General features: G+C 39.6%; 1 protein-coding gene across 1 annotated transcript; it reads left to right on the plus strand.

The window, feature by feature from the left end:
* The first annotated feature begins 6,563 nt into the window (after positions 1-6,563).
* LOC139729003 (steroid hormone receptor ERR2-like) lies at positions 6,564-24,293 on the plus strand. The gene is made up of 6 exons (XM_071639929.1): positions 6,564-6,753; positions 12,295-12,507; positions 17,627-17,828; positions 19,079-19,262; positions 19,954-20,086; positions 24,190-24,293. Exons 1-6 carry the CDS (start codon positions 6,564-6,566, stop codon positions 24,291-24,293), a joined length of 1,026 nt encoding a protein of 341 aa, XP_071496030.1.
* Positions 24,294-72,089: the final 47,796 nt, after the last annotated feature.

Below are 72,089 nucleotides of genomic sequence, written 5' to 3' on the forward strand. Positions count from 1 at the left end.
CAATAACGAAGGGGAAAGCACTGATAAATTCCAAGTACGATGTGTCTGCCCTAAATAGGAATTTGTCTCTATCAGAAGTGTCCTGGATACTACTACAACTATACTGCAAAGAAGAAGAAAAAAAATCAAAGGGGCATAACAGAAAGCGTTGGAAAGTTAATCAGAATCAAACATAAATGAAGAGCTTCTTTCCAAAGGGCGCTAAATCCATCATTTTTTCAATGGATTTAGCGCCTTTCGGAAGGAATCTCTTCAAATACAGATGTATAAAATCAGTATATTATGGCCGAAGTGGTAGTTGTGACGACTTCCAAGAATCGACTACGTTTTGATTTGCGCGGATAATTTACTCATACACGCACCAGGGTTGGATATATTATATTCTCCAGATTCTAACCAGGATGCGAAGATTTGCGTCTTCGCAACCATGACCTCAAAGTTTAGACACAGCGGCGCTCTCAATGATTTCTCTGTGATAATACTTACATTGACCAAGAGAAATCAAGGATTAGACTTGATTCTGAAAAGATAATAGTCTAAAGGGCGAGTTACGACACTGCTTTCTGAGGTCCTACATTGCGGAGATAAAAGCATATCAAGGAAACTGCTCTCAAGGAAATACCATTAACATATCTATGAATGATTCAAGGTCAAATATATTTTGTGATAGAAATATTAGATATAAAGAGAATTAGGTTTATTGTAGAAAGCATCTGCCACACATCTAAATATTAGATAAGGTTAATGACGCATTTTCAATTTTCATCATCTTTAACAACGGAGACAAACTATCTCAAACTCGACAGGTCATGCTGTCTCTTCTTCTCTCCTTCTCTCTCTTCCTCTCCCTCTCACTCTCCCTATCTTTATCTATCTGTCTATCTATCTATCTATCTATCTATCTATTTCTCTAGCTATCCATCTATCTCTCTCTTTCTCTTTCACAGCAAAATGGTGAGCGCATCATCAACCCGAAACATTCACAAAAAAAGCTCCATAAAGTCGTCGTAAGAAGTTTACTTCTTTTGGACATATTGTATTTTCCAGACGCCTAACTTCTCAATGAAATGTAATTTGTTTTATTTTAGTTCCAATGGCTAGCCACGATACCAATATCAATGATAAGAAGATCACTAAAAATGTTAAAAGAGAAATCCAGCATATCAAAACTTGTAGTTTGTACAGTAGTAAAGTAGGCCAAATTCAGATGTTTTATTTTCTTTTCTTCTTTTCCATTTCTTCGCCTTATACTTTATGTACTAACATTTATTTTCTAACACAAGTGACATAATTTGCTACTAACTTATCCGTCCGGTATTTTTCGTGTTTGTTTATCGCTATGCTTGCGGAGTGAGGATCGATTGCAGTGACACGTCTCATCGGGTACTGAATGGCAGGAACATATCGGCCATGAACTATGTTTTATAATGATTATTATCAAAACCCCGTAATAAAAAGCGCGCCTACAGTGCGCTTTTCCAAAAAAAAAAAAAAAAAAAATGTTTGTAATATTTCATTATACAAAATGATAAGATAAATAACTTATATATGGTAAGGAGAACATCTGTTAAATAAATAAAAAAAAATGATAGTCTCATGACAAAATAGTTCATCAAGAAAAAAAAAGTGAAGTGTTGAGCGTAGAATATAATAATATTACTTTGCATTGCAATGGAGGACGTCGGTTGAAACACACCTCGTCACGTATATTGGGAATTAAGCTGTCTGTGATTTAAGAAAAAAAAAACGATAAAATTTTGAAATCGGGTTAGATATATGAGCGACTCATGCGACACGTAGAGTATGCCACAGTAATGATGGTATCAAGTTGCAGTGCGTTCTCGTAGACCAATTCCGATTCACTGAATGCATGCCTACATCAGATAAAGACATGGAGTGCGGGCATCAACGATGACACGGCACTTTTACGTAGTCCGCCCTCTATAGATGACAGATAGCCCAGCACATATTATGTCACATTATTTAAACTTCCGCGTTGAGTGCTAGAAAAACATTATTCTATTAATACTTCACGAGACACAAAGCACGTCCTTACATAGATAAAGCCTATTCTCCCTTTGATAAAGAGCTGGTGTCATGCATACCTTGTCATCGGTAATCAATCATGAAAAAAAAAATAACAACAACAGAAAATCGCTCTATTTCATACCAGCCAGCCATCGAAGGTTGCCTAGCGATTTGCTTAAATCAGGAATCATGTAGATAAAATCATATTACTCATCCGAATTACGAGCTGAAAATCATGGAAATTCATATCTATATGACAGCTTTTACATTTTAACTTTCCAGACAACAATGCTTGAAGTTTGCTCCATTCTCTTTACATAATTATCCAGGGCATTAAATATACATAACTCTCATCATGCTTTGGTGACGAACGACAGTAATCTCGTCCCCACAAAAGAGTAAAACAATGTTTTTTTTTTTAATACGGGATCCGTGATATGTAAGGGACTGCTATCACCATGGGCAGTATGATGTGACAATAATTCTAACCAGAAAACATTAATTTCGTACTAAACCTAACGGGTACTGACAGGCACCCAACTAGAGAACATAAAGATCATGAGTATGGGATGCTGACCTATAAAATATTCCGAGTGGCTAGTCACATTATCACCCTCTATGGTATGTGTTGGCGAAAACCTATTTTCGTCAACTTGAAGAATTAAAACTGTTTTAAGGTATCAAACATAATACATGAAGAGAATTTGGACAAAGTAGCGTTTTCGGTTATTTCTTCCTGCATTTACAGGTCAAATACGCCGAGATAACATGTTTCTGCTGGTACTTCAGTTAAATTTAAACCTCAAAATCCTGAGTCAAGATTGACTTCCGTCAACCAGAATTCTACGTATATACTACACGAAATAAGTATCAGTATAAACAAACAAGCAAACAAACAATAAGCCCGTATCATTTGCACTAAACGCATATACCTGTGCACACATACTCACGAGCCCCAGCGTTCTTAAAGGGGCTGTACAGTACTGGTTGAGGTGAAGATTCATGTTTTGAACATTCCTAGGTGAGATAATGAGAAACCTCTTTTGAAATATGAAAGAGCATGTAATTTTAAGAAGGATTCAATGTTTATTTGATGAAAATTGGTTTTGAAATGGCTGAGATATCCAAAAACGTGATGATAATAATAAAGGAGACAGGCCACAACTTTATTAGGATCTCTTTGTTTCACCTTGTTTGTGGATATCTCAGCAATTTCAAAACCGATTTTCATCAAATAAACTCTTGATACCCTTTAGAATTGCATGCTCTTTGACATCTCATAGAGTGGTTTTTGAATATCTCGCAAAACGTTAAAAGCTAAATCCTCACCTCGACCAGAACGTTAACACACCCTTTAACGATCATTTACATACACGCAGGCACACACACAGGCACACACACACACACACACACACACACACACACATACAAACACTTACGCACACACATACATCCTGACCATTCTCCAGTACTATCTGCAATCATTGAAAGGATTATTTGATCTCCGACAGTTGTAATAACGTCTAATTCGATTTTTTTTTCATCAACATTTAAATATTAGTTTTCCTATTTTGTGTTTTATTTTGCATTTTCCTTATTGATATTTATCGATTTTTTTTTTCATTCAGAAAATTTTTCTGTAAGGGCTATGATATTAATCACTTCTCAAGTCCTTCCAGTATATTTCCTCGAAGAAAAGAAAAGATCAATTTATTTCCTTGTATGATGAGTTTAGATCAAATTACTTCCTTGTATGATCTGTTCACATATATTTTTTCTTTCTTTTTTTCCAATTAAATTGTCTGATTTTTTTTAAGGTGTTTCTTCCTTATACACCACTTACATACCCCAATGATAAAGATAATCTATTTCATCTCATTTATTTCCCTTTGTAACATTGTCAATCACAAAAATCGGAGAGCACACTTTTCTTTTTTGCTGGGGGGGGGGGGGAGGTCCGTCTAACTGCGAATTTCATGCAATGTGGTGGTGTTATTCCTAGAGAGACAAAGTTAAGTAATCTAGAGTGGAGAGGTTGCACTATTACAGAACCTAGAGGCTGGATTCAGTTTACTTACACCTGATGTGCGGACCTTTGGCTACGTCCGTAATCTCTAATAGTGGATTGACATTCCTTTATTGATTATTTAGAGGTAGACATGGAACATGCCAAGTAAGACGTGGGAGTTTGATAGGAATGTGTTTGTTTCAGAAGTATGTGTACATGCAAACGTCATACCTCTCATGGCAAAATGAGATAAAAACAAGCAGGATCTGAACAGAAAATCATTAACAAGAAAGAAACAAAATCAGATAGTTTTCAGAGAGGCATACCCGATAGGGTTAAAAAAAGTGGATGTGAGGTAGACGTCAATAACGATGTAATCCCAAAATCAGAAGTTGACATAGCTATCATTGAAGTGAATATCATGATTACTCTAGAGAATCAGTTGTTGTTGTGTTGTTTTCGATTTTATCTTAATACAGACAAGAACTATCACCAAAACAGATCCTCCATCACTGCCCGATATTTGAGAAACAACGAAAGACAAATTAAAGAAAAAAAATAGATTTTATAGCTTTCTTGCGTCTGCGCTCTTTCGACTGTCCACTTTGAATTTGGGCTTCATATTACTGCGAAACGTGCGATTGCAGAGTATATGTCACGAAAACGAAAACGTGAAATCGCTGTGCGGTCTCGTATAGGGATGTCATTTAGTGACAATGCATGCCTACATCATCTGGGCCCCATTTCATTAAAAAAAAAAAAAAAAAAAAAACTGTTAGGATGACAATTCTTGCTGGAATGACAACTTCCCACAGCAAACAGCCAATCAGGAAGCTGGATTCTTTTCGACACCATGACAATTGTCATTCCAGCAAATTGAAAAGAGTTGTCATCAAATCAACTTTTTTATGAAATGGGGCCCTGAAGACACCGATTGCAGCCATCAACAATGATACAGCGATGTGACGTAGTCTGCCCTCTATGGGTGAAACATAGCCCAACATGTGTTACATTAGTGGAACTTTTGAGTTGGAATGTATGCTAGGAGAAGAAAAACAATATTCAGCTTATTTCATTGATACTTTTCGACACACAGAGCCGTCTCTACATCAACATAGCAGCCCCTCCCTTCGAGGAGCGGGCGCTTTTCATACCTTTCCATCAATAATTTCTTGTATTTATCATGAAAAAAGAAAAAAAGCTTTATTTTATACTGTACCTGCTAGCCATCTATGTGAGCTTCCTGCTGCTTCCTCCTCGAGAATGATAATGACTTTTTCATCTGTATACACACAATAAAAACAAAACTTGTTATGCTCAACGGTAAAAAGGGTGACGTATCCAAGTAAAACTTTACATCAAAAGTGCCTAATGCGTGCCGCTATAATAATTGCATGTGTTTTCTTTTGATTTCCCCCGCCAATGATTTCAGACTTCAATGCGATAAACGATTTCATCTGTTAATTTCGTGTGAATTAGAATGACCACCGATATCAATACTTAAGAACGAAAACTAACTTGTTCATTCAATTAAAATTCACTAGATTTCGACTTTGGGATGTTCTCACTTTAAACATAAAAAAAGTGCTTTCAAATTACTAGTGCATGCTACACGCATTCAAATTCAAATCACGAATGTTTGTGAATGATGTACATTGTAGTAGCTTCTGTATATCTGGTTACGTAATCTTAATGTGAAGCTCTGCGCGGTAATAACTTCGAACCGCAGACCCGTTTACTTAAAAACAGGTTGAGTTTAATGACATGTAGGGCGTATACATAATACTTTTGTAGCTGATGGGAATTACCATGTGCAAATACATTTGTTTCTTCAGTCAAGAATATGAGCCTCCGGATAAAGAGGACCATGATAGCCTTCTCAACGCTCCCGTCCACGTTCTTCTTGAGGGAAGTTATTTTCCTAATAACATAATTGAGTATATGAATATAAGAACGACCCAAGTCCATGGAAGACCATTTCGAGTAAACTAAAAAAAACTTCATATCTTTTTTGTTTGTCCAATAATATTCTATTTAACTGTGATAGGAAGACAACATTGTATATACAAATTAGAACATATATCATTATGACAATTAACATTAACATTAATTGTGGAGACGCCTTTTTGTGTGATGGACTTGGGTCGTTCTTTGATTCATATGGACTTGGGTCGTTCTTTGATTCATATACATGAAATTCTGCTATAGAGATGAGAGAAGAACGAGAGAGGGCGCTATAATATGAATGTAAGAATGACCCAAGTCCTTCATTCTTACATTCATATAAGATTTGACTCATTTATTTCAGGCACTTTCGGGGGTAATTAGGATTTATCATTTATACACAAGATGAGTCCGTGCATAAGCTACAATTTCCCATGTCAAACTGAATTTGGCCAAAAATTGGACTTGGGTCGTTCTTACATTCATATACTCAATTATTCTGCTAACACTGAGCTAAAGTACTGAATGACAGAGTAATCCGTGAGATGCTATCCAGGTAGCCTGCTTTTCATTGACAACGACGATGATTTTCCGTCGACTTGACCAGGCGAACCCCACCAGGTGGTCTGGGGCCAACGTCTTTTGGGGAGTGCTACACGACAAACAGTGGAACACCGACGTCAACCCACAATGTAGAGTGGGAATGGCATTCAGCACCCAGCTGCGGCCAACGTCCTTCTGTCCGGCAGAGTTGCAGAGCAGCAAGTCGACCTGTGATATCGATACCGGCTGATTTGTCGACGACTCCGTTCATCAACGCGTTTTTCACGTGATAGCGTCTAGCGTCGCTTCCCCGCCATGACGCAGATGAAATGGGACCCGATGCTAGTTCTCTTAGGGTAAAACCCTGGCCAGGTATTATATTTTGTGTATCTAAGTTATTTTTTGTTGAAACTATCTCATCCATAAAGTTTGAATTGCTATCGTTAATTTCACTTTAATGTTAGTAAAAAGGATTATTCATTTTTTTTTTCAATTTCAACTTCAATTTATTTTCATAAGTCTCGATGAAAAAGTACATAAAATATAACAAAATTAAATGAAGTACGTATGATATCCAGCTGGAGAAATACATAAATATTGCAAATATCTAAAACATATAGTGGTCGATCTATGAAGTTTGGAATCTGTGAATGAATGCTAAAGAAATATGAAGGAACCTACTTGAATGTAGGTCCCAGTTAAAGGGATGGTACAGTATTGGTAGGGATGAGAATTGGGCTTTTAACTTTTTGCGAGATACCAAGAAAACACTTATAATATAGTACAGAATATACCATTTTAAGAGGAATTCAAAGTTTATTTGATTAATATCAGGTTTGGAATGACTGAAATATCCAAAAACAAAGTAAAACAAAGCGATGGTAATAAAGTGTGGGTCCCACACTTTATTAGAATCGCTCTTTTTTGGATATCTCAGCCATTTCAAAACCAATTGTCATCAAATAAACATTGAATTTCTCGTAGAATTACATGCTCTTTCATGTTTCATAAGAGGTTTCTCATTATCCCACATAAAAATGCTAGAAACCCTAAATTAGGTCCCAACCAAAACTATGCGATTCCTTTAAAGTACAGTTTTAGATGGGGAGCACGGGTACAACGTGAAGCTACAACGTGAAGCAACGTGAAGCTTCAGGACATCCACATTTTACAAACAGGTATATTTATGTACATGCAACAAATCAACTTCCCTCTTTATTTCATAATATTTTTCACTTAAATTCGAATATACACACATATCCAACTCGCCGTTCGACAGATTTTCACCTTGTAAACCCCAAAACTGTTTTAGCTCAGAAATCAATTAGACATTACGGTCCCGATGTCTGGAATAACCTACCTGATCAATTAAAGCAGTGTACTTCACTGTTTTCCTTTAAAGCTCATTTAAAAAAAGTATTTATTATTGAAATATGTTTCCAGTTAGTAGTTTTTGATCAATGTACTTTTTCTTCTTTTTTTTTCTGAAGTCTCAGTAAGCCCTGATCCATGCAAAGTGTTTTTTTCATTCCCTCCCGTTCCTTTCCTTTCTTTGATAATGATATTGCATACATTCATTAAAGCGTATACCTTACCCCAAAAATAGGCATGCTACAGCCTTTATTCTCTCTTGCACTGTCACCTGCACACACGACGCACTGTCACTCGCACACACCTACACTTTTATTGTCTACTATACCATGCAGCAGTCAATGGTGCTGCGTGCTGTTTTTTTTTAAAGCGCCAAGTCACTATTTTTCTTTTGTTTTTTTTTTTCTGTAGCAAAATGTGTTTTGTGTATTAAGATTAAGAGTTTTATGAGTACATATATAATTGGTGTTGTATTACATTGGTATCACATATTCAGATAGGGCCTCATCCACGTCAAGCTCTGCTTATGATGACGGTCCCCTGTATTGATTTCTCCTTTGTTATTAGATATAGTAAGCCTTAATATGTTATTTTGATTCATAATTATGCCACTTCAGACTGAATGTTGTTACGCAAATGATTTTTTTTTTTGTATTGATTTGTATGTATCTGTATCATTTTGTTTTCATTTGCAATTGTATTCGGAGAAAGAAAATGCAGAAATAAACCAAACAAACAAACAAACAAACAAACAATGACCGAAACACAGAGAAAAACAAAAGAAATAAAAAAGTACAATTATACAGTTATATAGCAAATTCTTCTCTAATGCAGGTTTGGGGTCGAATAAGCTACATGCTGTTATGAAAATTGATACGAAGATTTATCTATTTCAATCACTTAGACTGTTTTGCATTTTTATGTGTGAACTTGATGGTAACAATTATTTATAATATATATGTGACCGTGCACCTCAAAACAAACATAAAGTCGCACACACTGAATTTGTGTGAGGACTGAAAATAAGTGAAATGGGTCAACCTAGCCGAACTTGACTTTTTCAGATTTTCTGAAAGAGCGGGTCTTCTTTTACAGTATGCTAAAATTTGGTTTCATAAAACGGGCAGGAAAGTGTGTTTTTTTAGCAGTTTATCTCGAACATTTTTGGTAGATTAGTGTGATTATGTGTGTCTTTAGAATCCCTTTTTCATTTCTGAAAAACCTTGTCCACACACTTCACTTTCAACTCTAATAACTTTTGAAAGGATAGTGCTACTGCTTTGAAAGTTGGCATTAATTATGGACAGAATGTGTTAATGAGGCATGTTTAATTTCAGTTTAATCTGATAATCTCTTCATTGTTGTTACTCTGGTGGTTTACTTCCTGTTTTTTGTCCCATTCATCGCACAGCCAGCACGGTTTGGTAAAGATTGAGCGCTTGAATAGACACTGTACTTCAGAGCCTCTTTTCTCAGTTTACACTTTTCCTGAGTTTGTGCTTTCTTTCCAATATTTAGATAGGTTAGGAGAGTCCATTTGATTTGAGTTATACATCATTTTAAAGCTTAAAGTCTGCTCTTTCAGAATATGGTTTTAACTTAAAATTCATGTCTGGCGACTTTTTGTTTGTTTTGAGGTGCAGAGTCACATATATATATATATATATATATATATATATGGTAGATTAACAAAAATCGAATTCTTCACCAGAAATGTTCACTATGTCTCTGGATTCTAAGCATGAAAACGGAAAAGTCTCGCTCGTGTTTGAAGGGGATTGATTGTGTTAATTGACATAATTCTGACAGATTAGATGAATGTCTTGGAAATTAGAAATGTTCTACAGCACAATATCCTTTTTTGTAAAAAAAAAAAAAAGGATTTCCACTTACCATTTGTATTCGTCAATAATCTAATTCCATTTCATTTCTGTAAGTACACATCACGCGCATGTGTGTATCGCAGGCCTATGATCGTGCTACCATACGTGAAGACGTATCCCCATCCCCCATCCCCCATACGCCCATCCCCCCCCCCCCATCCACCCATACACACACACACACACACTAATCGACAAGGATTTACGCTGGTGGTATAATTTTTATATCTATACTATACATATATTATTATGTATTCAGAGGGTTTCTCCACGTTAGAAAAAAAAAAATATCTGTGTCTAACGCATGCTCGTTTGCAAGGATCAACGGGTGATGCGGTTTTGTGAGTGTCACGTAACTGACGTAACAGTATCAGACATTTCAGAGTACTTCACATCAAATGCAGACTCCGTGCAGTGAAGTTTTCAAGTTTGACGATTTCCACCAATCTTGGGGAAATGGAAGCATCGGATAATGATACTAATAATGAGGATTTGAGAAGCAAGGTTCTGCCGTCAGGGGTCAACAGGTAGTTCAACTCAAACAACCGATGGTCAGCGTTTCCAGCCGTGTCTCGTATGAGGCGATCATGGCACGGGATTCCACTACAAAGCATTTTCCTGCGAAGCTTGCAAAGGTTTCTTCAAAAGAACCGTGCAAAAGAGTCTCATGTACACATGCAAGGGGACTACAACTTGTGGCGAATCTTGTGTGGTCAATAAAGGGAACAGAAACAACTGTCAATCTTGCCGATTCAAGAAGTGCCTAGCAGTGGGAATGAAAACAGACGGTAAGGGCATCTGCATGTTGTGCTTTGTGTGTGTGTGTGTGTGTGTGTGTGTGTGTGTACCTAGAAGAGAAAAAAAATCAGCTCATGATGCTTTCTATGAAGCTGAAATGATTACTTAATTTGGAGAACTCTTCCTCTGAATGTCCAACTCACAAGTCTGTGTACTCTTTTAAGAAAGCTGTATAGAACAATGCTGCTCTACGGATATTAGTGATTTTATAGTCATTTTAAGTGTAATGTAAGTATACATATACAATTTCATTGCCGAAATGTCAACGCAAATCATCTGTTACTTAATCATGCAACCGACAATGACAACTAACTGTTCACCTGTACCTCTTTGAGAAAATACTTTATCGTACCTTGCTGTGACCCAGTATGCTGTGATCAGTGATTCAGGTGACCTAATTTTGTTTGATCCTTCAGTGAAATGAGGCAGACTTCTCCCTTTCTTGCTCCTTTCTTCTGTCGTATTCTTACGCAAGTCATCCCTCCCTCCTATTTTTCTGATAATGTATTATGTAAGGAAGTAAACTTAAATTGACAACCTATGTCCACACGTGCAAAATGAACACAGCAATGTCAATAGATTACAAATACTTCTCTTTAAGTGGTCTATTATCAATCGTATATCCTGATTGTAGGAAGTGAAGTGACCATAATGTTTTCTTGACCACTCAGAAATGAACACACAACTAGTTGCAAGAGTACTCTTTGTGAGGATGAGTTATGATATCAAGCCTATCAAATCAACCATGAAAGAGATGATGATGGTGATGATGATGATAATGATGATGATAATTATGACGATGGTGACGAAATAACATACCGAGGCTAGGAAAGAGAAAATAGACCTTATAAAGAAATATAGTATTTTCATTAGATAGCCATTGGCAGAGATAACTGCTTTGATTAGCGATCCTACCTTCTGCAAATTTGGCAATTTTCAGCATGCCTACATCATGGGTGGGAATGAGTTGCTTTCGCGGAGGTATGCGCTCTCCAGCGTTTCTCCAGCTTAGAAAATATTGAACGTGAAGACGAGAACTCTTAATTGATCTACACAGCATTGACTATCCTGTGGAGTATTCAAACGGATTAGAGTAAGTCAATATTAATCTCTACAGGGAAGCCAAGTTGACAGTCGTTATCCAGAGAAAAATCAGTCATCTCCTCATAACCGATCACATATTTTAAACCCGGTATACATTGCACATCGTGCAGGTACCACGGTCAATAGACGTGCAGGTTCCAAGAAGATGTACATCATGACGGTAGGTACTCCTAACTGACATAGGCCTATAGGCCAAGGTGGCGCATTTTCCGGAGGTGGGGGGGGGGGGGGGAGGGGGTAGGAGTCCCCCTCCCCCAGCTGGGCTGCCGAGTTTGTGCAGATTCACAGAATGTATTCCTGTTCTAGCACTCAACAGTGTCTGGGAAGCTGGATACGCTTGTATGATACATAGAAGGGATATTGATTGTCGACTTTTCTTTGACAATTTCGCAACATTTGTACTTGCAAGGAGTAGGCCTACCTGTTTCCATAAATCAGTTCTCTCGAAACCGTCAAACGAATTGGATCCAAACTAATGGGAACTGAGCATATTATCATCCAACTCTTTGGGTATTAAAGAATTCATCCATTGTAGTGCGGAATTAGTGTGTTTTCTCTATGTGCAGCCCATAATCGTGTACCAACTACTACGATAAGATATTTATAATCTTAATACAGTTGCCAGGCCAGACAGAAGGCCCGGAGGCCAGAAGAAGATCAAGGATCTTCCCGGGGATGCATCGTTTACCGATAAACTCTCAGCAAGCTCCTCCTCTTGGCGCCAGCCCCGACGGGACGTGGAGCAGCTAAAAGTCGACACGAACTTGAAGGGCGCCATTTACTATCAGTCCCTGGACGCAGACGTAGCCGAGCCCTGGAAACTTGCTATCCGCAAACTCATACAATCGAGGCCCGATTCCATTTCACAAGTCGGGAAAGATATGTTACGATACACATGGTCTCTTCACTCTATTATTTCGTCGGCGGTCGTCCCAGCCGTCGTATATGATTTTTTTTTTCGAGATAATCACGTTTGAAGTTTACCTTTTTGTCAATCACGATTTCTACTTGTTTATGTCCGGCTTATCGAAATACTTATTTAGATCCGTCTGACTTTATATCTTACTTTAAATGCTACGTTTTTGTCGAATGCATTGTTAGGAATTACACGAGCAAATCGCAAAAGGGCCCCATGTATGTTTTATTTTTTTTTTGTCTTTTGTTTCCAAAGACCGTTCAGTTAACATTTACCATGTGCATGCCAGTTTTGTTGACAGCACGCGCAGTACTTGCAGTCACCAAACCGTCGCATATCGCTACTTTTACGCGCAAAGCCAATGCGCCCGATAAACGACGGTTTGGTTGACCGCTTATATTTTTTACTGTCTCCGAAAGGTTGTAAGCCTATATAGGAGAGGACGACATTTTTTTTCTCTCTTTTTTTAAACATACGCACCTACTAATGGTAAATTATACAAAGTGAGATGATGTGACTTCACGAAAATAAATGATTAAAAAAAAACACCGAATTAGAACTGAAATTTTCACAATATGTATAACGAAATGTCCTTTATCGAAGCTACTGAAAAAAATAAAATGTGGTGATTCTAGATGCAATCATTTTGTTTGCCAGGGGAGAAAAAAGCATGATATCATAAAACAAATCCATATTCTTTTTTTGCAAATAAAAGCAAGACTTCCTAATTGTATGAGCTATTGTGTCTATTGGTCGTTAATTTTATTTTGAATTGCTAATGCCTGAAAGAATTCCTTTGAAAAAAAAAAAAACCTCAAGCTCACCATGTGTATTAAATCTTTTTATCACATTTTTTTAAAAGTCGATATCAGCTCTTCACTGTACATTGCATCCTTGCAACTTCAAACGACAAAAATGAACTTTGATTATTTCCAATCATATCATTGTTTTCCGACACAATTGTCACCAGTGTAAGTCTCGTAAAGTACAATGTCTGCTACGCCCAGTCGGTTTGTATCCTCGGTTTCTCCTTCTCTCTCTCTCTTCTCGTACTGAAGAACCAAATCTGCAGTTCTCTGCTTTGCAATTTGCATCCGAGCCATAAGTACCTCATTTCGGGCTGATACTTTAATTTTTCCTACATGTTCGTTTTATAAGGACTTACAGTTTTTGATGTGCTCACCCACCGTCGTTGTCAAGGGCGGGGGAGGGGGGGGGGGGGTTGAGGAGGAAGAAAGGCGCGCCCAAGATTTCCAAGGCGAAAAAAGGAGAAACAAATTGCGTGTATACTGTGTGTAGATGAAGTCGCTCCCTCCAACCTTTTTTTTTTCTTTTTTGTAAAATTGTATTGTTCAAAACTTTCACTGAAGATATGGACCAGATCGTTAAATTTCAGTTCTGAAAATGAAAAAAAAAAATCGCCTTCGCTTGGGAGAGGGACGTTCCCTCCCCTTCTGTTCCCTTTTCCTAGCCTTTGAGAGGGACGTTCCCTCCCCTTCTGTTCCCTTTTCCTAGCCTTTGAGTTCACTTGTAAGATCTACAAATAAAAATGAATAGTTCTGAATGCACAAGAAATATCACATAAATGAAAAAAAAATCCCTCAAGTCCCGAGGGAAATACTTCCTTTTTTAATAATTAATTCTTTCCTTTCCAAAAGATCTCGAAAATAATATGCGTTTACGATATATCTCATTTTCAACTAAAACTGCAAAATCTGTCTTTTATGGGAAGCGTGGGGATAACCCTCTCCAAAGCGTCCCCTCTGCCCCCCTCCCCCCCCCCCCACCTTTGCACAGATTTTCGCTGCAGACAGCAGCACTCCACCAGATATATCAATAATACTAACACTCTCGGTTGGTGGAAGATTCTTTGGCTTGTCACTTGTTTTACCTCATACAGGTAATTGTTTTTCCTCCCAAGTAAGACGATGCTTTGTTGATGTGTTGGATGGTGACTGAATGAGTATTAATTTCCAATTGTATCACTAACTTGAATAAAAGTAATTAAATGCCATCACGGTACCTTCCCCTCATCATTAGTATCTTTCGGTTTACCACTAAATGTGCTGGCAGTTTCGAGGACCAGCGTAATTATTATGATGTTATGATTTTCTTCCCGAGGTGAGTGGCCAAGGTTATGATCTAGTCTGAATGAGCCGATTGTGAATATGGCGAATTCGATGACTTAATTTCCTTCTGTCTTCTTACCAGGCCTGGGTGTGTTTCTTACCTTATATTTGTTTGCTTTGTACAATAACTCGATCAAGTTTCTCATAGTGAATACATTTTTTTTTTAAATCATGGGTCCCTTTTGATCTGTGAAATCAGTGATCTGTGATCCCGTAGATCTGTGGAAGGGAAGGGAGATGAACAATCACATAAGTCACACTTTCAACATTCACATATTGTCAGTCACAGTCAATATTTAGATCTATGTACTGGTATTTGAAATTATCCCCTTTATGTCAGTGTACACCTTTGTATGATATAAACACCTGTGCAATTCGACATTTGGTCGCCAGTCAGAGTGTGGATTAAGACCCTTTCAACGACTTTCTCAGAAAATTGTACAAATATTTTTTTTCCTCATCGGTCACTCGTTGGAAGTAAAGTCATTAGCTTCATTCTGACCAACTGCAGTGTATATTGGATCGCAGTCTCATGAATCGACTATCAGTTCAGTGTCAGATACAACTTTTACGAATGATTATCCCATGAGGCAAGGAGATGCAATGAGGATCACGAGCGAAACGTCTGGCACTGTCCTGATAGTTGATAAACACGAGTCGGATACATCAGACTGTCATCCAGAGTAGACACTTCGGCGGTTACATGTAGTGACGGATGAGAAATATCTCCTTCGAATGGGGGTATAATTTTATTGTAATCGATCCTCTCCAATCTTTGTGTTATTGTTGTTGTTGTTGTTGTATTATCACTATAGTTATTATTATCATCAACATCATTATCATCACACTTCTCATCCCACGGTAAGATGATAAATGCATCATTTATCCGTTTGCAAATGGATAAATGTCGCATACAGTCGGTCTGTCGCATACAGTCGCATACAGTCGCATACAGTCGGTCTGTTTGTGGACTACTCCAAGGCCTTTGACACAATAGATCACGAGATTCTTTTGTATAAACTAAATCATTACGGTATTCGTGGAAATGCCTTGGAGTGGTTCAGAAGTTATCTTACCGGTCGATCTCAATTTGTTTCCGGAAATAATCATGAATCTGATATAAACTCGATTTGTTGTGGTGTTCCACAGGGCTCCCTCTTAGGTCCTCTTTTATTCATTTTATACATCAATGACTTCCGTAACTCATCCTCTCTGCTGTCTTTTCTTCTGTTCGCAGATGATACAAGTCTCTTTTATTCTCACTCAGATCCTTATGTTTTGCTCGATTCTCTGAATAATGAACTTAAGTTGGTGTTTGAGTGGATTCAGGCAAATAAATTGTCGCTTAACATAAATAAGACCAATTATATGGTTTTCAGTAACACAATAAAATATCTTCCAGGTTTAGTTTTAATAAACGGTTTACAGTTAAATCAAATAGTTTCAACAAAATTTCTAGGTATTTATATTGACAGTAACCTTTCATGGAAGGTACATGTTGATTATTTATGTAAATTGTTGTGCAAGAATGTTGGAATTATTCACAAACTGAAATATCTCTTCCCAAAGCCAATATTGCAGTCTCTTTATACAACTTTATTATTACCTTACTTGAATTACGGAATATTAGCCTGGGGGAATTGCTCAAAGACTAAAATTGATTCGTTATTTTTGGTTCAGAAAAAGGCCTTGCGGATTATAAATCGAGCACAATTTTTTGATCATACTGATGAATTGTTTGTTTCAAGTAAATTGTTGAAAATTTCTGATTTGTATTTATATCATGTTGGAATTTTCATGTATAAGTTGAATACTGGTGACCTTCCTAGTATATTTTCCTCATTGTTTGTGAAAAACAGTGATATTCATACTTACCCTACAAGACACAGTGAATCCTATCATTTTTCTCCTGTTCGTACAGTTTTAGCCCTTAAGACAATTACATCTACCGGCCCTTCTTTCTGGAATGAGTTAGATTCGGTTCGGTTGCACTCAAGTTCTTTAAGCTCCTTTAAGAAAAATCTCAAAGCCAATTTTCTAAAATCCTATGTGTAATTGTTTTGCCGTAATCGCTTATTTTTTTTTTTTTTTTTTGCATATACTTAAATGATGCCTCGCTCGGATGACCTCACTAGTTTGATTAACTTGCTACTTTTTTAAGCATTTATACCATAAGTTAGTCATAAAAACGTTATATACTATACTTTGTACACCCCGTAAACATTGTAATATTCTCGATATTTTGAATTTTGCATGTTACGTCACTTCTGACTTTGATATACTGTACTAAAACCCTATGTTATATTTTTGGAACCCACATCCTACAAGCTTTGCTTTTTAGTGGGTTCCTCATATCACACGTTAATTATATGTCCTTATACATTTGTGCATTGTTGGTTCAAACTGACCATTGTGTGAAAAACATTTCTGCTTCAAATTAAATGGAATATAAAACTTGTACGAAATGTGGAATATGGAACGTGAATAAAAAAAAAAATGAAACAAGAACTCGGCTCTACTGCTTCAAAATAGTTCTGAAATGTGAATCAGGGATAAACACAACAAACTTAAACACGTTCGACCAGTTTAATCTATGGATAATTTTTTTACATGCACAAAATGTGAACAATAGCTGAGATAGAATTGCTTCTAGAATAAAAAAAAGACTACAGTTATAGCTAATTGAGAGGAAAAAAATCTTGATGTCTCATCCCAGTTGACGCATAATTGCAAAATGTTTTGTGATACAACGGACCTACACATATATGCATCAGACGTGATATTTAGAACACTTTTGAAATTACTACTCCCACTGGTAAACAGTACAATTAAGATTTCGCTGAACTGTTCCTGGACTGGTTAACTTCCAATACACTACTTTTGAATCTGTGTTTGTCCTCTTGAGATCATCCCGACGGGTTGATATCCCATGTGTCGTCCATAGCTGGAGCGAAGGAAGACTTCGAAACAGCCGGCAACCCGATAAAGTCCATTCACGGCTTGAGTGGGAAGGATGTGATACAGGTTGGATACAACGAGCTACTCATGATCATCGAGTGGGCAAAGGGCATCGGGGGATTCCGCAGCCTTCTTATGGAAGACCAGATGTGTCTACATTTACATGGTCTTTGTTCTTTAAAGGGAAGATAAACCCCAAGAGCAATGTGGATTGAGTGAAAGCAGCAACATTAGCAGAACACGTCAGTGAAAGTTTGAAGAAAATCGGACAATCGATGCAAAAGTTATGAATTTTTAAAGTTTTGGTGTTGGAACCGCTGGATGAGGAGACTACTAGAGGTTATGACGTGTGAGTAGACAACAATAACAAGAAAATATAAAGAAAATTCTACAAAAATCAATTTTTCATGAAAATTACAAATTCCATCAACTTGATAGTGACATATGTTAAGGGTAGCAATTATTCCCCCTGCTTTCTGAAAGAGGTTGGTCCATTACTCTTTCATAATTCTAGAAAAGTGAATTTTTGTTGAATTTCCTTTATATTTTCTTTGTATTGTTGTCCACTCATACGTCATATCCTCTAGTAGTCTCCTCATCCAGCGGTTCCAACACCAAACCCTAAAACATTCATAACTTTTGCATCGATTGTCCGATTTTTCTCAAACTTTCACTGATGTGTTCTACTAATGTTGCTGCTTTCACTCAATCCACATTGCTCGTTGGGTTTACCTTCCCTTTAAGGGAGATTGGACAATCCGTATATATTTGGACAATCCGTATATATTTGTACAGTTTTGGAAGCCACAACTGCCGAATGAAGAGGCAACCACCTTCAGTTTGTAACGCCACAATATTTGGAAAACGATACATAGAATGTAGGCCTATATGGATAGGTCAACCAATTACACTTTTACTTTTTCACTTTCATTATTCAAGGAGAAGTATGTAATTTGTTTCCTCGATTTGAAATTAAGATAATCTGATATACTTGCTGTGATTTTTTACTGCTTTTTGAGAGATGTAAGTCAAGTGCTCTTGTGCTATGTTACAAAAGTGAAAATATGTTTAATTTTCTTTATGTTGTGGCAACATATTTCTTTTCTTTTCTCATATGTGACGTCCCGGTAACGTCACAAAACTTTCTTCTCATCCAGTGATGCATTGCAGGTTCTACAATGTATGATGTAGGTTTGCACACTTGACACTCTTATATCATTGCATTGCATTAAACCAGTTAAAACTTTAAGGGAAAATAAACACACGCAAGAGATGATATCAAAACAACGCTGATACAGCATCAATATCGTTTCTGCTACACCGAGATAACGGACAATCATGTTATTAATCGACGAAATCACCACTGCCTCCCTCCTTCCCTCTGACTCTCTCGTGTAAGGTCAATAAACACATACCCGCTCATCCGCTACACTGATAAGTACACGCTGACTGAGGCTGAGAGCAAGGAGCTGGGATGGGGTGAAGCCTGCGAGGCAACCATGAGATTCTGCAGCACCCTCGTGGAACTCAAATTGATCTTACTGAATTCAGCATTTTGCAGGCACTGGTTCTCTGCTTTCCTGGTACATTGATTAAAGTATCCCTGTCATCCACACGTATACGTATATCATAATATTATTGTCGCAATTGTGTCAGTACAAAGATAATGAGCATTAACTAATTTTGTTTTCAAGAAGATTTGTGTCGTTGTTTTTATTTGTCCAATAATGTTCTATTTAACCGTGATGGGAAGGCAACATTGTATATACAAATTAGAACATTATATTATTATGACAATTAACATTTACATTAATTGTGGAGAGGCCATTTTGTGTGGTGGACTTGGGTCGTTCTTTGATTCATATGGACTTGGGTCGTTATTTGATTCATATACATGATATTCTGCTATAGAGATGAGAGAAGGATGATAGAGGGCGCTATAATATGAATGTAAGAATGACCCAAGTCCTTCATTCTTACATCAATAAAAGATTTAACTCATTCATTTCAGGCACTTCCGGGGGTAGGTAATTAGGATTCATAATTTATGCACAAGATGAGTCCATGCATAAGCTACAATTTCCCATGTCAAACTGAATTTGGCCAAAAATTGGACTTGGGTCGTTCTTATATTCAGGTCTTCATTTATTCAGGTACTGATTTATGCATTTATTTGTTTTTCGTTCAGAAGCCAACGGTCTAAAAGAGGTAAACCGTGTGAGGGCGCTGCAGAAATTTTATTTGGAATGCCTTCATATTCAAAACCACGAACAGTTCGCCTTTCCCGGAGACCATAATAGGAGATACGGCAAGCTGCTCATGCGTCTACCAAGTCTCCGAAAAGTCAGCACCAGGTCAATGGAGCAGATCTTGAGCTTGAAGCTGGAAGGAAAGATCGACATTCACAGTTTGGTGAAGGAAATGATGAATTTTATAGGCCAAGGAAACGAATTCGCAATGCGAACGTGTGCTAGAATTGAATGGTCTTGTTGGTGGTGTTGTTGTTTTTGTTGTTGTTGTTGTTGTTGTTTTTATTATTCAACGTGTTCTCCAGGTAGTGCAAATTATTGTTGCTAATCTGCAAGGTTTCCCTCAAATATATGAAAAGGCGTAACCCGTATAATAATTAAAATCGTATGCTTCGGCAAGACCTTGTTATCAAACAAGTGTTTTTTTTCATTATTTTTTTTTTAACAAATGTGAAATAAACTAAATCTATGAAAAAAAAAGGAGAAAGACAATAGAGAGTTGAAGTTTTTTTTTTTTCTTTCCAATATTTAGATAGGTTAGGAGAGTCCATTTGATTTGAGTTATACATCATTTTAAAGCTTAAAGTCTGCTCTTTCAGAATATGGTCTTAACTAAAAATTCATGTCTGGCGACTTTTTGTTTGTTTTGAGGTGCAGGGTCACAAATAATGAGCTGTTAGAATTGTTAACCACACTGGATATTTATCCCACACGAACGAACTTTTTGTTAGTAATAAAATCTTGAAATTCCCGAGTTATTTTATTACAACGTCGGCCTGTTTATGTTTCAATTTTCAACTGGCCAATTACCAGACGTATTTCCCCAAATGTTTACAAGAAATTATACAGTTCATGATTATCCAACTCGTCAACGTTACGCATATCACCTTCCACGTACCCGAACAATTTTCGCGAAAAAAACCATCATGTTCGCTGGGCCCAAATATTGGAACGAACTCCCTATGGAACTTGTAAGTTGTACCACTGTAACCTCATTCAAACGAAAACTGAAGCAATATCTGCTTAGCAGCTACATTGTACGGCATGCATAGTGTATAGTTCTTGTTGCTCTTTACATGTTACCTCTTGTCTATCCCACCTTAGTCCGGCGAGATCCTAACCATGAACACTATTTTTGAACAGTCTGCCTGTTGCGCTGTTCATGCACCTATTGTTCCACTCGGTTATCGAAATTCTCGCGCGTGACAGCTGTCGGTTACTATGGTCACACGGAATGCTTGGTTTTAGGACCCATGCTGGAATGTTACTCCTGAGCTTTCGGTATTGTTTACATTCACGACAAATCTCATTATTCCACCTTCTACTTATGTATTTATGACATACAGTGACGCCATTTTCTATACCGTGCAACACACCCCTTGAATCTCTGCAGTTGTTGTTCACTGCTGCAACATGTGACCTTTCTGTTTTCTGTATTTTTATTTAGTGACATATATTTAATGGGATTTTTTGTTTTGTTTGTTTTAATCGGTTTCCCCAGATATAGTTGGTCTTAAAAAACATCCGTACTTTAAACTTCCCCTAATCTGATTACTCACGGGACCTGCGGCTGTACAAGCTAATGCTTTTACGCAGGCCCCATCATATACACTACTCAAAAAAAGTTAAGGACCACTTTTTAATGTGTGTATACAATTTTCAAACCGGGTGTTGTATTTCTAGAAATACCCGAATATGGCTGTCTTGAATCTCCTCAAACACCCTGTAACAATTTCACACATGGGTGGTTTCAGTTGTTGCATGATGTCTCTCGCATTATTGCATATCCTGAAAAGTGGGCCCATTGTGAAGTGGTACAAATGTGTACAAATGTGTACGTTTTAAAAAGTGGTCCTTAACTTTTTTTGAGTAGTATATATATATATATATATATTTTTTTTTTTGCATTGTGACCACAGTTTGATTCGCATGCATACAGACCTCGTGTTTATACCAAATCAAACTTCTGTACATTCTGATGAAGTCTCATTTAAATTATGTTTTGTATAATTTTCGTATTTATATACTTTATTGTGATATATGTAAGAAATATGAAAATTAATTGAAATGAAATGAAATGAAATGAGGGATCGCTACATACGCATATGCACACATTGCACACACATATACATACAAGCAAAACAGTCACACAAACCAACAACAAACACCTCAAGCAAGGAACTTATCAATCCCGAAACAGCTATACTCCTAAAAAAAAAAAAAAAAATGATGATGGGCATCATTGAAACACCACTACACACAGGAACACCACAAAAAGAAACAAAACAAAACAAAAATCAGCAACACACACGCACTCAAACCAACTCACTTTAATATTTTAAAGACACAAGCATAACCACACATGCACTACGTATTGCTCATGCTGAACTATTAAGTAATAAAAAAAATATTTCTTACATTCAGAGGCTGAAATACACATTCTCATTTTCCTGTTTCTTTTTATCCTTGTTTTTGTGTACGACTTACACTATATTTTTTTTTGTCTGCTCTCTATATGAACCTACATTCATGTTGTAATACGAATTGTCACTACATTTTACTTTATTTCTTGCAATTTTGCTTTTTGATATGTTAGCACGACCACTGTGAAAATCAGTTCCCTAATCTGAGAGGGCTACTCTGTGCAAATGAAAAAGTTAATAATTATCAAAAAAAAAAAGAAAATGTATGAGTGTACACAAACACAACTTTTGTTTGTTTATGTATTCACCGTATAAAATCACAAAAATAACAATGATACAATACAACTGGGATAAATAACTGAAGGAAAACGGGTGGATTGCCCTGCTCAGCTCGGCCTTCATGGCCGTGCTGGTCTTCCGAGGGGTCCAACTTCACATGAAAAATTACAATAGTCGAAACTCCATACAAAAAAACTAATCATATACACACTTACTTAAACATAATAATATGATGTGGAAAAAATTAATGATACATCAGTGTACAAAATCAACTAAGACAATATTACACAAAAAAATTGTGAAAATGATACCCCCCCCCCCACCGACTACCAATATACAATGTTCACTCCCCCACCCGCAGCCCTCCCCATATAACATGATCATTTACATAATACAGATATACGTGATCATTATCATAAAATCCAGTTTAATACATAATTATGTATAGCTTTCTTAAATGAATTACATTATGATGAAGATATTATATCCAAGGGAACAGTACTGTACATTGATGCCCCATGGTATGCGAACAATATTCTGTTTTAGGCTTTGACAGCGTCAATCTTCCATAAGATCGTAAAGAATATTGATGAGATACAAAATTAAACCGGTCCAATAAATAAGGAGCGCTGAAATCATTAAGAGTTTTAAATACCATTAACAAAATATGCTTTAAACGGCGTGTTCTTTAAGATTCCCAATTTAATGTCTGATGAATAACGTGATTTGAAATATGCATATATATATACGGACTGACTCTCAGAATCATTCTCCCCGCTCTATTCTGTAATTTCTGTAATCGATCAGTATACGGCCGTAATCTGGCAGAACTCCCTAAGTCGATTTTGGTCGATTTTCAGGTTTTGAGAGTTTTGTGTGTTTTTTCTCATGCTCTTTCAAGTGGGCCAAAAAATAAGTTGTGAATCGGTACAGAAAGTTATTTTTAGAAAGTAATTTTGGCAAAATTCCTGAGGAGAGAGGGCGATTAATCTGGCAGAACTGCGTAAGTCGAGATTCGAAATGAATTTTCCGATGTTAATCAGGCAGAACTGCGTAAGTCGACTTACGACAACGCTTGGACCAAGGTGTTCCTGCATCCCGCACGGACATGGTATATCTTAACACGCGCGTGCGCGACCTTGGTAGTGACGAACGCGCTGCGCGTTCAGGCTAGCAGTGCCTAGCTAGGTACGTGCTAGCTAGACACGTCGTACGGCTACGTGTATTGTACACGACGACAGTCACGCTAAAGCAATAACCCTCGTTACTCTTGGGGGAAATTGCCACTTTCTTTCCCTTCATAGACTGGCAGGCTTCAAAACAGGTCGATATGCGGTATGCCTTACTATTAAGTTTTGCTACAATCTAGTGTTTTTTTAAGCCTAGAGCATTTCTAGATCTAACAAACGTTATAGTTTGCATCTTGTCTGACATCACGCTCCAGTCAACTTTAGGCCTACTTAGTACTGCTGCAGCACTTGTCCATTGTTAATGTACGTGAAATCAATGTACTGTGCGGTAGCATAGGTCACACGAACAACAATATCTGTAATCTGTAGTGGGGAGTGACTTCGGACTGACTCGGACTTACTCGGACCGACTCGACGACCGTCGGACTGCCCTCGGTCTCCGAGGGCGCAAACCTGCGGAGCCTAGACAGTGAACAGTACGAGCCCAACCAGACCAGACATACTTGTTCCTTGGGCCTTGGGCAACCAGAATCCTACCTTACTGGAGTAGAGAAACGCCAGTCAAAGGTAAGAACCGTTGCACAATAGTTCACTCAATGTTTGTAGTTGGCCGGCCACCACTACAATGACGTAGTCGGCAATTTTTTACACTTTTTTTCCGACTCGAATTTTCCACGTGGGGGACCCACACTTTCTTCGCTTCGCTTCCCCATGGGCGTCACCAGGGGGGGTGCGTTGGGTGCGAACGCACCCCCCTTCAGATCCTTAAAAAAAAAAAAAAAAAAAATCAGTCTGCGAGCGACCTCAACGCCGGACGCTAAATAATTACTCTTTTCTAATTTGTTTTTATATTTTGCACCAGGGACACACACACACACACACACATATACACACACGCACAAACACACAAAAATAATAATAATTCGCACCCCTGGTTCTGGCAGCACTGATTTTGTACATATCTATTAGTATTCTACAGTGTTTACTATCTATCGACCGTACTGTACGTCCGTACGATACGGAGCACTTATACACGTTTGCCCCATCCCACATAATCATAATTCCCGCGTTGAAAAGATTTTCTTGCTTTTTTGTTAGAATTCAAGAAATCTGTTCACCCAAAAGCAGTGGCGTAACTACGGAGGGGGGGTGCTAATATAAAATATATAAAATATAGCTACAAACGGCAATTTGGGGACTGTAAAATGTCAAAATTTTCAAGATCGCTCGCTCCGTTCGCTCGCATTTAATCTTTATGCCATTCTTCTGATGTTGCTGCCAGTAATTGCCTGCAGGTGCGCCCGGTGCGCCCCCCCCCCCTTAACTTCCAAAGCGAAAAAATATGGCTAAGAACGGCAGTTTTGGGACTGTAAAATGTAAAATTTTCAAGCTCGCTCTCTTCGCTCGCTCGCATTTAATCGTTATGCAATTCACCTAGTGTTGCTGCCAGTAATTGCCAGCAGTTCCGCCCGGTGCCCCTCCCCCCCTTAATTTCCAAAGCGAAAAAATATGGCTAAGAAAAGAACGGCAGTTTGTGGACTGTAAAATGTAATATTTTCAAGCTCGCTCGTTCCGCTCGCTCGAATGTAATCATTATGCTCTCCTGATATTGCTGCCAGTATTTGCCAGCAGTTGCGCCCGATGCGCCCCCTTAAATTCTAAAGCGAAGAAATATAGCTACAAACGGCAGCTTGTTTGTTTGGGTTTTTTTTACAGTAAAATGTCAAAATTTTCAAGCTCGCTCGCTCGCTCGCTCGCTCGCATTACATACGCAATTCTCCTGATGTTGCTGCCAGTAATTGCCGGCAGTTGCGCCTGGTGCGCCCCTCCCCCCCTCCCCCCACCTCCTTTATTCCCAAAGCGAAAAAATATGGCTCCAAATGGCAGTTTTGGGACTGTAAAATGTCAAAATTTCCAAGCTCGCTCTCTTCGCTCGCTCGCATTTAATTGTTATGCCATTCCCCTGATGTTGCTGCCAGTAATTGCCAGCAGTTGCGCCCGGTGCGACCCCCACCCCCCTTAATTTCCAAAGCAAAAAAAATATGGCTACAAAAGGCAGTTTTTGGACTGTAAAATGTCAAAATTTTCAAGCTCGCTCGCTCGCTCGCATTTAATTGTTATGCAATTGTCCTGATGTTGCTGCCAGTAATTACCAGCAGTTGCGCACGTTGTGCCCCCAACCCTCCTTTATCTCCTAAGCGAAAAAAGATGGCTCCAAATGGCAGTTTTTGGACTGTAAAATGTCAAAATTTCCAAGCTCGCTCTCTTTGCTCGCTCGCATTTAATTATTATGCCATTCACCTGATGTTGCTGCCAGTAATTGCCAGCAGTTGCGCCCGTTGCGCCCCATTAATTTACAAAGCAAAAAAAAAATATGGCTACAAACGGCAGTTTTGGGACTGTAAAATGTGAAAATTTTCAAGCTCGCTCGCTCGCTCGCTCGCATTTAATTGTTACGCAATTCTCCTGATGTTGCTGCTAGTAATTACCGGCAGTTGCGGCCGTTGCGCCCCCACCCCTCCTTTATTTCCAAAGCGAAAAAATATGGCTCCAAATGGCAGTTTTGGGACTGTAAAATGTCAAAATTTCCAAGCTCGCTCTCTTTGCTCGCTCGCATTTCATTATTATGCCATTCACCTGATGTTGCTGCCAGTAATTGCCAGCAGTTGCGCCCGTTGAGCCCCCCTTAATTTACAAAGCAAAAAATATGGCTACAAACGGCAGTTTGGGGACTGTAAAATGTCAAAATTTTCAAGCTCGCTCGCTCCGCTCGCTCGAATGTAGTCGTGATGCCATTCCCCTGATATCGCTGCCAGTAATTTGTCGTTTCACACCGTCATTCCATAATACATTTATAAGGGGTATAACCCTCTCCGGCACTTCCACACCCTCCCCCCACCCTTGCTCGCTCCCTCGCATACTAACCCCCCCCCCCCCCCCAAAGATGAAATCCCAGCTTCCCTCAAAAAACAGTAAAAGTCTAGGGATTGAGAGCTTCCTATATTCCAAATGTCTGTCAAAAAAATCTCGTAATCATTTAGTGTCAAAACGCACCCCCTTGAAAAAAAGCTGGTGACGCCCCTGTTCCCTGCCATATTACGTGCGTTGCATGCGTGGGCACGCTGAGTGAGCTGCCACGACTGCCGCCGCACGTGCACACGGGGAAGCGGAGACTAGGCCATATTACGAAGTTTTAGTTTTAGCGTAAGGCTTAATGTAAGTCACGGCACGCTGTGTCGGTGACACTTGCAGTAATTTTTGGTTAGGATTTTTGTAGTCCAGTAGTGTTAGGTGCCAATCATTCTTTTGTAATTCTTTTATGTTTGGTACGTCGCGGACCGATTGTCCGACTGCTTCGGCGTACCGCTCGAATCAAAAGTGATTGATAAAGCGATCTTTGGATCGCGTAATTCGTGTCTTAATTTTCCGTCAGACCGGTGCTTTCAAGCCGACAGGCGTGGTGACGTGCAGGTGTTCTGCCCACTGCGGAGCCGAGGTTGAGCTGCCCCGGGGTGACGTGTATGGGAATCAATCATTGGGTTTTCGAATCATTTATCGAATCGGGTGATTTTCTGTAGTTGTTTTTCCGTAGTTTATTCCAGCCGCGTTTATTTTTTGCGGTTTCTTGCTAGGTTTGCCTAGTAATATTTTCCTTTTTACGATCTTTCTTTGGTGGTTTTTTCCCATTTCTCTCCACCGCGCTAGTCAGTTGGTGAGTTGTGTGTTCGTTTTTGCTCACTGAAGTGCGGCGTCTAAATAAATTCTTATTTTAGTATAAGGTAGTGTAGGGTTAGTTAGTGTTAGGGATAGGATATAATTAAATCACAGTTTATATTTTATTGGTCCCGTTATTATTCCAATTTCTTATTACAGTGTTTTCGGTCAGTTGCGCTGTCCTAGCACCGATTGCAGTGTGACTGTAGCCCATATGCTAGGCACATTCGCACTGTCCGCGTTTTTCGGTCGATCGCGTTGGCGTCCTAGCACCGATTGCAGTGTGAACTGTAGCACATATGCTAGGCGCCTTCGCGTTGTCCGCGTGTTTCGTGGGTGAGTGATAGTGAGTTGCATTGTGATTGCACGTGTGTTTTGCCGTCTGTTGACAGTGCTGTCGCGTCTACGTGTGTTTTTTGTATTGCGTGTCTGGTCTAGGGACGTGCCCACCCTGCTCACGTCAGGGGAGCCGCTCGGGCTATCAAATAAAGTTGCTTTTTCTTCTGTCTTTTCTATCCGTTTCTTCTTTTCCTTTCTCCCGAGCGAGTCTCTAGTCCGTTGGTGGTTATCTTTGTTTGTGTTTGTGTTCTTCCTGGTTTGCATTGTCGTGTGTTGTGTGTGTGGGGTGCCTGGACTGGTGTTCGCCGGTCCTGGTCCTCGTTGCGTTTTGTTTGTGGTTCTGTTCTATAGAGCTTACGCGTGCGCGTGCTGCTTAGTGCATACAGTGCAGTGCAATTCATAATTGCGCTTTATATCCCAAACCACGCATCACGCTAATAGTGGTGTGCGGTGGGATTGCACACGTACGTCGCGTGTTTCGCGGCACGGTAGTGCGGGGGAGGGTGGCCTACGGAACGCTGAGGCCGGTGCATTGGGCATTGTATGGTGCTCATCTGTGCTGTGCTACGCACGCGTTCTGTATTTTCGAGTCCCCCAACCACGTCCGCGTTGCCCGCCGTGCGTGTGTGCGCTGCATAGAACGCTAGAGCCAGCACAACGGTTTGTGTACAGCACGGCCGCCTGTGCGACGCTCGCGTTCCCGACGCCAACGCTGCTACAGCCCGTTCATTGCCATTCGCTGTGAAGCTGTCATCGTCTTCACATCAGGCTAGTGAGCTGTAGAGCCGCAGGTACCGGTACGGTAAGACGTTCATTGTATTTGCTGTTTTCTGATTTACACGACTTAATAGTGTACATTTAGGTTTATATCCTCTTTATTTTTATCTTCGTATTGTGGATTCAAGTAGGCTTCTAGTCTACTGTTATTGGAATTGGGCTTTGGGTTATTTTTTTTTTGTTCGTCTTCATGGACAGTGAGGACGAGCAGTTTGAGATTGAAGTAGTAGGGAAGCTTAATTTTTTGCTTTTAGTGATTGAGGCCTACAAGGCTGAGATTCTTTCTTTGCCTGAATTAGTGAATATTTTGGTGGATTTTTTGTATCAACAGGATTAATTGTGTAGTTTATTTTCTTTTGTGGGGCGATTACGGACATTGTCAATTTTTGACTTTTGTCGTTCCCTTTTTTCAGCATAGGGTTCTTTGGTGTTTGGTTTAGTGTAATTAATAGTGGTACATTCTTTTTTTTTGCGCTAAGTTTAGGCAGGTTTGTTAGGTCTTCCTCATTCCTTTGGTTTATTTTTATAGCATTTTTTTTTTCATGGGGGGATGGATGAGGATAGTGGGATAGAACTCCCATCTATTGATCTTGAAACCAAGGTTCAAGTAATTTTGTCATTAGTGGATGCCTACCGGCACGGGTTTATCAGCCGGGGGCAGCTTATTTTGTGTTTAGTTGAGATCTTAACAACTGAGTAATTGTTTATTGATTTCTTTTTTATCTTCTGTGTTGTACAGAAGGCTTGTTAGATTATCGGCGTCCAGGTGAACGCCATCGCTTTTAACTTCCGTGCTAATTGTTTCGACTTGCACCTCTTTTACTTATTTTTTTACAAGGGGTGTAGAGTTAGGTTTAGTTCGTGTTTTTTCAAGTGAGGTTTTATTTCTCACGGATGTGTAATTGTATGTTTTTTCTGGTTAAGTCAGACTAGGGTTTCTAGGATTAGTGGTTACTGTCAGTAATTATAGCCTTCTCCCTGGGGGTGTTGACGGGTATACTTCGGATACCTGTCTTCGATACATCATGGAGAAGGTGCACATTAATTTGTGCTCTGTTGCGGAGCTGGCTGCACTCCCAGGAGTCGACCTGGGACAGGCCCAGCGGCTCCTACGCATAAGAGCACAGGTAGGGGTGTTTACGCCAAGCTCATTCCAAGACATGGCGGACCTGGCAGGCATATTATGCCCCCAGGAGATTATCCCCTCCCTAGACTTTTCCGTGCTAAGGGCAGAAAAGGACCCATCCAGTGGGGTTACTCCCACACAGGGTGGGGGTCCTGCTTCCGGAAGTTCACCGTCCACTTCAGGCGGTTCCGCTTTCGGTCCTCTGCCTGTAGCCGGGGGTACCGCAATAGGCCCGCAGGTCTATATGCATGATCGCTACCCACCGCCTGTGCAACAGTTTGCACAGGCGGAGAGGGAGCAGGCACCCTCCCAGTCTTATCAGGCAGGGAGTAGGCGTGATGCTTTCCCAATTTCCACACAGCCTGATTACCAGGCAGGAAGGGAAGCTCCTCCCCGACCATTCCAGTCGGTTGAAGGGGGGTCGCGTTTTTCGCATTCACAGGCTAGGCCAGGTGCGAACTACTTTAGTACACCTTACCAGCCCTACCGTGATGTGCGAGAGCCTGTTTGCCCTCAGCCATCGTCTGCCAATTCTTCGGAATCAAGGCACACGTCTCCTGTGGGAAATCCACCAGCAGGATATGCTCAGGATGGCAATGGCCTGAGTCGGCGAGAGGATTTTCGCATGGCCTGGCCGCCACGACACGTCCCAAAGTCTATAACTTATGATGGGACTGGTCAGTCGTGGGGTACATTCTTCGGACAATTCGAGGCCTTTGCCACTCAAAGTGGCTGGTCTGCCGAAGAATGTACTTTGCAGCTCTACTGGTGCCTTAAGGGTAAAGCTGCAGATTATTATACAACACTTGTGCACCGTGAACCTGCCCCGCAGTTTTACGATCTAGCGCGGCAGATGAAGGAAAGGTTTGACGGGCAACTGCAACCTGAATTCGCCCATGTGGAGTTCACTGGTGCACGCCAAGGCCCAACCGAATCATTGTTGGAGTGGGCTGACCGCCTCACCCGGCTAGCGTCTGACGCATTTCTGGGTATCCCCACGGAGCAACTGGAGCGACAGATCATCATTCGCTTCTGTCAAGGTTGCTTTGATCGGGAGGTAGGTCAACAAGTGTTGAACCAACGGTTTGCTACCCTCAAGGATGCCACCCTCCATGCTCAATGGGTTCAGCAGACCGCGCGCGCTTTCGGTAAGCACCGCAAAGAAGTGCGCTTTGTGGCCTCGGAGGATGAGCCAACTCATCTGGTACAGAGAGTAGAGGCACATCCCATAGACCACAGGTCTCCTGAGACACAGGACGATCGGTTATACCGTGTCGAACAGGACCTAGCCACGATCAAGAAAAGGCCGGATCAGTCTCGGGCAGACTTGCGACGAGAGGTCCAGTCGCAGATTGCTCCATTGACAAACCAGGTGGAGCAGCTTACCATCATGGTGAAGCAGCTGTGCCAACAGGCATGGCCCCCTTCGCCAGCCCCTCGGCGTGCCCCGGCGTGCGCTTTATCTCCTGGACCATCTCGTCCTCCACCTCGTTCCTCTCCCATTCCTTCTCCTCGGGCGGCACCTCGTACCACTACCCCTGCCCAGCGTGCACCTACATCAAGTGCATGTTTCAATTGTGGGGGGCAAGGGCATTTCCGGAGGGATTGTCCTTCACCGCGCAAGGAGGGTAATACACCCCAAGCTGCGGATACAGTGTCAGCCGTGGCAGAGGATGAAAGGGATGAGTTAAACGAGGAGGGGTCAGGGGAGGAGGCCAACCCCTGGCCCGACCTAGATCTGGCCGGGTTTTACCAGTAGGCAATTCCTCGTCTAAGAGCCCCTTTTCAGATCAGGAGGGGCAAGAACCTCTCTCGGATGGCAACCAGACCTTGACCGATGATCAGGTGAGGACTTTCATTGATTTCGTGGACCAGCTGGACTCGCCTGCACACAGTGCAACAGAGCCCGCTGCCGGTCTCGAGATACTTGGACTGGGAGATCCCAATGAATCCCAACCTGTCATGGGTACAGCCAACATCACAGGTGAAGGCGTGCCTCCCACCCAGAAGGTTGGTGCGGAGGAGGAAGTCAAGGACCATGGGGAGCAGGCAATTGTCTGCCAGCTGAGTTCTACTTCACTGCTCAGAGTTCGCCTTAAGATCGGCAATAGACTAATACGAGCTGTAGTAGACACGGCAGCCCAGGTCACTTTGATCTCCGACAGGGTCTATAAAAAACTGGACCCACAGCCATGTGCAATCCGAGAAGTCACTCTTAGGAATGCAGGCCGCGACCTCACCATGAAGGGGTTGGTGGTCGGCCCAGTAACTATTCAGCTGGGCCAGCATTTCTTTGATGAGGATGTCCACGTTGCTCCCATAGAAGATGATATGCTTCTTGGGTTAGACTTTCTCCGACGCCATCGAATTGATGTTCACATCAAGGACATGGAGCTCGTCATGGAGAACCAGGCCATCCCACTTGAGTTTGGAATTACTCCAGACAAGGACCGGGTGGCCACATGCAGTCACACTCCAGTACCGAGTAGTGGTGCCTCCCAACGCCGTGAAAAGAATTACTGGGGTGATTGACCAGCGGATGAATACATTCGTGGTTGAGCCTTCTACAGGGCTACCAGCGCTTATCCCATACACTTTACATGATGGGGGAATTTCGTGTTGCACCTACGTGGTAAACCCTACCGATAGGAGCATGCATATTCCCCGAAATAGTGTAATAGGAGAGGCACGCAAGGTGTTTGAAATTCAGACACCTACAGCGGCAGAAGGTTACAACATTAGTGTGTCACAAGCTGTGGGATCTGGAGAACAGTTAGAACTCCCAGAACACATTGCAGACCTTTTCCAACGTTCATCGAGTTCTCTCTCTTTGGACCAGGAACAGGAGCTTAAGCGTTTGCTAATAACATACAGCGATGTGTTTGCCAGGGACGAATTCGACCTTGGCAATTTCACAGCTATTACGCACCCAGTTGACACTGGAGCCGCTAACCCAATCAAGCAGGGTATGCGAAGAACTCCTCTTAGCTTTGCAGCAGAGGAGAAAGCCCATTTGGACAAAATGGAGCATGCTGGAGTGATCCAGCAATCCCAGTCTGCATGGGCGTCGGCTCCGGTGTTGGTTCGCAAGAGAGATGGGGGCGTCCGTTGGTGCATAGATTATCGAGCACTTAACGCTGTCACCAGGAAGGACACCTATCCACTCCCAAACATAGAGGAGTGCCTGGACACTCTGTCCGGCAGCAGGTGGTTTTCGAAACTGGATGCAAATTCAGCCTATTGGCAGGTGCGCATCCAGGATCAGGACCGCCCTAAGACCGCTTTCATAACGAAGTATGGCCTCTATGAATTTGTCCGCATGGGTTTCGGCCTATGTAATGCCCCGGCCACTTTTTCGAGAGCCATGGATTTGATCCTTCGGGGGCTGACTTGGGAGGTAGTGTTGGCCTTTCTAGACGACGTGATAGTGCTTGGTACTTCCTTTGAGGATCATGTGCGGAATCTCACGCATGTGTTAGAGCGGTTTCGGAGCTACCAGCTGAAACTGAAGCCCAAGAAGTGCGACCTCTTCCAGAAGAGAATTGAGTTCTTGGGGCGGGAAGTGGGGGAAAATTACATCTCCCTCAAAGCTGACCATGTAGAAGCAGTTCAAGCGTGGCCAGTCCCCACCACGACCAAGCAGGTCGAGCAGTTTCTAGGCTTGGTTAATTACCACCGCTCTTTCCTCAAGGATTATGCAGCTGTGGCGGTCCCACTCTACGAGATCACTGGCAAAAAGCAGTTCCACTGGGGACCAGAACAGAATCAGGCTTTCCAGAAGATCAAAGAGCTAATGATGCAGGCCCCAGTACTGACAATGCCCAACCTAACGGATCCGTTCATGTTAGACACAGATGCGTCTAATTATGCAATTGGAGCGGAGCTCAGCCAAATACAGGAGGGCAAGGAGAGGGTTATTGCTTATGGTAGCATCGCCCTTACTCCAGTTCAACGTCGGTACTGTGTCACCAGACGGGAACTGCTAGCCGTAGTCATGTTCACAAGGCAATATCGGCATTATCTTTTGGGTCGCCCCTTTACTGTGCGTACAGATCACAGTAGCTTGAGGTGGCTCTTGGGGTTCAGGTACCCCCAGGGGCAACTAGCGAGGTGGCTGGAAGAACTTAGCCAATATGATATGCGGATCGAGTACAGAGCAGGACGTCACCACGTCAATGCGGATGCACTCTCCCGTATCCCGGAGCAATCCAACCTGTGCGAAGATTACCGCATGGGTATAACCCCCGAGGATTTGCCATGTGGGGGTTGCCAATATTGTCAGAGGGCACACCAGAATTGGTCATCCTTTGCGGAAGACGTAGACAATGTGGTCCCCCTTCAGGTTCGGTCAAGCAAGACCACCCCCAATACAATCAGGGGAAGGACCAATGGAGGGGAGTCATCCTCCGATGACATGGTAAGGACATAAAGGCAGGTAAGGCCCCCAAAAGCTGTTTCACACTGCTTGGGGCATGGGAGGATCAAGGCCCAAAGGGTCCTCCTCAGAAAGGGTCTGGGCTATGAGGTGCCCAGAAACACCCCTAGCGGGGGTATCTGTATGGTCCCATCCCTCCAATCGACAGGTGGGGACCCAGCAGGCCACCCTGCACCCACTGCTCCAGTGACTCGCTCTATTGCTTCAGCAGGTTTGCTTGATTGGTACAAGTCCTGCAGAAGTTATATTCAAAGATATGTTTCCCCCAGTGTGACAGGAGTTCTGATACTTTGCAGAATTTGAGGTCACCCCCATGCCAGAAGTGATCCTGCACTTGGGATGTCACCAGTCCCAAGGAGGTCCCAGCACACCAGCCGTAAAGGTAGAGGTGTGTGCTTTTCCCTAGTAGTTACTGATCAGTCCTCGGCCGAGCTGAAGACTTTGCCAACAGGCTGGTAGATAGGCTACAGGTTTGGACCCAGACTCTTTGAAGGCATTGGGAAGGGAGTGTTAACAGGCTGGTCCGCATGGTCAATCAGGAATGATCAAAGAGGGACCAGTCAAGAGGAACTGGAGACATATTTAGAGCTCAGTGTGTGCACATGGGTTGGCCAGTAAAGCCCCGGCTAACCTTTAGGTTAGGCAATTTGTCTGCTTGCGGGCTGTTAAGCAGAGGGTTAGTAGCCCAAAGGACAGTCTTGGGGCCCACATACCGGCTGTCCCAGCGGCCCAGGTGCCCCACCCCTAGAAGGTGGGGCAGGTGCAGGCTGTAGCCCCTTCGCATGGCGGAGGGGGGAGTGAGGGGAGGAGTAAGTGCATTTATTATGCAGTTATTGATTTTTGAAATTTTATTGTGGAGTCTTTATATCCTCCGCGAGGATACAATTATTTTACTACTGCCGTTAAGGGGGGTCAGTTACCTCATTTATATTTTGTAGCTTTATATTTTTGGACGTTTATTCAGTTCGAAAGGCCTAGGAACTCCGACGGAGGGATATTGATGATATCCCTCAGGACTTTCTATCCCCCTATTGCTTCCCAATTTGGTCGCATTTACCGGGGTGAAGCTTACCAGGGGGACTCGCGTCCCCACCAGGAAGCTTCAATGCGACGGGGAAGAGTGTAGTGGGGAGTGACTTCTGACTGACTCGGACTTACTCGGACCGACTCGACGACCGTCGGACTGCCCTCGGTCTCCGAGGGCGCAAACCTGCGGAGCCTAGACAGTGAACAGTACGAGCCCAACCAGACCAGACATACTTGTTCCTTGGGCCTTGGGCAACCAGAATCCTACCTTACTGGAGTAGAGAAACGCCAGTCAAAGGTAAGAACCGTTGCACAATAGTTCACTCAATGTTTGTAGTTGGCCGGCCACCACTACAAATCCATTGACCATAGCTTCTTATTTTGTTTTTCATTGTAATAAGCGGTTAGTGGGCTTGGATCTATGGGATTGATCTCGAGAAGTTTAATGGATATCTGGGATACCGTCCGTAACGATGGCATTTTCGATCCAATCCTACAGACGTCAGAAATTGACCAATACTAACACTTTTACAGTTTACTTTTTAATACAGGTACCGTACCGGTACTCTCAGTAGAGGTGTGCAGTAGGGGCCTACTAGACTACTGGGGCCTACCGTTACTTAACTTAGGCTGAATCGCCGGTTATTGTCCCCGCCGAACGAGTTCGAGCAGGGGACTATGAAACGGGCTCCGTACGTGTGTGTGTCCGTCCGTCCGTCCGTGTGTCCGTCCGTGTGTCCGTGTGTGCGTCCGTGTGTGATCAAAATCTTCAATTTGCTACTTCTCTGTCATTTATGAGCCAATTTTGATTCTGTTTGCTTTATATGATAGCACTACATGGGAGCTTTGAAACTTCTACACAGAATTTCAGTCGTGACCTTTGACCTTGACCTTTGACCTATATTGTACATTTTGCTACAAAATGCTACTCCTTCGCCATTTCTAACCCGATTTTGATTCCGTTTGCTTTATATGATGGCACTAGGTGAGGGCTTCAAAACTTCTACACAGAATTTTAACCTTTGACTTCTTTGACCTTTGACCTTGATTTTAGACCTATATTGTACATTTTGCTACAAAATGCTACTCCTTCGCCATTTCTGACCCGATTTCGATTCCGTTTGCTTTATGTGATGGCACTAGGTGAGGGCTTCAAAACTTGTACACAGAATTTTGACCTTTGCCTTCTTTGACCTTTGACCTTGATTTTTGACCTGTATTGTACATTGGCTACAAAATGCTACTCCTTCGCCATTTCTAACCCGATTTCGATTCCGTTTGCTTTATGTGATGGCACTAGGTGAGGGCTTAAAAACTTTACACAGAATTTTGACCTTTGCCTTCTTTGACCTTTGACCTTGATTTTTGACCTGTATTGTACATTGGCTATAAAATGCTACTCCTTCGCCATTTCTAACCCGATTTCGATTCCGTTTGCTTTATGTGATGGCACTAGGTGAGGGCTTCAAAACTTTTATACAGAATTTTGACCTTTGACTTCTTTGACCTTTGACCTTGATTTTTCACCTATATTGCACATTTTGCTACAAAATGCTACTTCCGGCGGGGACATATATTACGCACCGCGTAATTTCTACTTTTCATTGTTCTGTCTTTACTCAGTTTTCTATTTTTCTAGATTTGATTCGGCTAGACATTCTTGAAGTCTGTAATATGAAGAATCTAGAATCTACAGGTTAAATGCTAAATTATAAACATGTAGCCCTAGAAATAGATCTGAAACTTAGATTTAGATCTGTGTTCTACTACTAGATATTGTAGGCTATAGACTTTTATAGACTTACCGTTAGTCATTATAGATAGGCAGGTTAGGCTTTACGTTGTTCTTAGATCTACTATAACATTAGTACCTTCTAGGCCTAGATCCCCAATAAACAGTCTAACGCTAGCTGTAGATTTAGCCCCTACCTGGATATAGAGTCTAGATCTAGAGTCTAGACTAGAAAATCTAGAAACTAATTTTCATTGATCTACTAGTCTGTTATAATGACGCCCCAAAATAGACGTCTGGATGTTACATAGACCTAGACAATCGAGTAGACAGAGTTCAAGAGTTCCCGTACGTTTTTTAATAGGCCTGCGTAGATAGTAACGGTTAGAACACTACTACCCTAACGTTAGTACTGTAGTGGCAATAGGCCTACAATTAGGAGTCGACAAAAAGGAGAACTAGGGTCTTTTTTTTATTTTCTAATAAAGCTGTAAATAAACTTTTAGTCAGGCCTAGGTCCTAGTATTCTTTAGTTTAAATAGAGTTTAGGCCTTCAGCCAAAAGGGTCTAGGCTTACTCTTACTTTGGGCATAGAGTAGGAATACTAGGATAATGATGAGATCAGTAGGCCTATCGTATGCAGATTCCTACGTACCGCTCTACTAGTCTCTAGATGTTTAGTGTATCGTTAGGCCTGAATAGACTACGGTCTAGACGGTATACAGTGTAGTACCTGTAGTCTTGATGAACAATATAGCTTAACATCTAGAACCTAGTCTAATATTATTCTTAATCCAAATGCAATGCTTCATGAGATCGACAATAACCCAAGCAGCAGCCAGGCTTTTGATGTAGCAGTACTTCTTGTGCCGCTAAATAATACTGAAACATGAACACAGACTGACAACATTTGGGGAAAGCAAGTTATTTTCCACATACAAATGAATGGATAAAATGAAATTAAATGTGAATCAATAATGATGACTTTATACAATACAAATATTTCAAAAAAATTGTACTCGATCTAAAATATTGTTTTGACACTGCATCTGCTGAATTGTAAGAGGGTGGATGGTAAAATACGATAGACAACCCGCAGAAAATAGACCGAGATACGTAGTTCTGGGTGAGATACGCAGTTCTGGCTGATAAGCACGTGGTTGACAACGGAAAGAGATACGTAGTTCTGCCTGATGAAACACGTGCTTATCAGGCAGAACTGCGTATCTCCTAGAGATACGCAGTTCTGCCTGAAACCCCCCCCCCCCCCCCCCCCCCGCATGGCCAAAAACTTACGCAGTTCTGGCTGATCAACCCGGGCACGTGACCAGAGATACGCAGTTCTGCCAGATTACGATCGCAAAAATTTGGCGACGATTTATTTTATTTATTTATTTATTCAGTTTTCTTTACCCAGGGTAGCCCCATCAGTGGTTTAAACACTGTTCTCCTAGGGGGCCCTGCAACAGAATGACAAAATATAACAGTTCAACAAACACAAAATAACAAATCAAGGACATTCCTTTTTACATCATAACATCAACACAATATCAATATTCTATATAAATGAAAAAATGCAAAGTTAATCGTTGACGATAATAATACACAAACTCATATTATTTGAGAAAAAATACCTTAACATTAAACAGGAATATCAAAAATACCCGAATTCTACCCCAAGTGAGATATGTATGCTCTTACGAACGCTTGAAGAGAGGTGGCGTTTCGGACTTCAGCGGGGAGCTGATTCCAAATACATGATGCATAGTGTGAAAACGATATTTTTTCTGGCTTGAGTTTTAACTTGTGGAATTATGAGACCATTATAACTTGTGTTTCGCGTACGATATGAATGTATGCTACCAAGAGGCGTGATGAGTTCTTGCACATATTCGGGCATGTTGCCATGAAGTGTCTTAAAGACTGCTTTACAAGTGTTCAAACGCCAACGCTCTTCAAGCGTCATCCAACGTAACCTTCCAAGCACCTGGTTGGTTGGCACTGTGTGATCCACTCTCCTTACCACTCTTGCCATTTTCTTGTGTTGTTTGATAAGCACATCTTTAAGGGTTTGTGAGCAGTTTGACCATGCACAAGAACAATAATCAAAATACGGTAGGATTAATGAGTTTGCCAGGATTTTAGCGCTACTTTCGGTTAGGTACTTCCGCAGGCGTCTCAGCAATGCTAGTCGTGTGGCAATTTTTTTACAACATTCTTCAACTTGCTTTTGCCATCTCATTGATTCATCCATCCAAACTCCCAGGTACTTATATTCCCTCACTCTATCCAATTCATTACCATCGATTTCAAGTTTCAGCCGATCAGCAGATAGCAGTTTTCTTGATGTTCCTATCACCATGAACTGAGTTTTCTTAACATTCAACGTCAAACAATTTTGTCTCAACCACCGGTTTACATTGTACAATTCAGTATTCAGCACGGTTTCAATCTCCTGGGCATCATTTCCACTGTAAAACAGAATTGTGTCATCTGCATATAACATTACTTCACACTTAGTTACTGAATTGGGGAGATCATTTAACATAACTGAAAACAGAAGTGGCCCAAGTATCGAACCTTGGGGGACACCCACACATACACTAGTACTTTCCGACAAAACCCCCTTTAATGAGGTGCGCTGTGTACGACCACTGAGATATGAATGGAACCATCTCAATGCATTTCCCCTGACACCGTACATACATAGCTTTCCCAGTAAAAGTTCATGGTCTACTGAGTCAATGGCTTTCTTCAAGTCCAAATACACCACTCCAGTTAGTTTACCACGATCCGTGTGCCTGTACAAAAAATCACTGAAGTATGTAAGTACTGTATCAGTCGAGTGGTTTTTTCTGAATCCAGATTGTTCTTTCACAAGAAGGTTGTTTTCAGTAAAAAAAGTTGTGCAGCTGGTTGTGGATTAGCCTTTCAAAAATCTTCATGACTGCCGATATTACGGAGATAGGGCGATAATTGTTCGGATCGTGTTTGTCTCCGCCCTTGTGGATTGGGGTGACCTTAGCCTCCTTCCACTCGTTAGGAATAACTCCAGTTACAAGAGAGAGGTTAAAAAATCTCGTCAAATGTACATGAATAACTGGTGCTGCTATTTTCAACAATCTCAAGTCTATCCCATCAATTCCAGAGGCTTTCTTTATATCGAGCTTATTCATAAGTTCTAACACATCATTCAACTCTATATCATCAAAGTTAAAGACACTCCCACGGTGGAAATTGACTGTACCGGTATCACCTCTCCTCTGTACATTATGATCACGCGTTGACATAGCACCAAAAGAAGCAAATATTTCATTCAGTTCATTTACCATTTGATCGGAATCATACACATGTTCTCCTTTAATCCTGAGACTTTCCACAGATGACCTACTCTTGGTTCCAGTAAGACCCTTTAAAATCTTCCATAACTGAGCAGAGTTCCTCCTATTTGCAACAATGTTAGACACATAATAATCTTTCTTCAATTTAAATCGAAAGTTATTGACATGATTTCTGCATACACGATAAGCTTTCCAATCTGCAGTCAGACCACTACGTTCCGCTTTACGCTTCAATCTGTCACGCTGATGTGACAAAGACACATATTCATTGTTCACCCACTGTGTTTTCTTCCCTCTCATTCTCATTGTGACAACAGGAGCATGTTTGTTACAAATTGCCAAGAACGTTCGTTTCCATAGGTTCCATTGACTGTCTATGTCGAGCTGTGTTTCAGAACAGTTACGTAATAACTGGGAATTTTCAAGATCATGCAAAAAAGATTGTGCATCAAATCGTTTGAAACAACGAAAAGTAATCATTTTCGACCGCATTTTGGGCCGATAGAGCTTCCGGACAACATACACCAAATTATGATCACTGATCTCAGATATGACCTTATGCTCACAAACATTGTTTGGTGTGTTTGTTAGTACGATGTCAATCAAACTCTTGGTTGTCTCTGTGACCCTAGTGGGTTCTTCAATGACCTGTTTCAATCCATGGGTTCGACATAACTTCAACACAAACTGACATTTTGTTTTACAAAGCATGTCATAGTTCATATCCCCTAAGATATACAGTTCTTTTCCTACGCTTGACGCTCTCGATATCGAGTCTTCAATCAACATTTGATAACGTACATCCGAACTAGGGGGCGGTAATAATCACCGACAAGGACGGTTGAAGAGTTGGGGAGTTTAATTTCAACCCATATAGCCTCTAATCCATCAATTTCTAAGTCTAATCTGCGCTGATACACAAGAGTGTTTGAAATATATAGTGCCACGCCCCCTCCATGTCGATTGCGGTCACGCCTCTCTACTATGAAGCCATCGAAACAAATCTCTGCATCAGTTACAGTGTCATCTAAGAGTGTTTCTGACAAAGTAATAACATCAAATGGCTTATCGAATAACTTCTCTGACAAAAGATCATATTTGCCTAATAAGCTATGCACATTCAGATGTGCAAACTTTAACCCATTCGTCCTAGTTCTAGGGTAACAAGATAAAGAGTCACCGATTGTCTCGTCGTGTTGGCTGTAGTCTCTTTCGGAGTCTGCAATTTGCTGGGAGTAGATGATCCTTTTTGCACCTCCTCTCTTGGATCGCCTTGTTTTCCTCCGGCGGGCGATTCCCAAGTCGACGATCGTTTGCCATACGGACTGTGGAAGCCTCTGATGTACATATGCAGGGGTGTGCGTGCAGATGTTGGTCCTTCCATACGACAAGTCAGCTCTGTGTAGATAGGTGTCTGATGTAAGACTACCACTGGCTGCAGCTCCTTCTCCCTCTATCGGGCCTGGATTTGGGTTGATATCACCGGCTTGTAGAAGAAGAGACTGGAAGGACGCGTTAGAGTTGGGATAGTAGCATATCCGTACTCCACTGTACTTGAGAAATGTCCATCCAGTGATTTTTGGTGGACTGGCTGGTTGCAGTGTGCATGAGGTACATGCTTGTCTGTGGTTGTAGCATGTCCCGACACTGCATAAAAGTGCAAGGAAGAAGAATGCACACAAGTTGCCGGGGTCCATTGTGATTGACAGGTGCTATTGTTCACAACAAAAGAATGTCCATTATACTGGTTCAAGGATGAGTAGCCGTGGTATCCTGTCCATGCAATGTGTGGTGTAGATCATGGCCACTACAGTGCTCAGCTCAGGCGAAGACAGCCAAAACATATTCCCAAATGTTTGGTGTGAAGGTAGAAGCTAGATGTCACCAAAAGTATCCAGGAATGTCCTCGAGTTTAAACAAATCAATCACACCAGTCAGAACATGAGGAAACACCACCAAACAGGAATACGAAGCACAATACAGGAGCAGGGTGCGGGGAGCTGCACTCAGTGCGCTGCACCCTTCAATAAAATTTAATCTGGCAGAACTGCGTAAGTTTTTTAGATTGGTAATTTTTACTACTTAAAAGGTCAAATTGTCATTTTTTGGCCGGAAATAAATTCTTTAGATCAATTATGACCGAGAAAAGAGGAAAAATGCAACTCATCGTATCTCAGTTTAGAAAGGTGTAACATTGAATCTTTAAACCCGATTTCTGGCGTAATGTGTTAAAGGAGATACGCAGTTCTGCCAGATTACGGCCGTATACTTCTTATGGGCAGAATCATAAAGTACATCTGCATAATCAAACAAAGGTTTAATTATAGAATTATAAATTTATCCTCATACTTTGTTCATTTAAATTGAAACGGAGACGACTCAAAAACCTTATTTTACTTTTGAATATTTTGCACCGCCTATATTCTGTTATGTTGCTTTAGCACCTTTTATAAATATCACGGTATTCAGCAAAGTTTTTGACATTTTCTACTCAAGTAAAAAAAAAAAACATGTCTATACCTCGTAAAAGGTAATAAATTATGACCGTCTTATCAAGAAAATTGAAACTACAGAACATAAACATGAAAATCTCTGGCCATCGATGCCTCCCCCTCACACACACACACACACACACACACACACAACAAACAAACAAACAAAACAAAACCAAGCAAAGAAACAAAATCGCAAATCATTCCCCAAATAACATACATATACTAGATAAACATCGACAATACATTGATATTCCTAATTATGATTTCTTGCTTTTGTTTAAAAAAAGATGTCGAATGTCAACAGCTATCCAAATTTATTTCCATCGCTATAATTCAAACTTTTAGGAAGATGATATGGAATGATATGTACAACTTTGAATTCCACTATATGGGTGAATGCCTATATTCATGTCTATGTCCGGGCATTTGCATCCAATATGCTATCTTAAGTTCCATAGTAATTTCCTGCAGTTGTTGGAATAGTACATTAACATATATTACAATGAACATGCAATAATTCAATTTCTTAACAAAAGTTGTCACAATAGAATTACAACTGAATCGAGTTACACGTTTCTTTTTAATGAAAAACAGCAAGTGGAAGACAATTGTAAATATGGACTAAAGATTATGAAGGCAGGTCAACGAAGGAAGCTACGTATTAAAATCCATATTTCCGTAATAGCCATGACGTAATCTTTTTCTGTGGACTAAGACGAGAACTGCTCTTAAATGGAATTGGATTTATTCAGAATATTGTGTGTTCCAACCAAGGTACTTACTTGACATCAAATCTGTGTTTGTTCATTGTCCGGTTGTTGTTGTTTTGGCGTATGGTTAGAACGTTACTGTATTTCATCATTATAGTCATAGTTATCATTAGTCATTACAAACTGTCATCTGTATATCAATTAAATATGAAAAAAATTACAGTTTGCTGAAATCATGCTTCTGACTTCGGAAATCAATGTAACATCTTAATTCATAATTTGCATGGAAACAATTATAAAAACGGGTGTCATGCTCAATCATGCAATTTTTAATGATTCCCAAAATGTGTAATATACGTGGTTTTTTATTTTAGAAAACGATATTAATTCCCATGACAAATAACTATGTTAAAACAACATAATCATATCCCTACTAAAGGCATCACCGTGGCAAAGCCACTGAAATTTATTTGACTTCATGTAATGGTAGCTTCTACAAATAGTTGTAATTTATTAAGAATTTCTTCATGATTCTGAAATTCAGCAATGTTGGACACAACGGATTGCACGGGAACCCTTGAGTATCAGGCCCAAAAATTTCAAAGCAACTCTAACATTTCTTGGTAACAAAACTAAAGTGAACGCATTTTCTCGATCCGTAATATAAAGACTAGGACAGGAATTAAAGCGGGGGGGGGGGGGGGAGTAAAACAGACACCTTACAAATGAACAAAGTGCTTCACCTGTTGTCGGATTGCTGATTTGTGATATGGACTCACACTTAAGGTTCAATCATTATGTGTTCATGTACAGATCTAGAAACAAAACAATGGATGTACCAATGATAACTTGCTTAAGATGTCTTCAATGTTATTTTTTTTCACGTGTTGGTAAAGTGGTATATATCATCGACTTCATCATCCTTGTTATAGTGCGAACTACAAAGATGAATAAAATAGAACAAGAACAGCAGTTGCTTATTCACAAAGATATATAGATATAAGTTGTGATAGAAAGACTATATATCCATGCACAGCATACAAAAGTATACATCACGTTATTACTTCGAATGTATGATAAAGAATAGCCCAGTTCACTTCTTTGAATTCGAAGCAGAATAAGACATGATAAGTGTTCTTTACAAGCGCATACAGAAATAGTCAGTATAATTCTGCTCCGTTGTATATGTACAATTCAATGAAAGAAAAATACGTCATCCTGTGTTGATCCTTCACCGTAAATAAACGCAGCAAAAATCTTTAAAAAAAGCAATTATATTTCACCGCAATAAAATTCTTGCCGGCTATATGCTAAGTTCACGACTACATGATATCCATATCTACATTACACCTTGTGAATGGGGATTAACATCAGTATGCACTGTCAAGGTCGTGTGTAGCTGAATCTGTTCAGGTGTGTGTAACAAGATACTAAAAATCTTGGTTGCAGGCCAAGGGGTGACAATCAAAACACGTCTTCACGCTGGCGTGTTGGTATGAGACATAGCAACTTTCCACATTTCCACCATTCAACGTGATGCTGGTTGGGGTGTCAAGGATGAGTGTTGTCAATGAAGTTCATATCAAGACTTTTCTCATTTTCATTTTTTAACCCTCTACGTTCCACCAAAGAAGCGAGACACAAAGACCAGAAGACTGTTCATATCCCAGACGTGACTGTCAAGTTATTTCGAAGCTATGGAGGCATCTACTTGCTGGATTGTGCCAAGGAGAGACAACGAGAAAGACAAAGATTCAAGTTAATGATTATCCACTTTACTTCAACTGAATTGTCAATGTCATGACGATGATTCTTCGCTCATTTTGATTTGATCGATTTGTTTTATTTCTGCATTTGTTTACAAAGTCTATAAAACATAACAATTTCCAGTACTATAAGATGTTATATTTAACACAAGAGGAATAGAACTAATACAGTCATAATATACCAATAATGAAATGTTGCATAGGTGAATCATACAAAAACAACTGGAAAATCATTGATTATTCAATCGATTTAGTACATACAAAATGCAGGAGACCGTCAACTTAAGCTGAAACTTGAGTTTAAGGGCGGCCTCACAAAAACAAGGACAGTCTTTTTTTTCTCTCTTTACACTCTGTGTGCTTGACCAAAGTGTCACTCCGTGATGGGTGACAGTGTGTCTCTTGGGTGTGATGCTAATGTGTGTGTATGTGTATGTGTGTGTCTGTGTGTGTGTGTCTAGCAGCACGGTATGTTAAGAAGAGATTGTCACACACGAAAAATCTCATGCTGCCCCATCGGACTCAACATTGGACAGTTCGCTAAAGGACAAGTTCATCTTTGTATGCATGTGGATTGCATGAATGCAGAAATATCAGCAGCACACATCAGTGTAAGTTTGTGAAAAATCGGACAATCCATTTGAAAGTTATGAAGTTTAAAGTTTCTTCGTAGTCGCTGTTGTATGTGAAAACTACTGCAGTTTAATGATGTCACTTGAGGAGAAAGATATAAGGGAAATATACAGAGAGTTACAACAAAAACAAAAACATATATATATACGTGTATAATCGTTGTTTTTTTTTATAAGGTGAATATTCCCTTGTCTTGTCAATGACATACCTGTACTTATGTTAAAGGGTAAAATCATTCAACATGACTTCTAAACGAGGAATGTCGAGCGATGCTTCATTATGGGAGAAAAGTAAAAAGAAGATATGTTGAATATTCTGAGTTGTGTTGTCTTCATATCATACGCATATGACATCACAAGCTGTAGTAGTTTTCTCCTCCAGCAATGGCAGGACTAAAATTCAAAATTCATAACTTTCACGGACTGTCCGATTTTCTTCAATCTTTCACTGGTGTCTCTACTACTATTGCTGCATGTTCTCGATCTACATGTTATTATTATTATTATTATTATTAGTAGTAGTAGCATTATTATTATTGTTATTATTATTATTATTATTATTATTATTATCATTATTATTCATAAAGGTTAATCTTACCACGCCTGATTCTGTGAGTATGTGCATAGGGTGGATGTAAGCGGTATACTAAGAAGCGATTATCAAGTACAATTTATAATAGCAAACACTCTTAGAAATATAGGTTCATCTTTGCACCTTCATCAGTGTCATACTGGGAGCACCTTTAAAGGGGATGCCATTGTGACTGAATCTGAATTGTGACTGAAGCTGAATCTATTCTTCCTAGAGTGTTCAACAGAAGACAAAATGCGCAGCTGCAAACGTACCTGTTGCTCCGTCGGACTTGAACTGTTCGTTAGTTGTGTAACCTTGCCATGCTTGATTCCTGGTTTTACAAAAGAATACATCAATGTACACAAAACGGTTACTTTCAGTTCATTTAAATTCTTTTTAGTTCACCTTTCTTTTGACAAGCACTGCTTTGATCCATATAAATGCAATGCAAAAACTTGAGGTTTCTTTTCAAAGTGTATTTTGTACGTATTGTAGGACCCCTTGTCAGAGCAGTTCCGAGTGAGCTTTAAAGGGATATACCCAGCTAAAGGAAAAGTAATATATAAAAGGATAAATGCAACCAACTTTTTCACGTCTAGTTATACTTACGTTGACCAGCTACGAAACACAGTGAATAGATGGGCTTACCTGTCATGATTTCGTTCGCCACGTTGATGAATCCGGCATCGTACACTTTATCGCTCAATTTCTTGTGCATTCTTTTGCGAAATTCTAGTATTAAAAAGAAATCAGGGCAAATACACGTGTATTACTATTGAATTGAACCTTGTCATTCATTGTGCCCGTTTCCTTATGCGTGACCAATACTCTAATCACCGCTTTGAGACAATAAATCCAGAAAAGAAAAATAAAGTCCATAATCGTCAAACCTTCCCTTCATACTTTTGTAGTAAAAAATTGACCTCATTAAACTGGTGCATTTCATAAGACGGGGAGTGTCACATAATATGTATTGGTGTTTACTCCTTTTAGCGCGTTTTGTTCTTATACGAAGTCATTTGGCTTTGCATGGATGGATGCAAACATGCCGATGACGGGAAGCCATTAGTTTGTTTCAATCTGATGGATGAAACGCAACTGAAACTCAACTGAAATACATTACAAGCCCACCAAGCTGCGTGGTAAGACCTAATTGCAGTGTGGAGGATTTCGTTAAAGGCCCCGTCCCACTAGAGCGAATGACCAACGAATGACCAACAATTTCAAGACGCATATTATTTGTGTTGATACTACATGAGCTCTTAACATGTTTCACGTTCTCTCATTTTTTCTTATTCAAATGGATTCTCAAGGATAGGCTGCGCCCGATTTTTTTTAACATGTCCAAAATTTGGAGAATATCGCTACGAATTCCTCCGAATAGGCAATGCGTACAAGAACGTCACACATTTTACGAACTTTTCTAAAGGGGTGCAAACGTGTCTTCGAATGCTGGAATTCATCGGGCATTCGTTAAGCATTCGCTCTAAAGTAACAGGCCTTGTTAACCAAGGACTTATTAAACGAAAAAGACGAAATAAGTGTAATTATGTCGTTACTTTTACCTACTACCACTTTATGACAATGAGAAAATGATGTGACCTCACTAAACAACAGTGCCTTCTATTGCCACTCCTCAACCCAGTAACGAACTCGTTCATATAAATGTTTAAAAACGTTAACACACTTTGAGATCATTCAGCTAGCAATGTCGAGATCGGCTGAATGAGAGTTTAATACTCAAATATTGTAATTATTGCATGGTTTTCGTCATGCTTTAAATAACACACACACACACACACACACACAAGAATGAAATGGGAGTAAAAGTTCACTTCTCGTGTGTTTTTTTTTTCTTTCTTTTTTTACATTGACCGAGAATAAGATTTAGATCGTGACTTTTCAAAACCTACCAAAAAATACTGCCGCTGAGGTCCCTATTCAATCACAGCACTACATTAGTAACTATAGTTGACCCTATTGCAGCATCAAAAACGTTTGTGTCATCGTCTCTCGCAGTCGATTACTAAATTTCTAATATCATCACAAGTTCGCAGATATATATATTTTTTTACTTGTATTGTTTGTTGTGATTGAAATTGGACACTTCAAAGCATGAACAACATGAAGACAATTGTGCGCTGGCCAGAGTCCGGATTACACAGAAATCCAGATAAGTGAGATGGCCGTATACTCTGATGTCGCACTGCAGTGGATTGAACGTCATGTAAAAGGATGCATGTCCCTGCAAAGTTTCAAGCCAAGGGTCATACACACAATAACAGTTGCCGTCAACCAACACCTGCACGTTTTGACAAGTGGCCTTTCCAATCAAAAACCTTTTACCTTGTTCGGACTCAGGTGCAAGCTTGTTTAATAAATTTCGAGAGTTTTCCTTGCCCTGCTCAACCCATTTCACCAGCAGTTCAAGGACGTCATTGTCAGATTGTCGGTCGGACTGCTCTGTGTCAATATCCAAAACTTTGCACAGCCTGATGGCTTCACTCGTGGGAATGTGACGCGCCAGTTCAGTGAGAACCTCTCTACTCGGGACGCAGTCTCTGTATTGTCCTAGTAACAGACATTGACAACAAATTTCGTTTGTCAAAGGATAAGTGAACATGTCAAAGGATTCATTATGTGGTACAGTCATATGAAAAACAAATCAATATCGTGTTACTATTTACGTAATATAACTCTTGCTACGAGACTAGCTTACTTAACAGAAACATCTGAATTTCCGGTTATTGTTGTATTGTCTCTTCCCTACTATATGAGATATCTTAATATCAAAGCGCTCAATTGACTAGACTGCAACTTATCGGACTTATTGTGCGACAGTAAAGGAAAAAAAGATCTTGCCAGAATACAATTGAAATTCCATGCTTCAAATATGAGATGCAACTATTTCCACCGAGATTGTATTTTACCTAAGTTCTGAATCATTTCAAATCAATGCTAGTTTAATGCATAGCAAACAGAAATATGTCAGTAATTTGTTTCGTTTTGCATTCGCTGCCTTGTAATAAGAGGGTATCCAACCCTACGGTGGACTTAGTAGACTGATATTCAACAGACATATTTGTAGAGGTTTCGTTAAGATAAATATTGATGGAATGATATAGTATTTGTTGCACTCTGAAAATACAATGAAGTGATGATATCATTGCCTTTCAAATACCCACTGTTATGTTCAGAGAAATGTACACTGAAAACCATAATAGTAGTACCTGAGTGCAACTACCGGAAGCCCTTCACTTTTGTCACCCAGCCACTCTATGTTTTTTTAACACAACACCAGCATTTCGTATTTTCTTTGATTTCCTTTCAAAAACCATATCAAGAAAGGTGATCATGTAACAAAAATAATTATTTGTGTCAGTCAGTGGAAAACACGTGAGGCTATGACAACAGCACCTTAACTAGCGTACATGGTTGCCCTTCATGACAATGTTTTATGAATAATGAAAAAAAAATAACTTTTTTATTAATAATTTTTGATAAAACTGAAGCTTTTGACGATTTAGTTCAGTTTAATTACGGAAAACAATTTAGCATGGAGAGTAGCCTATTTTCAGGGTTTGCTTTCAGGGAAACGTACAAAAGAAGAATACATTTTTTTTCTGTTTCTTGTTTTTTTTTGTTTTTTTTTTTTTTTTTTGGGGGGGGGGGGTTGGGTTCTGGGGGCATATGTGAGAATTACAATTAGGAGATCCATTCTCCCAAGTCAGGATGTCGGTATATCAACATTCCACATGAATGTCACGTGCCCATATTTTTAATCCATTGATATTCCATCTGTGATGCAGCTCTGTCTTTCTATGCTGACTGATGTAGGTAAATGTAGGTTCTACGCTTGGGATTATTTCATCGAAATTTATCAGATATAAAAAAAAATCGCTCGGTATCCAAGGTACGTCTATATTACCCGTTAGGATTCCCATGGCAACATGCTTATGTCCGGCATCATACATGATATCAGCCAGGGCGCTACGATGGTTGTAGTCTGGTGGACACATCATCTTCCTCCATTCTGTCAGCATCTTCATGTTGTCTTGGATCTTGTCTCCTGTACGAGTTTGGGCCTCAGTATGATCCTCAATGCAAAGCATTCGGGCTAGCACGGCTGGTTCGATTCGTGTTGCCACGACCATCAGATCGCTGGTACTCACGTCGAAATCTAAAATGTCAAAGATAATAAGGGGTAATTCGGTCATAATGTTTCCTTACGAATATGCCATGTATCAGAGTGTTAAATTTGATATTGGATAGAAGCTTTCCAGGTTGTATGTCCCGTTGGAAACGTCAAGAAACTGAACATGTTCGAAGAATAAATTTAATATCTCCATCATAGTACATGAAATCTTACGGTAATACGCGTCAGACCTGATTGTAAAAAAATGAAATAAAATAAATTATAGATTATCAAACACCATATCACTAAAAAGTATGTCCCTCCATTATTTGTATATAATGTACACTATAGTGTTAAAGTTTAGTATTATTATAGTAAGCTTGATTGCGTCTGTACAGCCTTAATGAGGGTGTAAAGAAGATGATAAACGAAGAAAAAAGACTGAAAGCTTGGAAGGAAACCAGGTTGATCTAGCTACGTCTATGTCCTTTTTATGCTTTTTATTCTCTCATTGAATACTACACACACACACACAAAAGGAGGAGCTACGCTGATTCTGTAGACGGTCGTAACCCCTTCTTTCACCATATACATTGAGACACTTACCAAAGTAGAATGTTCGGGCTATTTGTTTGTAATCGCACTTTCTCAGTAGTATGGAAATCGCTGTCCTAGTCTGATCCGCATTTGTTTTATCCTCTCCACACTGTTGTCTTATAAATTCAGCTGTTCCTTTGTTACTTCCTTCTAAAGATTGATTGACTTGGAATTGGCTTAACCGGTGAGTGCTGTAACCCAGAGCTCGGGCGAATGGGTAGACGTCTCTCATGAGTAGGCGCATGGCCAGTCGGGGAATCTCAGCTGTGAAGACTGCGTTGTATCTTTTCTCCGCAAGAAGCTCCTCTGTGAACAGTCGAACATGACAAACAATTCATTCTCAAATCGGTATGTGTGTGATGGTCGAAAAAGGACATTACATCATTCATTTTGCACAGTATCATGGAAATCCACAGGCATCACGCCTTTCAGCCTGTTACATTGACCACTTGCGTGAAAAAGTTACGCAACTATGTGTGTCCCTTAGAAGATTTACAAAATAGTGGCTATCAATACGAAATGAAAAATTGGAAGAACAAAATCTACAGCAGTGAATATCAAACACACAAACATACACACACTCACACACTCACACATACGCACACACAAGTTCTGATGTGGATTCCCAAGTGAGCAATTAATGGTGCTATACACTTTGATGAGGTGTCTTTGTTCGCAATTCATTAACTTGGAGAAGAGATTCCTTTGAGAGAAAAGCGGTGTAGTTTTATTTGCGGAACTTTATAAGCGTCTTGTTACCAAAATATATATTTTTAATGGCTACAATTCCTCTTATATCCCCCTTCTAGAGCTCATTTCTAGGTAAATGTATTCACAAAGAAAAATATAAAGACACGCTATCTATCACGGAAGGTGTGTTTTTTGTTTGTTTGTTTGTTTGTTTGTTTGTTTGTCAATATCCATGGAAATTACTTTGTGAAATGTTAAGAAGCCTACAATTCGGAGAGGAATTCAAAATGTATCTCATGAAAATCGGTGTTATAATGGCTGGGATATCTCAAAACAAAGTGAAACACAGCGATCCTGATAAAACGTGTTATGGGTCCCACTTTTTATTGGGATAGCTTTGTTTTGGATATTTCAACAATTTGAAAACTAATTTTCTTCAAATAAACTTTGAATTGAGAATAATATGCTCTTTCATATCTCTTGAGGGATTTCTCATAAAAAAAAACTCACCATCAGAAAATGGAAGAAACCTCAAACAAAATCTCAACCAAAACTGAACCATTACTATAATGATAATAAAACAGTTTAACATAATATGACATTACAAGCTTACAATCATAGATTGGTAAAAACAGAAATAGAGACCATAAAACAAATATATTATATATATATTAAATATATATATATATATATATATATATATATAGGCCTATGAACAGTTTGTTCGCAAAAACCGATAAGTCCATATTTGCCGAATGGAGATATTTGCGCTTAAAGGTCAAGAAAAATGAAGAGAATAATAAGAAAATTGTTGCTTCTTTTGACCATAACTTCAAAAAATGTACCTTTGCATGTAGTGACCAATATATTATCATCAATCGCAATCAATCAATCGCAATCAATCCCAATCAAACCCAATCAATCGCAATAGCAAACCAGGGAGCGTTTTATTGTTTTATTATTGCATTTCCATCATGAAGTACAGTATGCTTGTGTCCACGATGGCGTGTGTTGTACCATAGTCTCATTTACCCTTTTCACTCTTTTTCTTTTTTTTTTCCTTCCTAAGTTAATTTCATGTCAGTTGACATTGTTGTTTTTTTTGTGTACGTATTTTTCGAGGGTCCCATACCCTACAAGCTTTGCTTTTTAGTGGGACCCTCCATTTTCATTTTAATCTTTGTATTAGGTATATGTATATACCTTAGAAAGGAAATTCTGTTGTTACTCGTGACCACTTGTACGTTTTCTTTGAAACTGTTACAAATATGTTCTGTAAATGTATTGTATATACATTTTTTCTGTTTATTCGATGGAAATGGAAATAAAATTGAATAAAATTGAATTGAATTGAATTGAATCATTTAAAAGGTATTAATTTGTACTTTATGACAGAGACCTTACTTAAAAATCTTCAAAAATGGACTTATCGGTTTTTGCGAACAAACTCTTGATATATTATATATATATATATATATATATATATATATATATATATATTAGGATATATATATATATATATATATATATATATATATATAATATGAATCAAGTTCCTTGCCTTGAAGCAACTGAATGACACTTATATAACTGCAAAATATTGCAGATACGATTTGACTTTAATAAGTAAATGCACATTGATATATCACTTAACCGCCATACACTCTTTCAAAACATGGGTAGACCTTGCTTCATATTGATATTTCATATTTGCTTTTATTCATATTACTATAGAACTTTGTGACATTAGACGAATAATTGAGGAAGCTATATGACAAAAATACAAATAAAGAAAACCTCTTCAGAGGGATTCGTCGGAGGAAAAGGAGTTGAGAGTGCTGCATCAATTTCTGAAATCATAGAATGCAAGATAAAAAGATAATATCACCGTATGTAGGATTCATCTTTCGCAGAACTTCTCTGATCTTCCACCTTTTGCCTTCCTTCTTTTTTTCATCCTTCACCTTTTCAAGAGCGCGAACCATGTCTATATCATTGACACCCTGTGGAATATCCAGTTTGAACTCTTGTGCGATACTTTGCAGCGCCTCCGGGTCGGCATACTTTCTGATGAGTTGGATTTCGTCAATGGTTATACTGCTAACTACATGTGAAAAGAAAGGGGAATAAACCATATTCCTTATCGCATCATTCATCTCATACGCATAGGGGTGACTTGTTTTTCTTCGCTATAGTCGTTGTCATTCAGTTGATGAATATGGTTTTATGACATAATTCACCAGACTGGGAAGCTTCAGTAGGAGAAGGTGAGACTGCACGAAATTTTTGCCGTTATCATTTTCATAATTTAAGATCGCACAGTAAGGAACAAATTGATTACCGGATAATCTGCTTCTGGATCTATACATTTCTATATTTAGAATGGTGTCCTTCGAATTTTGCCACACATGGTTCTATTTTTGTATATATTATCATTTTTTGATAATCGAATTTTAAATACTATCGTGCTCTCGCATCGTGAAGTGCAAAATGTTCTCTGCGAAATATCTCAGCAAAGACAATTGTGCCTTCTAAGAACGCACGCGAACGCCCCAAAATGACCAGATATTTTCTTCAAATTCATGAAATTCTTCCGTCGAGATGCTTTCATTGCAACTGATTGACAAATCAACCTGCACCCCGCTCGAGTATGTACGCCCATGATTTGTTATCATGACTACTACTAAAACACTGATCAATTCAGTGCTTATTTTTACGTCGATGCAGCCAATTTGTCAATCAGTTGCAATAAGAATTATCTGTCAACACAAACTTCAAATGACTTATGAGGTAAAGGCACAAAGATGATAAAATCAACAGATAATCTGTATTTCTTTTATTCAATTTAGTAGTTTGGGAATGTATAAGACAAATTCAAGAACTGAATAATCTACAGTGCTGCTAATAAAAGGAATCAATTCAATATTGCTTCTTCGTCTCATTTCATTTGAACTTGGGTCGACAGAAAGCTTTTCACTCATGCGTAAAGTTTCCTTCTTCATTGACTTACAAGTTGATAGCCAATCAAATCACCTTTCACACGGTTGATAACGCATTAACATTTAGCCAGAAATTATATGAGAAATATATACATGAAAATGAGATCACTTTCTCCTTTTTTTTATTTGCTGACTGTACTTTCAAATCTCTTTCTGTCCGTCATTGTACACATTCTTACGCATGAATGAAAACCTCATTTTTTTTTTACATCCAAGGCACAGAAATAAAATTACAACTATGAACAAGTTGTCATTCATGTGTAAGTACTCTTCCATGTAACAATAAGAACAAAACAAATTTTCCACCATAAAAACAATGAATTCATTTGCAAAAATATACCTACAATCTTTAAAATATCTTTGATACCCAACAGATTAAATTAAGGTGAAAATAGTGGAGGAAAATGAAAACTTTTCTGTCGACTCAAATTCAAATGAAATGAGAAGAAGAAGCAATATTAGATTGATTTCTTCCATTAGGAGCACTGTAAATTACATTCAGTTCTTGAATTTGTCTCGAATTCCCAAAATACTAAATTGAATAAAAGAAATAAAAATTTTATGTTGATTTTATCATCTTTGTGCTCTTACTACATAAGTCATTTGAAGTTTGTGTTGACAGAAAATTCTTCCCGCAACTGATTGACAAATTGGCTGCCTCGACGTAAATAAGCACTGAATTGCTCAGTGTTTTAATAGTAGCCATGATAACAAATCATGGGCGTGCATACTCGAGCGGGATGCAGGGCAGTTTGTTAATCAGTAACAATGAAAGCATCTCGACGGAAGAATTTCATGAATTTGAAAACAAATTCTTAGTTTCCCCTCATAAGTATCCCATTTTGATTTTGATTGAGTGTAGAAGGAGATAAAGAGAACGAAAACTAATCTTTGTTATTCCATTGATGCCTGTCGTTGTATTTAATTGGTCTTTTGTTATCAATGTTATCTTAAAGTGCATTTGCCAGAGAAAGACAATATGTTGGAATTTTTACTTTTGTGCTTTGGAGGACAAAAACAAAAGTGTTTATTCACGCGTACATTTTTCTTTATATTGACCTACTAGCTTGATAGCCAGTTACATTTCCTTTAATATGGTATACAATAGGCCTACATTGATTTTCATCATTAAAAATATGAAATCGAAAAAAAGTTTTTTTTTCTTTTTTTCTGAGAGTATTTTCGTTGGCTAATGAATCTAAATTGAGGAATGGCCAGGCAAAAAATTAAGTAATCTTTTTCTACACAATTACTCAATCAAGGAGGCATCCCAGTCGACTGTTTTCAACATAAGACTTGACTTTCATTAATTAAGTATCATTTTCTTGGAATGAACTATCGCCAACGAAATTGTGAACTGTAGAAATATACACGAACATGCCCACCGTCCCCCCCCCCCCGGAATATTATGTACCGTTTTCTCCTTCCAACTTGTCTGTGCTCTCGTTTTGCCCTGCATCACATTCTTTTGAGCCAGATGATTCCTCAGTTTTCTCCGTCTCTTGATTTTCGGTTGTGGCTATCAATGGGGCTTTGGATGTATAAGCATAAGTGAAAAGTGAACGGAACGAAAATAAAAGACAAATTCGGTAATTTCCTTTTTATTCAATAATGATTGTTTTTGTAACTGAGGCAAATCATGTAAATGAAGGTGGAGCTTAACTGACAAAAAAAAAAAAAACATAGGTTAACTTAACTGCATTTAAAAAGAAAATCAACAAAGACAAAAACAAAATTAAAAAAAACCAAACAAACTGTACAATCTAATCACAACTTGTATTATATAGCACAACAAATTATGATCTGTCGATCCATAGTCATATAAAGACAAACATCAGCAGTGCTCTTCTTCAAAAAAAAAAAAAAACAAAGTAAATTGGACTATACATGGTTAGGAAAAGGAATAATGCATTTCCCGAAATGTACCTACAAAAACAATACTCGATTATGAGTATTCTCATTATCCTAATCGTCATGCCTGTTTGATACTGAAGATGCATTTGTTGATGACGTATACTACTTCGAATATCAATCTCGAAGTGAAATAATCAGTGTAGCACTGCTGATTTAATTTGTTAAATACATGCCAAAAGAAACTCACCATGTTCAGACGTCACATCGTCTTCTGATTTATTTGCAGCATCTTCTTCTTTTTCAGTGAATACCCTGGCTTCACCTGAATAACACAGTAAAAGAGAGAGAGAGAGAGAGAGAGGGGGGGGGGAGAAAGGGGAAATAAACCGTATATGATACACTGAATGTTATCATCGTACTGTAATTACTTTCTTATCTCCCCATTGTTTTCCCTGCTTTAATTGCCATTACAATTGTATTATGACAATTGCCAATATCTGGTATCACATGCCAACTTCTTTAGAATATATGAGACCAGATTGGAAATTTCTAGCATCAGAGAAAACCTCTTATGATGATCTACGAACTAACTCATGATAGCGTGTTTCATCTTAACGTGCTTCTACGAATCATAGTCTGTTTTGACTTCGTCTTCCCCACTGGTTCATTTTTTACATTTTTCCCGTCAGCTGTAGAATCTTTGGTATAACCTTCAAGACCTCCAGTAGAAGACGTCGTGGAAGAAATAAAAACAAAATGGCATTTTCTTCAGAGCCTAGGAGAATTTTAATGGCTATCAAACCTAGCACAGCCACCCATTTTTGCTCTCGTGTACCTGATCTACCGAACGACACAGAGGCCGAGGAATGTTTGTAAGTGGGGGGGGGGGGGGCACGATGTGTCATTTTTTAAATATTTTCTGTAAATCTAAAGATTGTAGTCCCATCTGAAGCAATCACCACGACCCATCGTACAATTGCGAGTTGCTCGCGATATTTCAGTCTTCTAATTAGGAGAACTCACCACAAAGTATAACACAAAACCGAATAGACGGACACGTGCAATAGTAGATTGCTCACCTTCTTTTACTGACTGTTCTGACGGTCTCCCTTGCTCATTGTCGCTAGATTCGCACGGCTCCTTCTCGAAGTAAATGTCGAACTGCTCTTTCGTGATGCAAATGTCTATTAGAAACCGAAATAAGAATGGAAAAATGAAATTAGTAACTTCTGCATAATCTTTTTCAATAGCAAACACAGAATAGTGGTCGTTTGACATGGGGTTGAGATTAAGGCGACTTGAAAGCTCCACAGGGTTTTTAGAGCCTCGTAAGAGGCATCCGATTCGATGCTCGTTGCAATGTTATACCAATTATGAGAAAAATGAATTGTTAGTAGGCCTGTGCTTTGTATACGCACACACACACACACACACACACACACACATATATATATATATATATATATATATATATATATAAAGAAGAGATTGCAAGAAACGCACTAATGATACAACAACTTATCAGAGCATCTGCTTACCATGATGATAAAGACTAGGACAAAAGTTGTGGATAATCAAGACATAGCGTAATTAGTATTTGTAATTAATGCTTGTTATGCGTCATTACATATCGTTCTTTGATGTTTCTCTATGAAAAAAAAAATGGAGTCGTAAAAGTTTGATGTTACACGGGCGTATAACAATATATTGGTATATGGTATCTTGTTATAATGTACTTGGAACTTTTGTGGAGTTGACTTTTTGTTGAGATTATATTGTACATCACTTTCTATTATACCCCTATCCTCCCCTATCCACCCCTATCCACAAGTGTTGCTTAAGCTCAAAGAGATAAAATCCCTTTGCTTAAGGACGTTCCTCATTTGAGTTTGTGCGCATCCTAGCTGCGCAGGTGTCAGTGACGTAACAAAGAGCGTAGAAGCGCACGCACGAGTGATGAGCTGAGTAGAGCTAGCTGAGCTGAGCAGGTGCAGATCGAGCTAGAGTGTGGTATGTGTACGTACGGATACCCGACAGCTTCCCACCGCGGCCGCGCCGGGCAGCCGCGCTGGGCGGCCTCGCTCGGCTCGCGTGCCGACTGTACGCGTTACAATATACAAGTACCACGCAAAGTTCAGCAGTCCGAGCCACATATACAGAGCGTATCAAAAAAAAAAAAAGGTAATCCAACTTTGGAGGGCTGCCATTTCTTAATTGTCAGTTATGAAGAGCACAATGTTGGTTGTAAGAAAAGACGAACTCTTCCTCTTTCCATTGATACCTAATTATGTTGACAATTGTCATGCATGACTGAGCACATGAACTTTAAGGACAGCAATGACAAATTGCACTTTTTCCAAATGTGTGTTTTATTGTGAAGGAACAATGCATGTCTCACTGCATGGATGAGATCTTTCAATGAAAGTTGCCAAATAGGCCAGCCTGTACGAAAAGTTTGTGTTTAGGTTTTGTGTTTGGGTTTGTGTTTAGGTTTTCTCCTAACATTCGATGGTCCATGGCCTTCAATATGGCCTTTTGTCTGAAAACTTGGTCGCTCCCATAGAGGCCAACTCACACAATCCATTTTTCTCTGTTCATATGCAACACATAGCTCCCAGTGGCAAACCATGTCTTGAATATGAAGAGAGTAAAATGGATAATGGTTTCGCCTTAATGGGAAGGACCAAGTATCGACAGCATGGCCATGTTGAAGGTTATGAACCATAAAACGTTAGAAGAAACCCTGAAACACGAATCTGCAGTTGTGCAGGCTGGCCTGATGATTTGACCACTTTCATTGACAGATCTCATCCATGCAGTGAGACATGCATTGGGCCGGACGCATAAACGCTAGCAATTGCTTGTGCTAGCCTTTTACTCGAATCCGTATGCATAAAAACAAGCAATTGCTTACGAGCGGAAGCTTTTGCTAGCAAGCACAAGCAATTGCTTGCTGCCCGCAAGCAATTGCTTAGAGACCAAGCGTTTGCTTAAAAACTTATGCATAAAACATGACTTTTGCTTGTTCTTTTTAGCAATTGCTTACGATTTTCCAAGCTCTGTAAAATGAGCTTGAGCTTTTGCTTAACTGGGACGTTCCCTTTTAAGTATCATTTTCACATTCATACAAGAAAGACCACACTTGTGCAGGAGTGGTATAAATCTACAAGAAATTACTCTTCAGCAGTGTAAGAAACTTTTTCGTTTCAGCAACCGGAATGTCCAGTGGTCAGCATGCAAAACGTGATGAAAAACAAATAGGATGTTTGCCTTAGGAGGAGAGCAAGGAGACGTACCTCTCTCCACGTGAGATCTGGCAGATCCGGGCTATCTCTATAAGCAGTGATGAGAATTAGCCAATACGTGTGTGTGTGTATAGATGTGTGTGCGTCTGTGTGCGCATTTATGAGTGTCATTTCATAGCTCTATTGCTATGTCAGGAAATGTTTCGCACACACACGTCCTTTCCAATATTGTACATGCTATCACACTCGCCTTTGTTCTTGTGTTCGCACAGGCGTGACGTCCCTTTTGTAGGAGTATGCAAGCAATTGCTTGCGGGGAACAAGCAAAAGGTATGGGCAGAAGCAAAAGGTTATGCATATGGATTTAAGCAATTGCTTGAGCTAGACCTTTTGCTAGACGAGCTTGTGCTTTTGCTTGAAGCAATTGCTTACAAGCAATTGCTTGTTTTATGCATTCGGCCCAATGTTCCTTCACAATAACACGCAAACTTGGAAAAAGTGCAATTTGACATTGTTGTCTTTAAAGTCCATGTGCTCGGTCATGCATGACATTTGTCAACATGATTAAGTATCAATGGAAAGAGGAAGATTTCTTCTTTTCTTACAACCAACATTGTGCTCTTCATAACTGACGATTAAGAAATGGCAGCCCCCCAAAGTTGGATTACCTTTTTTATATACGCTCTGTACATGGTCATTGTAGCACAACACTGATTGACTGAATCGCGAAGCTTGGAAGTGGAGTAGAGCTGTTTCCATTTTCAATCCATAGATCTGTTTTGTGACATGTAGTTCATTATCCGGTCATCAACATGGTAATGTCGAGTGCTAAGGTACCAAGGGCCTATAGGCCCTAGTCGAGGTCTAAGGTTCACTAGTCTATAATTGGGCTAGGTGTTAAAACAACAACAACAACAATAACAGCAACAACAACAAAACAAGCATTATTATGACACACATTTCATCTTTAGGTCTAGCAGCTAAAACAATCTGAGTGTCTCTGTTAAAATCTAAATCAGATCTAAACTTGTCATTACTAGTAATACAAAATATTGGGTTTTTTATTTTTGGTTACAAAATACAAGGTCACGAAAGCGTTATCAAACAAGACTGCAGTTAAACTCGCATAAGTCGATCTTCTCGGGAATGAGCAAAACACATCGACTTAGGCGATTTTCGACTTGTGCGTAAGTCGAAAAAATCGACTTAACAACAGTTACACCACACGTGCATTATGTATAAATGTACGTACATGTATGTTGTCTACTCTGGAGCCGAGAGCTGGAGAGGACGCGCCGCAGCACAGTTTTGAAGCTCCCATGTAGTCATAGGCGCCGGAAGTGGGGGGGGGGGGGGGGGGGGGGGGCAGGGGGGGGGGGGGGGCGGCCGCCCCCCCCCCCAATCCAAAAAGTGGGGGGGCAAAACGCATTTTTGCCCCCCCCCCCCCCCAAAAAAAAAAAGCCCCCCCCAAAAAAAAAAAGTAATAATAATGATAATAAAAATAAATGAATAAACAAAGAAAATTAAATAGATATTTATATATATGAATAAAAGGGAAAAAATATGGCTACAAACGGCAGCTTTTGGACTGTAAAATGTCAAAATTTTCAAGCTCGCTCGCTTCGCTCGCTCGCATCCAGCAGTTGAGCCCGGTGCGCCTCCCCCTTAATTTCTAAAGCGAAAAACATAGCCACGACGGCAGGTGTTGGACTCTAGAATGTCAAAACGTTCAAGCTCGCTCGCTTCGCTCGCTCGCATTGAATCGTTATGCCATTCTCCTAATGTTGCTGACAGTAATTGCCAGTAGTTGCGCCCGATGCCCCCACCCCTTAATTTCCAAAGCGAAAGATAAATATAGCTACAAACGGGAGTTTTGGGACTGTAAAATGTCAAAATTTTCAAGCTCGCTCGCTTCTCTCGCTCGCATTGAATCGTTATGCCACTCGCCTAATGTTGCTGCCAGTAATTGCCAGCAGTTGCGTCCGATGCCCCCCCCTTAATTTCCAAAGCGAAAGATATAGCTACAAACGGGAGTTTTTGGACTGTAAAATGTCAAAATTCTCAAGCTCGCTCGCTTTGCTCGCTCGCATTGAATCGTTATGCCATTCTCCTAATGTTACTGCCAAATTGCCAGCAGTTGCGCCCGATGCGCCGCCCCATTAATTTCCAAAGTGAAAGATAAAGCTACAAACCCCAGTTTTGGGACTGTAGAATGTCAACATTTTCAAGCTTGCTCGCTTCGCTCGCTCGCATTGAATCGTTATGCCATTCTCCTAATGTTGCTGCCAATAATTGCCATTAGTTGCGCCCGATGCGCCCCCATTTATTTCAAAGCGAAATATGTAGTTACAATTAAAACTCCATGTGCAGTTTTGGAACTGTAGAATATCAAAATTTTCAAGCTCGCTCGCTTCGCTCGCTCGCATTTTATTGTTATGCCATTCACCTTATGTTGCTGACAGTATATAATTTGTCGATCGTTTCACACCGTCATTCCATCCATGTAAGGAAAACTTACAATGTTCCTCAATGACTGCGTTGTTGAATGTATCACATTCCGTAATGTATTGTAGTCCCATTATTGCTCACGCACACACGCACAAGCATAGTACAGACCGTCAAAATTACTTTATGGTTCCCCCCATGTTTCGACCCACCGTACGCCACTTTACATATATATATATATATATATATATATATATATATAATAGATGTGTGTGCGTGTGTGTGTGTGTGTGTGTGTGTGTGTGTGTATGTGTATATTGTGTAACATATGCATGGTCTAATCTTGAGCCCCCTCCAATGTTTGCCCCCCCCCCCCCCCCCCCAATCCAAAACTGCTTCCGGCGCGCCTGCATGTAGTGCTATCATATAAAGCAAACAGAATCAAAATCGGGTTAGAAATGGCGAAGGAGTAGCATTTTGAACATTTTGATCACACACGGACGCACGGACGGACACACGGACACACGGACGCACGGACGGACAGACACACGAACACACACACGTACGGAGCCCGTTTCATAGTCCCCTGCTCGAACTCATTCGGCGGGGACAACAAATTCGAATTGATGAAATTCTTGTGTAGACTTCTTTTCATTGAAACTGATTAAAAATTGCCATACGTAGACGTGAATAACCGCTGAATTGATATCTCATCTATGTCGATGTAGGACAATTTGTTTATATCTTGCAATTAAACAACTTTTCATTGGTTTTATTAAATTCATAAATTTGAATAATGCAGTACGCACTACCCGCTACATGCTGTCAGAATTAGAACAAGCACTAGTTGTCTTGCAGATGCTTATTGGTCTGGACAGGGGTGAATACGACGCGTGTACGGTGGTCGGGAGGGCATAGGTTCGAATCTTGCTCGATTATGTAGGACCATGATCTCTTTTGTAAGTGGCCAGTACTATAAAATACTGTTCAAGTCAATGCTTTGTACTTTGTTACTCAGTTGCTATATATATGCAATGTGCTTAGCATAAAATGGCATCATACCTGCAACGTGTTTGCGTTTACATGTTTCAGCAGCTTTCCGAAGTCGACATCTAATCTCGTAGTGGCTGCATTCTTGTCTCGACACCCAGTCTTCCAGCAGGTCGTCTGTTCGAAACATCCATTCTAAGTTCTCCCTGTTTCTGGCATCTATGTCTTTTGGCTTCAAGTGGGTTTCTCTACTTAGCGACTCGAAGTGCCGTCTGGTTATTTCCTTGGCTACTGACTCAATATCCTTTTCATGCAGCGGCTTTTTGTTATTTTCTGAAACTGAATCAGGAGAAAATATTATTACATGAACTTTCCGATCTTCTCTCTATTCGCCTCTCGATTGCTAACCAAGCATCAGATGACACTACATCCAATGTTCTTTCAATCCCTTTCACCACAGGAAGTAACCATGAGTGTTGGTTTTTAGTCCATTCAGATTTCTATTTCGCTTGTGGACAATCATCATATATCAGAAGATACCATTGAAATGAGCTCGGGACTTAGTGTAACCTTTATAAGAAATCACGGTGTACATGTGTCTCCCTATTCACACAATACACACAAGAAAGGTTTGGTCCGTCTGTGTCTTCTGTGAACCAGGCATGCGTATATAAAGTGGCACAATGTCGAGAGTAACTGATCGACATTATTTGCATGGTCCTCTGAATATTATAAAGCATGGTCCTCTAAAATCTGTCTTTTAATTGTTATGAGGTTGTGCCAGAAAAACAAACAAACAGAAAAATAGATGCCTGCTGCTTTTAGTGAAACTACAGCTGTATCTTCTTTTACTGTTCACCTTGCTGATTTATTTCTCTCATTTTTGTACCTATCATTTCTAATTCACTTATTTATTACTCGGGGACATTGATCGCTAAGGTCAAAAAAATCACTCATAGCCTTCAAATGAGCATTGAATCATACCATAGTATATGGTAAAGACACATGTATTCTGAACTCTGTTCAAAGCATAGTACAACGTATGTGCAATTTCTTCCTAATCTGCGTTTTTCTTATCAAACCAAAACTAATGTTACTGAAACACTATCATCTATATCGGTTTTCCTGTGAGAAGGCCTTCAAACTGTTTTGTACATCTCGTGATTTTGAACAAATTCATGGCACTCTTGAATGTCACATGGTCCAAGTTGAGAGGTATGTACCACGGTTTGCACTTTTGGAAAATGTATACTTACTCTGGAAAAACGTCTTGGCAACTGCCTTACAACCAGCTTTTTCTACAGCCAAGCAAAAAGCCACCTTGATGTTTACAGGTGTGCCCCCTTCCACTGCCATCTTTTGTAGTTTTATGCCTTCTTCTTCACGCGCATAACGCGTCGTCTCCGTCCCCACATTACCCTGCTGGTAACTGTTTGCCCATTCTTTCAGCTTCATAGAACACTTCTCCACCAACGCTCTTGTATTCCCTGCTTCGAGATCCACTTGTATGTCTAGGTGTTTCAGCAGCGCCTTCACTCGTTTAGTCTGTTTGGAGGCACACCACGAAACATGACGGATATCGTCATAGGAAAGCTCACAGTGCATCCGACGATAGTCTGAAAAGGAAAGATGTAGGGGGGAGTTTATTTAAAAACAAACTAAGAAAGAGGACAAATAAAGCTTTTTGTCACAATTTAAACGTTTGCAAAAAGGATGACCTTTTGATCGCAGTGTCGTCCAATCAATCTTTCAGACTACGTAACTTTCCGGAGAGAACAGAGCAAACATGGAGGTGGTGCTTGGGGCCTTGGGGTATACTGTTACTTTGTGTATTCTTTCACACTGGCAAGAAAACGTGTCGAACCTGTAGACTTTAGATAGCCTACAAATTAAGAAAGAAAGGTCATGTTTTGACAATGGTTTAAAAAAAAATCAAAATGTGAATTCAGGTCCCTAAGTTTGTTCGGCTCCTAGTGGGTCACCCTTCGTTCTGCCAAAAAAAAAAAGCAAAACAAACACAAACAAAAAACAAACAAAAAACAGACAAACAAACAACCAAAACCCTGAACATCAACAATTTTAGGGTATATTCTTTAATCTTACTTATGTAGCGCATTTCACCAAGGATGATTTCTTGCCTTTTTTACTTTCTTTCTTTCTCTCTTTCTCTAACTTTTTATCTCTCTATCTATATAGCTATCTTTTAGATTCGCGAGTTTTTGGTAATCAAGGTAACCCCAGTGTGGTATATAGTAGACCCTACCGATTTATACTTATATGCAATGTTATCCTTCGTATCCAGGAGATCAAAACTGTCATTTTTTGTTATTATTTAACCATGTGTTCTCAAGAAGAAATGGATATGCGATGATTGGGCCCAAAATTTGATCCCCACTCCCCTGGGCTCCATAAGATGGCACCCCGGATCTGCCGTATTCAGGAAACGCGAAAATACAGTCAATGATGTACCTTCTTGTAGCATGTACTAAGCGCTATCATGCTCGGCTCTAAAGAAGAAGACTATGTTTTTTAGGCCCACTGATTGTGCTCCCTGCCTAGTGCTTTGTCGGCCTACCAAAGTACTTGAACAAAGCAGGGAGGTGGGAATCCCAACTCCCTGAACAATGTGACATTCTCTCACGGTAGAGATCACCTGGCATTTTTTTTTTAAATCTTCTTCTCCTTTTTTTTTTTCTATCTTTTATCCATCACTGGATTGCTTAAGAAGCTTATAGCTTAAGCGGGGTTCCCAATATCACGATTGGTGCCACGATTGAAATCGTGGTCTTAATCGTGAAACAATCGTGGTGATCTTATCAGATCATATTAGATTGTATCACATCTTGAGGTCAATCGTGGCAATCACAGTAATCGTGGAAAATTTTTGGACGATTCAAAAATTGTCTACGATTAACACGATTAATTTTTGATTGGATCATCGCATCAGATTGTCTTGGATCGAATCAAATCGTAACAAATCTTATCTAATCGTGCTTCTTAATCGTGTTGATCGGGATCGACTTTTTCACTTTCCTCCTGCTTATTTTGCATATTTGCCCTTATTTTACTCGCAAATCGTATATATTTTGTATTCTGCGAGGTTGAATAAGGGAGGGGTGGCACAATGAAATTACAAAATAACAACACCACTGAAACATCCACCTGAAGCAGAATGTTTCACATACCCCACAAAGTAACTTTTGTGACTTTTGAAAAGTGATCATTGTCGTAGATGTACGGTTACTCGTGCATAACTATGAAGATCACGGTCATTGTTGTTCACATAGAAGTTAAGTCAATAAGTGTAGCAATACCCCTGCGAAATAATTTTTGCTTAAGACTTTTTTTTTTTCGTTAGAAAGTGACATTAGTTTAGGAGTTACCGTTCTGTTGTGTATGTATGTCGGTTTTGTCAAACACTGTTAAATAAAACAATATATCAAGCCAAACCAACCAAACTTCCAATACCCCATGAGATAACATTTTGAATTAGAATGCATACTTTATATGATACATACTACGCGAATGTGAAATCAAACACACAAGCTATGCTATCAGTTCGGTCAATCAGCGTATATAACACATAATTATTGTGTAAGCATTCAAAAAGATCCAATCTTCTTTTTAACTTCAATTTCATCATATTTTCTTCATGTATTTCAAAGGAAGGTGAAAACATTGTCTTGATTTTTTTTTTTTTTTTTTTTGAGAAGATGGGGCAATGATCTCATCTTGTATATTCGGTTTTTGTTTTTGGTGGTTTTTTTTTTTTTTTTTTTTGGAGGGGCGGAAGGGTGAGCACGTCGACTCAATAATCTATTATTTTCTTTAGGTTAACTTAGAGGAGGGTCTATCTGAGGCTGTGGCTGGCCTAGGTGATGCTTTTTATCTGATGATAACGTAATCGTCATTCGCAATACTGCAAAGGTCACGTTCTCATCATCCTCAACCTGTCATCCCTTGCCATCATCAATGGTTGTGGATAGTAGGCCTAATCACTCTGCAGAAGTTGAGGAAACAATGAAATCCATCGTCAGCCGGAATATCATATTCCAACTTTTGGTTCCGATGGTGAAAGATATCGTATCTTATCTCAACAGCCCGCATTGGTTCGCGGTATTCGTATTGGAACGTATCAGAGCATAGCTGCTGCTGCACGCAGCAAATCGGGGATCCCGATCGTAATGATAGTGGCAGATCGGAACCAATCTTGGACTCAATCGGGACAATCCTATCGAATCGTATCTGAACTGGAGACCAGATCGTGGCAGATCGTATTGCATGAAATAGACCAATCATGACCATATCGATCAAAGCGAAGCAACACGTATTGACTCGCATAACCTCGTATCCAAACGTGATATTTCAGACGAGTTCAACGAAACTTCCACGATCAGTTGCGAATGTCCAATCATGGCGTTCGTAATGGATCGTACGATAGTTGGAACCCCGCTTGTAATGGTACGTTCCCACTGCCGATCAGATCAACTCGATCAATCCCGATCAAGCTTTTTTGGCCTGGTCGGGCTCGCTCGGCATTGGTATTCGGGGTCGATCTACCTTGATCGGCATCGCTCCTGCTTCCTTCACGATAATTTTGGACATGTCCAAAATATTCGAGTAGGAAGCCCGAACACCAACAGCTCGGGTAGTGATCGAGAAGAAAAGAGAAAAGAGCTATACGGATAATTAACTTCGCCACATTTTTCGAACACACTAATGTCTTATTCTTTTCCAGTAGAACACTTAAGATCCAGGATTTATATCATTTTAATATCGGGTCATTTATGTATCAGTTAAACTCAGGTGGTCTCCCTGACGTGTTTTCTTCGATGTTTGTCAAAAATACTGAAGTTCATTCTTACCCTACTAGACAAAAAGATTCTTTTCATCTTTCTCCTGTACGAACCGTATCTGCTTTAAAAACAATAACCACCACAGGACCTAAATTTTGGAATGAGTTGGATAGAGAAATAATCCAATCTCAGTCTCTTTATTCATTTAAACATAAACTTAAACTAATTTTTCTGAATTCATATCTATAGCTATTCTTCAATCCTCCTCGATATTCTCTGTTCATACTTCACATTACTGACATTATCGATTATGTAACATGTGCCTCGCTCGTGATTTCTGTATTATCTCCTGAACTTCCTTTGTACACATTTGGTATCTCTGCTATTGTACACTGCATCTGACTTGTACCTCGCTCGGGTGATCACGCAACACTCAAGAAGTCTGTGCCGCGGACATTGTTTTCTTTTTTCTTTTTCTTTTTACTTTTTGGCGTTTATATTTCTCCAATTCAGAAATTGTCATTCCTTTAATTACATACCCAAGTAAGAAATAATCTCACATCCGCATCTGGGAATCTACACCCTACAAGCAATGCTTCTATGTAGATTCCTCATATTTCACATGTTTTATTGTCTTATAAGCTGTACGTGACAATTCATCCAGGCTTTTGTATTGTGATGTTTATGTTTTATGTATTTGTTGAAATGTGGAATATGGAACAATAAAAAACAAACAAACAAAAACAAGAAGAGATCGAGCTGATCGGGAATCGGTCGTGTAGAAATCTAGTGCGGTCGGGACGGATTTTTCCCCGAGCTCAGTTCCCGATCATCTCGAGTTATACTCGAATGCGACACGATTGATTTCAGATCATCTCGATCCAGGATTCATTAGTTTCATGAATAACTCGACCGCTACACGATCGCTACAGGACTGCTGTCGATTGATACTCGAGCAAACTCGATCATGCTTCGACCGGCACTCGATCAAATACCGAGCACTTTTTGATAGTGGTTGCAGCAGGTGCAGACGTACTTTCTTAGCACTCATTTATTGTTCATGAAAATATATGCAGTCCTTGATCACGTTAGAAAGTTAAATGTCGTCGGTATCTTCAGCCACTCCTGGCCCACTGAAGAAAAGAAAAGGGCCACGAAGAGAGAAAAGACAACAAATCCTAAACAGCAGACATGGTAGAATTAGACTTTCCAGACAAAAATTTCAGAAGAAAGAAAGGAAACACAACTAAAACTGAGAAAAATTCGATAATCTGGCAATATGAGTGTAACGTGAAAGGAAATTTTATAGATTATTTACTTAAGTTATAAACTGAGAAATGTTTCTTGAATTCTATTGCTAGCTTGTCTGTTTCAAAGTTGAAGTTGGTTACGTTGATATAAAATCTATTTCTTACGCTGACGTGTTATAACGGTAGTCGTAACTTAGATTCATAAATGCTCAGTGACTTACTTTACTTTTATTTACGTAGATGTTACACTTTTGCTTCGCTTAATAATGTTTCTTTTTTTTTTCATTAAGAGTTGTATGTACATTGCTTGAAGTCCACCTTGATATCGATTGGCTGGGATGAGTTGACCAAAAAAAAATAAACAACCAAGATTTTCATCATTTTTGCTAATGTAAAATGTTATATTGTTTTAATTTTCAGAATAATGTACTCTATTCCACATATCAGCACACTCCATGAATTTAGAAATTAATGTGATACATGTATTTTCTTTTACACACTCTTGGGCTTATATACTTTATCAATGAATACATACGTATTTTTTATTCACTTTTTCATTTTTAAATAATGAGAACATTAATGACAAAGATAACACGACTCAATAGGGTTGTAGAACAGTCATTTTTTAAACTCTATATAATGGTGCATTTATTGGCATAAGGGCCTATGTTTCATTTTAGACCAAGTTAATTTCAGCCCACCTATATGTAATGCACTTACGAAGCGTGGCGGTGTAATTTTTTTTTTTTTTTTCACGAGAGATCAAACTTTGATTTGCTATTCTTCACATCCAATGCAAATATTGAATTCATATGAACGAATCTATTATATTATACATGGTGTCCCGGCAGACAGAGTGCTACAAAACTGTCTCTTATTTAAAACGATATGAGCGACTGAATGAGATCGTTACATTGTTCAATAGGAAAAAACACCTCAAATTCTATTTGACACATTGATAATCAATCTTCATGCAGGCGCTTTGATCTCCCTGAAAATTTGTGATTTACAAAATCTGTAACTTTGGGCACTGATATCCTACTTGACTGAGCGATAGTGCAGCCGTAAAAACTGATAACATTGCGTCAAAAAGTAACTACTAAAAACGGATAAAATGAATGAATACAAGTGAATGCATTTTTTTTTTTTTTTGGGGGGGGGGGCACCTTTTTGAGTGGCTCACAAACAGAGTGATCAGTCTTTATCATCGTTTTTTTTTTCAGGAAAACTATAGGTTCAACTATAGGTTTTCCCTGCCAATTTCGCACTTTTGTCAGTCCAATTCCTAATTGCTGCATTCAATTTAGCAAAATATAGCATAGATGACATGTTCGGAAGTTCAATTTTATGATCTCTTCATTCAAATTCATTTTGGAGCATTCAAATTCATTTTGGAGCATTCAAATTACCTTTAGCCTCATTCTAATTAACACTTTTTCAATTGAAATTCGTAAAACAAGCACCATTTCGTTATTCGTTCATTCAGTTCAGAATTATGTAGTCACGTGATCACGGACATGCTGCTCTCGTTCATTCAAATTCATTTTGGCAATCATTGCAGTCAATTTAGCAGGCATGTTTATGGTTTGGTTCTTTCTTTTTTATAACTTAGTTATTGTTCTCCAAGCGTCATTACGTTTCATATTTTCGTACTCATTTAAGACATTTTGGCAACTTTCTTTAATGTGCTTAGTGACTCTTCAAGTCCGAAGATAATGCAACATGTGCATGGCCACAACTTATCTGGCCGTTGAGCGCTTTATTCCGTGTGTCGGCCAGTTCTAGGAAGTCAAGGTTATGATCATCAAATATTCCTATAATTCTTTTTCTGTCCCCTTGAGAAAATTGTAATACGTCTGTTTCTAACTTGTGCCGTCATGACTGGAAGAAGATGAAGTTAAACTATATAATAATAGTATTGGTACATGTAGGCCTAAAATGGCATGTATTAAAGAAAAGGGGCGTTACAGAACAGCAGACTCGAGCAATGGTCAAATGGATGAAACAATAAGTCACATAGAAATACGCGTCTAAATGTTATCAACTTTTCGAAAAAGAAATAACATGGCATTAATTTGAATGAACATGTTAGGAATTTGACTGCCCAAACGCGAAATTAAATGACTGAAGTACCAGTGCGGGCGAATTTGAATGACTGAAGAGCACGTGCCAATTTGAATGCCCGTTTTACGAATTCGAAAGGCACATGTGCAAATCTCATGGATCGGAATGCTAATTGAACGAACAACTTGCAATGTGCAGTGACGAAGACTTCGCTAAATTAAATGAACCTTTTGTCAAATGGACTGACGAAAGTGCGAAATTGGCCGGGAAAATCTATACCAAAGATAATAATTTCTTTCGTTCATTCATGCTTTTGCAATTAATAGTCAGTTTATAGCACTCTTTTGAGCCATGCCGTATTCAAGTATAAATACTGAATTGTCTCATATAACCAGACGAATAACTGTAACCAATTCTTCTTTCACTCGATCACTGTACGAACCTGCCGACCCGTTCGATGCAAGATCTTACACAGATCGTGTCATGTCGAGCTGGTCTAAGAAGTCTAGTAGAAATCGAGTATTGACCGTGTAGCGA

The sequence above is a fragment of the Diadema antillarum genome, unplaced genomic scaffold (assembly GCF_040938485.1).
Source record: "Diadema antillarum isolate AM-2024a unplaced genomic scaffold, OU_Dant_1.0 seq00000212_RagTag, whole genome shotgun sequence".
Classification (NCBI taxonomy): domain Eukaryota; kingdom Metazoa; phylum Echinodermata; class Echinoidea; order Diadematoida; family Diadematidae; genus Diadema; species Diadema antillarum.

What these genes read in the sequence shown, in the direction of transcription:
- LOC139729003 (XM_071639929.1), top strand. Translation starts at nt 6,564, where the DNA reads ATGATTTTCCGTCGACTTGACCAGGCGAACCCCACCAGGTGGTCTGGG. An exon ending in GCCCTGGAAACTTGCTATCC is followed by an intron (nt 12,508 to 17,626) that starts GCAAACTCATAC and finishes TGTCCTCTTGAG; the next exon opens with ATCATCCCGACGGGTTGATA. An exon ending in CTTCTTATGGAAGACCAGAT is followed by an intron (nt 17,829 to 19,078) that starts GTGTCTACATTT and finishes CTCTCGTGTAAG; the next exon opens with GTCAATAAACACATACCCGC.